This window comes from Salvelinus namaycush, chromosome 25 (genome assembly GCF_016432855.1).
Source record: "Salvelinus namaycush isolate Seneca chromosome 25, SaNama_1.0, whole genome shotgun sequence".
Classification (NCBI taxonomy): Eukaryota; Metazoa; Chordata; class Actinopteri; order Salmoniformes; family Salmonidae; genus Salvelinus; species Salvelinus namaycush.
This window is the reverse complement of record NC_052331.1, coordinates 39,312,738-39,367,888: the sequence shown is the minus strand read 5'-3', so window position 1 is coordinate 39,367,888 and position 55,151 is coordinate 39,312,738. Positions and strand designations below refer to the sequence as shown.

The following is a 55,151-nucleotide window of genomic DNA, read 5'->3' as shown; positions in this document are numbered from 1 at the left end:
ACGAAAAGGCCGAGTTACTCTACAATAAACACACCAGTATTAATGATAGAGCTTAACCATCACACACCTGAGTTACTCTATAATAACACACCACGTATTAATGATAGAGTAACCATCACACACCTGAGTTACTCTACAATAACACACCACGTATTAATGATAGAGCTAACCATCACACACCTGAGTTACTCTACAATAACAACACCACGTATTAATGATAGAGCTATAACCCATCACACCTGAGTTACTCTACAATAACACACCACGTATTAATGATAGAGCTAACCCACACACCTGAGTTTACTCTACAATAACACACCACGTATTAATGATAGAGCTAACCATCACACCTGAGTTACTCTACAATAACACACCACGTAATTATGATAGAGCTTAACCATCACACACCTGAGTTACTCTACAATAAACACACCACGTATTAATGATAGAGCTATAACCATCACACACCTGAGTTACTCTACAATAACACACCACGTATTAATGATAGAGCTATAACCATCACACCTGAGTTACTCTACAATAACACACCCGTATTAATGATAGAGCTATAACCATCACACCTGAGTTACTCTACAATAACACACCACGTATTAATGATAGAGCTAACCATCACACCTGAGTTACTCTACAATAACACACCACGTATTAATGATAGAGCTATAACCATCACACCTGAGTTACTCTACAATAACACACCACGTATTAATGATAGATAACCATCACACTGAGTTACTCTACAATAACACACCACGTATTATGATAGAGCTATAACCATCACACTGAGTACTCTACAATAACACACCACGTATTATGATAGAGCTATAACCATCACACCTGAGTTACTCTACAATAACACACCACGTATTAATGATAGAGCTAAAACCATCACACACCTGAGTTCTACAATAAACACACCACGTATTAATGATAGAGCTATAACCATCACACCTGAGTTTACTCTACAATAACACACCACATATTAATATAGAGCTAACCATCACACACTGAGTTACTCTACAATAACACACCAGATTAATGATAGAGCTAACCATCACAACCTGATTACTCTACAATAAAAACACACCACGTATTAATGATAGAGCTAACCATCACACCTGAGTTACTCTACAATAACACACCACGTATTAATGATAGAGCTATAACCATCACACTGAGTTACTCTACAATAAAAACCACGTATTAATGATAGAGCTTAACCATCACACCTGAGTTACTTACAATAACACACCACGTATTAATGATTAGAGTAACCATCACACCTGAGTTACTCTACAATAACACACCACGTATTAATGATAGAGCTATAAACATCACACCTGAGTTACTCTACAATAACACACCACGTATAATGATAGAGCTAACCATCACACCTGAGTTACTCTACAATAACACACCACGTATTAATGATAGAGCTATAACCATCACACCTGAGTTACTCTACAAAACAACACACCATATTAATGATAGAGTAACCATCACACCTGAGTTACTCTACAATAACACACCACGTATTAATGATAGAGCTATAACCATCACACCTGAGTTACTCTACAATAAACACACACGTATTAATGATAGAGCTAACACATCACACCTGAGTACTCTACAATAACACACACGTATTAATGATGAGGTATAACCATCACACCGAGTTACTCTACAATAACACACCACTATTAATGATAGAGTAACCATCACACCTGAGTTACTCTACAATAACACACCACGTATTAATGATAGAGCTAACCATCACACCTGAGTGTACTCTACAATAACACACCACGTATTAATGATAGAGCTATAACCATCCACACCTGAGTTACTCTACAATAACACACCACATATAATGATAGAGCTAACCATCACACACTGAGTTACTCTACAATAACACACCACGTATAATGATAGAGCTATAACCATCACACACTGAGTTACTCTACAATAACACACCCGTATTAATGATAGAGCTATAACCATCACACTGAGTTACTCTACAATAACACACCACGTATTAATGATAGAGCTATAACCATCACACCTGAGTTACTCTACAAAACAACACCATATAATGATAGAGCTTAACCATCACACCTGAGTTACTCTACAATAACACACCACGTATTAATGATAGAGCTATAACCATCACACCTGAGTTACTCTACAATAACACACCACGTATTAATGATAGAGATATAACCATCACACCTGAGTACTCTACAATTAAACACGTTAGGTTATGTGAGAGCTAACCATCACACCTGAGTTACTCTACAATAACACACCACGTTATTAATGATAGAGCTATAACCATCACACCTGAGTTACTCTACAATAACACACACACGTATTAATGATAGAGCTATAACCATCACACCTGAGTTACTCTACAATAAACCACCACGTATTAATGATAGAGCTAAACCATCACACCTGAGTTACTCTACAATAACACACCACGTATTAATGATAGAGCTATAACCATCACACACCTGAGTTACTCTACAATAACACACCACTATTAATGATAGAGATATAACCATCACCCTGGTTACTCTACATAAAACCGTGTTATGTAGAGCTAACCATCACACCTGAGTTACTCTACAATAACACACCACGTATTAATGATAGAGCTAACCATCACACCTGAGTTACTCTACAATAAACACACCACGTATTAATGATAGAGCTATAAACCACACACCCTGAGTACTCTACAAACACACCAGTATTAATGATAGAGCTAACCATCACACACCTGAGTTACTCTACAATAACACACCACGTATTAATGATAGAGCTATAAACCACACAACTGAGTACTCTAAATAACACACCACGTATTAAGATAGAGCTACCATCACACACCTGAGTTACTCTTACAATAACACACCACGTATTAATGATAGAGCTAACCATCACACCTGAGTTACTCTACAATAACACACCACGTATTAATGATAGAGCTATAAACAATCACACCTGAGTTACTCTACAATAACACACCACGTATTAATGATGAGCTATAACCATCACACCTGAGTTACTCTACAATAACACACCACGTATTAATGATAGAGCTAACCATCACACACCTGAGTTACTCTACAATAAACACACCACGTATTAATGCTAGAGATAAACATCACACACTCAGTTACTCTACAATAAACACCCACGTATTAATGATAGAGCTAACCATCACACCTGAGTTACTCTACAATAACACACCCACGTATTAATGATAGAGCAACCTAACACCGAAGTTACTCTACAATAACACAACACCTATTAATGATAGACTAACCATCACACACTGAGTACTCACAATAACACACCACATATTAATGATAGAGCTAACCATCACACACCTGAGTTACTCTACAATAACACACCACGTATTAATGATAGAGCTATAACCATCACACACCTGAGTTACTCTACAATAACACACCACATATTAATGATAGAGCTATAACCATCACACCTGAGTTACTCTACAATAACACACCACGTATTATGATAGAGCTATAACCATCACACCTGAGTTTACTCTACAATAACACAACCACGTATTAATGATAGAGCTTAACCATCACACCGGAGTTTACTCTACAATAACACACACGTATTAATGATAGAGCTAACCATCACACCTGAGTTACTCTACAATAACACACCACGTATTAATGATAGAGCTAACCATCACCACCTGAGTTACTCTACAATAACACACCACGTATTATGATAGAGCTATAACCATCACACCTGAGTTACTCTACAATACAACCACGTATTAATGATAGAGCTAACCACACACACCTGAGTTACTCTACATAACACACCACGTATTAATGATAGAGCTAACCATCACACCCTGATTTACTCTACAATAACACACCACGTATTAATGATAGAGCTATAACCATCACACACTGAGTTACTCTACAATAACACACCACGTATTAATGATAGACTAACCATCACACCTGGTTAGCTCTACAATGAACCACCACAGTATTAATGATAGAGCTATACCCATCACACACCTGAGTTACTCTACAATAACACACCACTGTACTAATGATAGAGCTAAACCATCACACACCTGATTTACTCTAACAATAAACACACAACAATATTAATGATAGAGCTAACCATCACACACCTGAGTTACTCTACAATAACACACCACGTATTAATGATAGAGCTATAACCATCACACCTGAGTTACTCTACAATAACACACAACATATTAATAATAGAGCTAACCATCACAACTGAGTTACTCTACAATAACACACCACGTATTAATGATAGAGCTATAACCATCACACACCTGAGTTACTCTACAATAACACACCACGTATTAATGTAGAGCTAACCATCACACCTGAGTTACTCTACAATAACACACCACGTATTAATGATAGAGCTATAACCATCACACCTGAGTTACTCTACAATAACACACCACGTATTAATGATAGAGCTAACCATCACACCTGAGTTACTCTACAATAACACACCACGTATTAATGATAGAGCTAACCATCACACACCTGAGTTACTCTACAATAACACACCACGTATTAATGATAGAGCTATACCATCACACACCTGAGTTACTCTACAATAACACACCACGTATTAATGATAGAGCTATAACCATCACACACCTGAGTTACTCTACAATAACACACCACGTATTAATGATAGAGCTATAACCATCACACCTGAGTTACTCTACAATAACACACCACGTATTAATGATAGAGCTATAACCATCACACCTGAGTTACTCTACAATAACACACACCACGTATTAATGATAGAGCTATAACCATCACACCTGAGTTACTCTACAATAACACACACGTATTTAATTGATAGAGCTAAACCATCACACCTGAGTTACTCTACAATAACACACCACGTATTAATGATAGAGCTATAACCATCACACCTGAGTTACTCTACAATAACACAACACGTATTAATGATAGAGCTATAACCATCACACCTGAGTTACTCTACAATAACACACCACGTATTAATGATAGAGCTAACCATCACACACCTGAGTTACTCTACAATAACACACCACGTATTAATGATAGAGCTAACCATCACACACCTGAGTTACTCTACAATAACACACCACGTATTAATGATAGAGCTATAACCATCACACCTGAGTTACTCTACAATAACACACCACGTATTAATGATAGAGCATAACCATCACACCTGAGTTACTCTACAATAACACACCACGTATTAATGATAGAGCTATACCATCACACCCTGAGTTACTCTACAATAACACACCACGTATTAATGATAGAGCTATAACCATCACACACTGAGTTACTCTCACAATAACACACCACGTATTAATGATAGAGCTATAACCATCACACCTGAGTTACTCTACAATAACACACCACGTATTAATGATAGAGCTATAACCATCACACCTGAGTTACTCTACAATAACACACCACATATTAATGATAGAGCTAACCATCACACACCTGAGTTACTCTACAATAACACACCACGTATTAATGATAGAGCTATAACCATCACACCTGAGTTACTCTACAATAACACACCACGTATTAATGATAGAGCTATAACCATCACACCTGAGTTACTCTACAATAACACACCACGTATTAATGATAGAGCTATAACCATCACACACCTGAGTTACTCTACAATAACACACCACGTATTAATGATAGAGCTAACCATCACACCTGAGTTACTCTACAATAACACACCACATATTAATGATAGAGCTATAACCATCACACCTGAGTTACTCTACAATAACACACCACGTATTAATGATAGAGCTATAACCATCACACACCTGAGTTACTCTACAATAACACACCACATATTAATGATAGAGCTAACCATCACACACCTGAGTTACTCTACAATAACACACCACGTATTAATGATAGAGCTATAACCATCACACACCTGAGTTACTCTACAATAACACACCACGTATTAATGATAGAGCTATAACCATCACACACCTGAGTTACTCTACAATAACACACCACGTATTAATGATAGAGCTAACCATCACACACCTGAGTTACTCTACAATAACACACCACGTATTAATGATAGAGCTATAACCATCACACACCTGAGTTACTCTACAATAACACACCACATATTAATGATAGAGCTAACCATCACACACCTGAGTTACTCTACAATAACACACCACGTATTAATGATAGAGCTATAACCATCACACACCTGAGTTACTCTACAATAACACACCACGTATTAATGATAGAGCTATAACCATCACACCTCAGTTACTCTACAATAACACACCACGTATTAATGATAGAGCTAACCATCACACCTGAGTTACTCTACAATAACACACCACGTATTAATGATAGAGCTATAACCATCACACCTGAGTTACTCTATAATAACACACCACGTATTAATGATAGAGCTAACCATCACACCTGAGTTACTCTACAATAACACACCACGTATTAATGATAGAGCTATAACCATCACACCTGAGTTACTCTACAATAACACACCACGTATTAATGATAGAGCTAACCATCACACCTGAGTTACTCTACAATAACACACCACGTATTAATGATAGAGCTATAACCATCACACCTGAGTTACTCTACAATAACACACCACGTATTAATGATAGAGCTATAACCATCACACCGGAGTTACTCTACAATAACACACCACGTATTAATGATAGAGCTAACCATCACACCTGAGTTACTCTACAATAACACACCACATATTAATGATAGAGCTAACCATCACACCTGAGTTACTCTACAATAACACACCACGTATTAATGATAGAGCTATAACCATCACACACCTGAGTTACTCTACAATAACACACCACGTATTAATGATAGAGCTAACCATCACACACCTGAGTTACTCTACAATAACACACCACGTATTAATGATAGAGCTATAACCATCACACCTGAGTTACTCTACAATAACACACCACGTATTAATGATAGAGGTATAACCATCACACCTCAGTTACTCTACAATAACACACCACGTATTAATGATAGAGGTATAACCATCACACACCTGAGTTACTCTACAATAACACACCACGTATTAATGATAGAGGTATAACCATCACACACCTGAGTTACTCTACAATAACACACCACGTATTAATGATAGAGATATAACCATCACACCTGAGTTACTCTACAATAACACACCACGTATTAATGATAGAGCTATAACCATCACACACCTGAGTTACTCTACAATAACACACCACGTATTAATGATAGAGCTAACCATCACACCTGAGTTACTCTACAATAACACACCACATATTAATGATAGAGCTATAACCATCACACCTGAGTTACTCTACAATAACACACCACATATTAATGATAGAGCTATAACCATCACACCTGAGTTACTCTACAATAACACACCACGTATTAATGATAGAGCTAACCATCACACCTGAGTTACTCTACAATAACACACCACGTATTAATGATAGAGCTAACCATCACACCTGAGTTACTCTACAATAATACACCACGTATTAATGATAGAGCTATAACCATCACACCTGAGTTACTCTACAATAACACACCACGTATTAATGATAGAGCTATAACCATCACACCTGAGTTACTCTACAATAACACACCACGTATTAATGATAGAGCTAACCATCACACCTGAGTTACTCTACAATAACACACCACGTATTAATGATAGAGCTATAACCATCACACCTGAGTTACTCTACAATAACACACCACGTATTAATGATAGAGCTAACCATCACACCTGAGTTACTCTACAATAACACACCACGTATTAATGATAGAGCTATAACCATCACACCTGAGTTACTCTACAATAACACACCACGTATTAATGATAGAGCTAACCATCACACCTGAGTTACTCTACAATAACACACCACGTATTAATGATAGAGCTAACCATCACACCTGAGTTACTCTACAATAATACACCACGTATTAATGATAGAGCTATAACCATCACACCTGAGTTACTCTACAATAACACACCACGTATTAATGATAGAGCTATAACCATCACACCTGAGTTACTCTACAATAACACACCACGTATTAATGATAGAGCTAACCATCACACCTGAGTTACTCTACAATAACACACCACGTATTAATGATAGAGCTATAACCATCACACCTGAGTTACTCTACAATAACACACCACGTATTAATGATAGAGCTAACCATCACACCTGAGTTACTCTACAATAACACACCACGTATTAATGATAGAGCTAACCATCACACACCTGAGTTACTCTACAATAACACACCACATATTAATGATAGAGCTATAACCATCACACCTGAGTTACTCTACAATAACACACCATGTATTAATGATAGAGCTAACCATCACACCTGAGTTACTCTACAATAACACACCACGTATTAATGATAGAGCTATAACCATCACACACCTGAGTTACTCTACAATAACACACCACGTATTAATGATAGAGCTATAACCATCACACCTGAGTTACTCTACAATAACACACCACGTATTAATGATAGAGCTAACCATCACACCTGAGTTACTCTACAATAACACACCACGTATTAATGATAGAGCTAACCATCACACACCTGAGTTACTCTACAATAACACACCACGTATTAATAATAGAGCTATAACCATCACACCTGAGTTACACTACAATAACACACCACGTATTAATGATAGAGCTATAACCATCACACCTGAGTTACTCTACAATAACACACCACGTATTAATGATAGAGCTATAACCATCACACCTGAGTTACTCTACAATAACACACCACGTATTAATGATAGAGCTAACCATCACACACCTGAGTTACTCTACAATAACACACCACGTATTAATGATAGAGCTATAACCATCACACCTGAGTTACACTACAATAACACACCACGTATTAATGATAGAGCTATAACCATCACACCTGAGTTACTCTACAATAACACACCACGTATTAATGATAGAGCTAACCATCACACCTGAGTTACTCTACAATAACACACCACGTATTAATGATAGAGCTATAACCATCACACCTGAGTTACTCTACAATAACACACCACGTATTAATGATAGAGCTATAACCATCACACCTGAGTTACTCTACAATAACACACCACGTATTAATGATAGAGCTATAACCATCACACCTGAGTTACTCTACAATAACACACCACGTATTAATGATAGAGCTAACCATCACACACCTGAGTTACTCTACAATAACACACCACGTATTAATGATAGAGCTATAACCATCACACCTGAGTTACTCTACAATAACACACCACGTATTAATGATAGAGCTATAACCATCACACCTGAGTTACTCTACAATCACACACCACGTATTAATGATAGAGCTAACCATCACACCTGAGTTACTCTACAATAACACACCACGTATTAATGATAGAGCTATAACCATCACACCTGAGTTACTCTACAATAACACACCACATATTAATGATAGAGCTATAACCATCACACCTGAGTTACTCTACAATAACACACCATGTATTAATGATAGAGCTAACCATCACACCTGAGTTACTCTACAATAACACACCATGTATTAATGATAGAGCTATAACCATCACACCTGAGTTACTCTACAATAACACACCACGTATTAATGATAGAGCTAACCATCACACCTGAGTTACTCTACAATAACACACCACGTATTAATGATAGAGCTAACCATCACACCTGAGTTACTCTACAATAACACACCACGTATTAATGATAGAGCTATAACCATCACACCTGAGTTACTCTACAATAACACACCATGTATTAATGATAGAGCTAACCATCACACCTGAGTTACTCTACAATAACACACCACGTATTAATGATAGAGCTATAACCATCACACCTGAGTTACTCTACAATAACACACCATGTATTAATGATAGAGCTATAACCATCACACCTGAGTTACTCTACAATAACACACCACGTATTAATGATAGAGCTAACCATCACACCTGAGTTACTCTACAATAACACACCACGTATTAATGATAGAGCTATAACCATCACACCTGAGTTACTCTACAATAACACACCACGTATTAATGATAGAGCTAACCATCACACCTGAGTTACTCTACAATAACACACCACGTATTAATGATAGAGCTATAACCATCACACCTGAGTTACTCTACAATAACACACCACGTATTAATGATAGAGCTAACCATCACACCTGAGTTACTCTACAATAACACACCACGTATTAATGATAGAGCTATAACCATCACACCTGAGTTACTCTACAATAACACACCACGTATTAATGATAGAGCTAACCATCACACACCTGAGTTACTCTACAATAACACACCACATATTAATGATAGAGCTATAACCATCACACACCTGAGTTACTCTACAATAACACACCACGTATTAATGATAGAGCTATAACCATCACACCTGAGTTACTCTACAATAACACACCACGTATTAATGATAGAGCTATAACCATCACACCTGAGTTACTCTACAATAACACACAACGTATTAATGATAGAGCTATAACCATCACACACCTGACTTACTCTACAATAACACACCACGTATTAATGATAGAGCTATAACCATCACACCTGAGTTACTCTACAATAACACACCACGTATTAATGATAGAGCTAACCATCACACCTGAGTTACTCTACAATAACACACAACGTATTAATGATAGAGCTATAAACATCACACACCTGACTTACTCTACAATAACACACCACGTATTAATGATAGAGCTATAACCATCACACCTGAGTTACTCTACAATAACACACCACGTATTAATGATAGAGCTATAACCATCACACCTCAGTTTGTATTAGCCGAACCTCCGGTACACACACAATCACACAGGACAGTATGCAAATGATTCTCGATGTTGATCCTTCATCTCTTTGAGTCATAGAGCAGAACAGTGTTACGACAACAGAAGTTACACAGAGGGTTCACACTATGCTCCATGTCCCAGGTGTTTTTATGAGGACACGTAGAGTGACACGTAGAGTGCGTGCTTGGGCAAGAGGCAGGTGATCATCTTTCTCTGAGCGGGCGTCCAGAAAACGGAATATACACACACCAAGAGACATAAATTAACTGAGGGACGCGCACACACACACACACACACACACACACACACCTATGCAAGGACACACACTATACACATAGGCGACTATAGTATACCGAATTGAATTATAGTTACGCAATTCACTCAGTGGGCTGTGGCGAGCGACGGTATGTGGTCGAAAATGGACATACCCCTCAATCTGTAGAGTGTTCAGAAAACAAAATCTACCTAGGGAGGACAGTCGTCGATACAGATCAGTCGTGCCTAGGCCTAATTTAGATGGTAAATGTTGACTGCTTGCACAATGTTGTACAGTTTAAAGACGTGTCATTACCATTACCGGATCTGAATTGTCATTAAAAAAAAAAAAACAGGCGATTTCCTTGTTACCACATTGAGCCAGAATTGCACCGTAGCCGTGATATGAATGTAATCCCTTAACAAAACAGACTCCAGAGAAAAATGGAAGTGGACCAGTCAACCCAGTCGAGTCACTGCTGATTCACAGGCCACCAGTTAGGCCTTTCATTGATGTGGCCATAATGAAATCATCACACCACTGTTAGAAAAACAAGGGCGATTGAATGGCCAATCTTTATTAATCATGAGCACTTGAACACAGACAACTGGCATTATTTCTTTGCATGATTGTGACGTTTAAGGGCAGTACGAATGGAAGTGACTGAGGGCTGAGTGATGTACAGTAACATGGAAGTGACTGAGGGCTGAGTGATGTACAGTAACATGGTAGTGACTGAGGGCTGAGTGATGTACAGTAACATGGTAGTGACTGAGGGCTGAGTGATGTACAGTAACATGGTAGTGACTGAGGGCTGAGTGATGTACAGTAACATGGTAGTGACTGAGGGCTGAGTGATGTACAGTAACATGGTAGTGACTGAGGGCTGAGTGATGTACAGTAACATGGTAGTGACTGAGGGCTGAGTGATGTACAGTAACATGGTAGTGACTGAGGGCTGAGTGATGTACAGTAACATGGTAGTGACTGAGGGCTGAGTGATGTACAGTAACATGGTAGTGACTGAGGGCTGAGTGATGTACAGTAACATGGTAGTGACTGAGGGCTGAGTGATGTACAGTAACATGGTAGTGACTGAGGGCTGAGTGATGTACAGTAACATGGTAGTGACTGAGGGCTGAGTGATGTACAGTAACATGGTAGTGACTGAGGGCTGAGTGATGTACAGTAACATGGTAGTGACTGAGGGCTGAGTGATGTACAGTAACATGGTAGTGACTGAGGGCTGAGTGATGTACAGTAACATGGTAGTGACTGAGGGCTGAGTGATGTACAGTAACATGGTAGTGACTGAGGGCTGAGTGATGTACAGTAACATGGTAGTGACTGAGGGCTGAGTGATGTACAGTAACATGGTAGTGACTGAGGGCTGAGTGATGTACAGTAACATGGTAGTGACTGAGGGCTGAGTGATGTACAGTAACATGGTAGTGACTGAGGGCTGAGTGATGTAACAAGTAAAGGTCGACCGATTAATCGGAATGGCCAATTAATTAGGGCCGATTTCAAGTTTTCATAACAATCGGTGATCGGCATTTTTGGACACTGATCATTGCCGATTACATTGCACTCCACGAGGAGACTGCGTGGCAGACTGACTACCTGTTATGCGAGTGCAGCAAGGAGCCAAGGTAAGGTGCTAGCTAGCATTAAACGTATCTTATAAAAAACAATCAACCTTAACATAATCACTAGTTAACTACACATGGTTGATGATATTACTAGTTTATCTAGCTTGTCCTGCGTTGCATATAATCGATGCGGTGCCTGTTAATTTATCATTGAAGCACAGCCTACTTCGCCAAACGGGTGATTTAACAAGCGCATTCGCGAAAAAAGTACTGTCGTTGCACCAATGTGTACCCAACCATAAACATCAACGCCTTTCTTAAAATCAATACACAAGTATATATTTTTAAACCTGCATATTTAGTTAATATTGCCTGCTAACATTAATTTCTTTTAACTAGGGAAATTGTGTCACTTCTCTTCCGTTCTGTGCAACAGAGTCAGGGTATATGCAGCAGTTTGGGCCGCCTGGCTCGTTGCGAACTGTGTGAAGACTATTTCTTCCTAACAAAGACAGCCAACTTCGCCAAACGGGGGATGATTTAACAAAAGCGCATTTGCGAAAAAAGCACAATCATTGCACGAATGTACCTAACTATAAACATCAATTCCTTTCTTAAAATCAATGCACAGAAGTATATTTTTTTAAACCTGCATATTTAGCTAAAAGAAATCCAGGTTTGCAGGCAGGCAATATTAAATTAGGGAAATTGTGTCACTTCTCTTGCATTGCACGCAGAGTCAGGGTATGTATATGCAACAGTTTGGGCCGCCTGGCTCGTTGTGAACTAATTTGCCAGAATCTTACGTAATTATGACATAACATTGAAGGTTGTGCAATGTAACAGCAATATTTAGACTTATGGATGCCACTGTTAGATAAAATTCGGAACGGTTCCGTATTTCACTGAAAGAATAAACGTTTTGTTTTCGAAATGTTAGTTTCCGGATTTGACCATATTAAATGACCTAAGGCTCGTATTTCTGTGTGTTATTATATTAATTAAGACTATGAATTGATAGAGCAGTCTGACTGAGCGGTGGTAGGCAGCAGCAGGCTCATAAGCATTCATTCAAACAGCACTTCACTGCGTTTGCCAGCAGCTCTTAGCAATGCTTGAAGCACAGCACTGTTTATGACTTCAAGCCTATCAACTCCCGAGATTAGGCTGGCAATACTAAAGTGCCCATAAGAACATCCAATAGTCAAAGGTATATGAAATACAAATGGTATAGACAGAAATAGTCCTATAATAACTACAACCTAAAACTTCTTACCTGGGAATATTGAAGACTCATGTTAAAAAGGAACAACCAGCTCTCATATGTTCTCATGTTCTGAGCAAGGAACTTAAACGTTAGCTTTCTTACATGCCACATATTGCACTTTTAGTTTCTTCTCCAACACTTTGTTTTTGCATTATTTAAACCAAATTGAACATGTTTCATTATTTATTTGAGACTAAATTGATTTTATTGATGTATTATATTAAGTTAAAATAAAAGTGTTCATTGTTCATTCAGTATTGTTGTAATTGTCATTATTACAAATATATATTTATATAAAAAATATATATATATAAATAAAAATATATTTTAAAAAATTATAATAATAATAATAAATAAATAAATAAAAATAACAAATAAAAAATAAAAAAAATCGGCCAATTCATCGGTATTGGCTTTTTTTGGTCCTCCAATAATCGGTATTGAAAAATCATAATCGGTCGACCTCTAGTAACAAGCCATGCTGTAGGTCTTGGTCATCCATATTGTGAATATTGTTAGTAGCCAACTCTAACCTCCACAAGGATATTTAAAAAGCTCTGTGTGTAGTATGAAGCACAGGCCTAGTTAGATCCCACGGATTGAAAATTCACAGTTTTCTTTAACTTTCTTTAAAATGAAGGTTTGCATGCAGTTGAGAACGCACTTTCATCCACACCATACTGCATTTCAATAGAAGACACTGTAAAGAATATTCCTTTACAGTATAGGACCATCAGTCAAAGTAAGGCATAAGGTGTCCAAAGTCAAAGCAGGACATTTGATACAGTGCTACAGGGACCATTGTTTTCTCGATACACTGGAGGAGCTGGATGGTATTATGGTGAAAACTGAGTGGGTTTGAAATTCAATTCTCTCTAAGGAACAATGAGACAGTGCAGTGAATCCTGTTCTCACACTTATTCACACAGCTGAACCCCCCACCCCCCGTTCGGAACCTATCCTCAGAAACTGAAAAACGCTTGGTTGCCTCAGGTAGAAACCTGATGTGCTGTAGTGTCTCCTATGACTGAATTAGTTGACTCAGTCACCCTGTTCTTACGAGAAGCAGAATTCTCTCAATTTGCCATTCCTGATAAAGCAGCCTATTTTGTGATTGTTGGGCCTTTGTACAGTTAATTGCTGGGCCTATTCCCAGTTGAGATAAGCGTGAGGAACTCAGACTTTCATGTGAATCAAAATATCGGGCCTCCCGAGTGGTGCAGTGGTCTAAGGCACTGCATTGCAGTGCTAGCTGTGCCACTAGAGATTCTAGGTTCGAGGCCAGGCTCTGTCGCAGCCGGCCGCGACCGGGAGACCCATGGGGCGGCGCACATTTGGCCCAGCGTCGTCTGGGTTAGGGGAGGGTTTGGCCGGCGGGGATGTCCTTGTGCCATCACGCACTAGCGACTCCTATGGCGGGCCGGGCACAACGCACGCTGACACGGTCACCAGGTGTACAGTGTTTCCTCCGACACATTGGTGCGGCTTGCTTCCGGGTTAAATGGGCATTATGTCAAGAAGCAGTGCGGCTTGGTTGGGTTGTGTTACAGAGGACGCACGGCTCTCGACCTTCACCTCTCCCGAGTCCGTATGCGAGTTGCAGCGATGAGACAAAACTGTAACTACCAATTGGATACCACGAAATTGGGGAGAAAACTGGGTAAAAAAAAAAAGAAAAAAAAGAAAAGAAATGGAAGACATTGAAACAAGACCAATTGACCTGAGAGTTCTAGTGACACTCTCTCTCCAGAATGGTGGTGTCCAGTAATGGCCCTGGCCTTTGTCCAATCAAACCCTTTGTGAGAGAACAAGATGTGTCTGGGCCCACCAGTTGATTGATCTGTATTGTATTACTGCGATCGAGGCTCTGTGTTGACATAGTCCTCCATTAGTCATAATGGGAAGTTGTCTGTGACTGTGGTGGCTGGAGTGCAGTTGCTTTGTGCTGCAGCCATTTCCCATAGCCTTCTGTAGCGGTAAGATCATTGTTAGAACCAGATACGATGTATCTTTAGTAGCCAAGCTGTTTCCCTCGAAACCATCATTACTACAGCTGCACTTAAAAACGCTCGTTATTTACCGACTGCCTCAGACCACGCGTAAAAGTTACTTTTCCAAACTGTGTGGCTCCCGAGTGGCGCAGCGGTCTAAGGCACTCCATCACAGTGCTTGAGGCATCACTACAGACACCCTGGTTCGATTCCAGGCTGTATCACAACCGGCCGTGATTGGGAGTCCCATAGGGCGGCGCACAATTGGCCCAGCGTCGTCCGAGTTTGGCCCGGGGTAGGCCGTCATTGTAAATAAGAATTTGTTCTTAACTGGACTTGCCTTGTTAAATAAAAGGTTCAATAAAAAAATATATATTTTTTTTCTTTACAAAAAGAACAGCTAAGTGCGTCGTTATATGCTTTTTTGGCTCAATGTGTTTCATGATGTGTGACAACATGTTCTCAATCTGTGATTTACTACATTATTATAGGGTAGGCATCATAAGCCGCCTCAATATTTGCAGCCATAAGGTGATAATATCTCTCTAGGAGCTGATCCGTTGTCAGTATTGTGGAATAATTCTAATGTGAAGGTAAGATTTGAATGGAAAAAGCTGATCTGAGAGCAGCCCTGCTTTTCTCTCGATCCCATCAGTATCGACACATGGTCTACCGACGCACTCACCGAACGTTCCCTCTACCATTCCACTGTATTACCGTATACCCAAGTTTACATTTAATTCTGTTCGTGTTCATTTGGCTTTTTTGCGGCACACAGAAACAAATTTGCAGACGACCACCACAACATGCAAAATCCTCCAAATTCGCTGTAAGACTGCGCTCTGTCAACAGAGCTGGTGTTTATTATCGGATATGTATTAGGTTACGAAATCCAACTTTTTGGCTATAATGTAAATGATAGGTTAGAGAAAGACCCCACTTAAAGATTCAGAACATGAAAAAAGATTTGTCTAGGGTAAAATGTATTTTATAACATAAAGTGAAATTTCATCACCAAAACACATTTTCAACCACTCTGGGCAGAGTGGGTAAACACACTACCTACTTTTTTGATTCTTATACTTACCAAGTGGGAAATTCATCTTTCTACAATGAGTTTCCAAGTCTGACATTTCAGAGTTTCCGAGTTGCCTTGAAAGCGGCAATAATATGGGCTCTGTCAGTGAACTCAAGAGTTACTTCCACTGGCTGACTGCCTGGCGTTCAAGCCCTAGCATTCATCTACTAAAGTACTTCAGATGGTGGCACTCGGCCAGACAAGACTAAATGCAGGACTAGGCCAGACTAAATGCAGGACTAGGCCAGACTAAATGCAGGACCAGGCAAGTGCCTGGGGTAAGTCTGCACTGACAATTTCCAAGCCTCAATGTTTAGATCCTTGTCAGTAAGCATTTCTTCTTTTGCCAAGATAATCTATCCACCTGACAGGTGTGGCATATCAAGAAGCTGATTAAAACAGCATGATCATTACACAGGTGCACCTTGTGCTAGGGACAATAAAAGGCCACTTTAAAATTTGCAGTTGTGTCACACCACACAATGTCACAGATGTCTCAAGTTTTGAAGGAGCGTGCAATTAGCATGCTGACTGCAGGAATGTCCACCAAAGCTGTTGCCAGAGAATTTAATTTCTCTACCATAAGGCGCCTCCAACATCGTTTAAGAGAATTTGGTTAGAGTCAAGAGCATCCTGACAGGTTGCATCACAGCCTGTACGAGAATTGCTCAGTCCACGACCGCAAGGCCCTCCAGCGGGTGGCAAAGGATGGCCAACTGGTCCCGGTACATCACTGGGACCATCCTCCGACCCATGTACTCGAAACGATGCCTGAAGGAGTCCCGCAGCATCATCAAGGACCCCACACACCCCCAGCTATGAGCTGTTCATTCCCTTACCGTCGGGCAGACTTTATCAGACGGAGCATGAGGTCTGATACCAACAGGCTCAAAGACAGTTTCTATTTACAAGCCATCCGAATGCTGAACACATGAACTGGACTGACCACCTGCACCTTAGCACACATGCACTCACTCATGTACATGCACACACACACACACACACACACACACACATCTGTTTATTTATTTATTGCTCGATACTGCACAATTTAAACACTTGCACCCCAATCCCCCCTTCCACAAAAGGTGTAAATATTGGACTATAAATTGTGCCTTCCTGTTTTATACTTATGCTAAAAAATATATTATATTCTACTGAGACATTTACTTTATGTTCGTATTCTTATCTTTCATTATTTCTTATTGTTGTTACATTGTCGAGAAGGTATTTCGTTGGACGGTGTATAAGTTATAACGTTACCATGTGTATCCTGTACATACAACTTCATGACATACAACTAATAAAACTTGAAACTACCTGTAGATCTCTGCTCCTCTCTCTCTCACGGCATTGCTCCCCGGCGAGGCGTGTTTGGCTGCCTGTTTCTTTGAAACTCTCCAGTTCAAAACTTATGAAAACTTAACATGGATCGCTAATTTTGTTCTTATTCTTCTATTCTCAATTGGCCATATTCCAGCCTTGCTTGCGTCGGCTCGAGCAGACGTCATCCACTCAACCCTGCTTTTCTACGCGTTTATGCCGTCAACCCACTCTTAAAGGCACATGTCCCTAACTCACGTTTTGAACCTGAACTTGGTAAAGTACCGAGCTAAACGTACACTTGCACCATTGAAAATAAATTTGACTGCAACTGCACTTCCAAATACAAAACAAGGCTGAATGTAATTATTTAATTTTTATTTGGTGTCCCACTTTGCTGTCATGCACAGCCAGTGTTTTTCTTAATTAATATATGAAAGACAGTGTCGACTTCATCGCAAGCTGTAATAGGGGTTTCACAGATGTATAACACTGTAAATAAAACGTGTAAAAAAGAGCATGTGTTGGTTGTACTGCCCCTTTCCTTTCCTACGGCTCCCATATTTTGAAGAGATGGCTGTCACTGGATTGCTGCATGTACAGTTTCCCTTGTACGTTGTATTGTTCTCTGTCGCCATCAGGTGGTGCTATAATGACAGTAAATGAAACTGCAGGGCCAGGGCAATATGAGGATGAAACTTCTAAAGGACTGAAGTGGGCATCTCGTTTTGGATGACCATAGTGTGCGCAGGCTGCTCCTGCCCAGTTAACACCTCTGTCTGTGTGTGTATGTGTGTGTCCGTTCGATGTTAGAGTGGTCTGTGTTTGTGTCCCACATGGGCTAACAGGGCTGGATTAGTGACGGGTTCATTGTAATGGCTGGACTGACATTCATGGAACGGATCCAAACATGTGGTTTCCATATGTTTGATATCATTCCAATTACTCCATTCCAGCCATTACAATGAGCCCATCCTCATATAGCTCCTCCCAGCAGCCTCTGCTGTAGAGGCCCCCCATTGCACTACTTCCTCCCTACATTGAGTAGATGGGAATATAGCATTGATATGATTATACTGAACAAAAATATTAAAGCAACATGCAACAATTTCATAGATTTTTCTGAGTTACAGTTCATATGAGCAAATCAGTAAATTGAAATAAATGCATTAGGCTCTAATTTATGGATTTCACATGACTGGGATTACAGATATGCATCTTTTGGTCACAGATACCTTAAAAAAAAAATGGGCCTCAGGATCTCGTCACAGTATTTTGGTGCATTCAAATTGCCATCGATAAAATGCATTTGTGTTCTTTGTCCGTGGCTTATACCATAACCACACCACCACCATGGGGCACTCTGTTCACAGCTTTGACATCAGCAAACCGCTCGCCCACAAGACACCATCTGCAGTTGTGAGGCCGGTTTGACGTACTGCCAAATTCTCAAAAATAGAGGTGGCTTATGGTAGAATTCTCTGACCACAGCTCTAGTGGACATTCCTGCAGTCAGCATGCCCATTGCTCCCTCCCTCAAACTTGAGAGAGAACTCCCTCCCTCCCTCAAAACTTAAGACATCTGTAGAATTGTATCGTGTGACAAAACTGCACATTTTAAAGACCTTCTATCACCCCCAGAACGAGGTGCACCTATTTATTGCCCCCAGCACAAGGCGCACCTGTGTAACCTTGATATACCACACCTGTCAGGCAGATGGCTAATCTTGACAAAGGTGAAATGCTCACTAACAGGGCTGTAAACAAATTTGTGCACAACATTTTTGAGAAATAAGCTTTTTGTGCATTTGGAACCTTTCTGGGATCTTTTATTTAATCTCATGAAACATGGGACCAACACTTTACATGTTGCGTTTATTTTTGTTCAGTGTAGTTGCCATTATATTTGGTCAAACATCTTCCATGATGACATCCCATGGTGAAAAGCAAAACTACAATTTTGTTTTTTTATAAAGCATACCCCTCTTCCAATTATTTTTTTTACTACACTTACATTGGTCTCCTGTCGACAACTATATTTTACCCATTCCCTTTCAGACAGTAATGTGATACCAGTACATTCTTGATTTTTTTTTTACAAAAGACAAAAAAACTGTGTAATGATTTATTGCAGCAAACACAGGAGACAAGCAATTTTGCGTAGTCCTAAACAAAGAAAAAAAATCCAACATCCAATAAATGGTCTTTTCAAAATATGCTGCCTATTGTTTCAGGCTTAAGTGCCCACCAAAGGGAAGCTATATAATCCAATCCTCAAAAACATACATTGTAGGAAATTTCTATCATAAACTCAACAAGCAATACACCAATTACACCTTTGTGGGGCATCAGTTTTGCCAATACTTTAGATTTAAATTAACATATTGAATAATCTGATTGTAGCATACTTTCAGTTTAGAGTGGTTAAATGTAAAAATGCCAAGTCTAACTAATGCAGGAAAATAGCAATTTCAGTGTGGTAATCCCTGACAATTTGGTTAATGGAATTTTGACTCTGCCAATGTGACATGACAACTCGAGCAGACGTGAGTGTCTGATAATAAAAATATTTGACTATCAGTAAATTGTGTGTCCCGTAAACAAATAAACAAAAAGTTTAAGAAATTCTTCACTGTCTGCTGTGCAAGTTGTTCTAGACATTCTTTTTTCATGTTATTTTCCATCAGTCATAATCAAGCCTGTTTATAACCTATGAGTGTAATAGTATAGGGTAGACTTCTCTCAAAAACAATGACTTTGGGCTTAACGCTGGAATCTGCAGTTGCTACATCCATTTTGGACTTATAAATTAAAAATGGTATATACCCATTGGATATTGAAGAATATCAATTATGAATGCCTTATTAAATGAGCTTAGTTCAACTGGCATACCCCATCTGATCCCAAAATATAAGCTTGTTTTACTCCAATGTAAACAAAGCAAATGTAAAATACTGTATAGCCTCAAAACATGGTTAAAACGCTAATTTTGATATCATGAATCAGGGGTGTCAAACTCATTCCACAGAGGGCAGAGTGTCTGCGGGCTTTTCGTTTCAATTTAGTACTAGACAACCAGGTGATGGGAGTTTAACTAATTAGCGACCTTAATTCATCAATCAAGTACAAGTGTGGAGCGAAAACCTGCAGACACGCGGCCTTTCGTGGAATGAGTTTGATAGATGTCATGGAGTCTATGAATTTGAGAGCGGTTGCATTTCTCCAGGCCCATCACTTTTACTAACACAGAGTAAAAGGACAACAAAGTTGGCTTAAGGACAACAAAGTCACCCTTTGTTGTTTCAACAGCGGATTCTAGCTTTAAGCTAACAAATGACAGACTCAAACGCATCCAAATTATACTCAAACATCCCAAAAAAATATATATAATAATAATAATAAAAAAATCAACAACAAAAAAAAACTACAATGTCTGCAAAGAAGTATGGATAAAGCAAAAACAATTCACCACAGAGAAGACTTCATTTCGCCAGGATTTCTCTACATTATTACCATTCACAAAAATAACAAGGCACACATAGCCTAAACCCCTAAAGAGAACAGAATGTACAGCAACCCAAAAAGGGAGAAATAGAAAAATATGTAACTTGGTAACACTTTATTCAAAGCCTGCAGGTATAATGCATTGTGGTTATAATGCATTATGATGTGGTTATAATGCATTGTAAGACTTGTCTTCTGATTGGTCTCATAATGATCCGGACTAAATAAGTCAATTTTTGTCCTTTTAAAAATGTCCTACATAAAGAGAAAGCATATTATAAGCCTTAGAATAAGACATTATAATGGCTCACACATGCTTATAAGTAATAAAGCATTATACTGCAGTGCAGGCTTTATGTTAAGTGTAACCGATATTTTCATAGGAACAGAATCATACAGGAAATACGATAGCCCACATCAGGTCTCAATCTCTTGTGAAAACATTAAACCCTTTTGACTACATCGTTCAGTCTCAGCTTTAACATTTACCCAATCAATGGATGTTTCAGGTTCACACTATCAATTCCTTATGAATTGAGTCAACAAGAGAAGAACAGCACCAGGTAGAAATCAAATACTAGCTGACTACAGAGTGTCGCGGTTATAGGGGTTGCGACAACATGACAGGGAACGGCAAGCACCGCAAAAGATGCAGACAATTATATACACAACATTATGGGAAACACTGTTCCCGATAATAAATCACATCCACCCTACAGTGAAATATGGAGGTCACTGCCTCCGATACGGACACACTGGTAGACAAAAACTACCTTCTTCTTCCCACTATGGAAGACACTGCTCCCGATAATGTTTCAGGATGAAAAAGTGTACATTCACCAAGAGACCTGTACTAGAAACCGCCTTGAGTTTTGTGTTAATCTAAAAAGGCAATTTGGGCTCCTGAGTGGCGCAGCGGTCTAAGGCACTGCTTCTTAGCGCTAGAGGCATCACTACAGACCCTGGTTCGATTCCAGGCTGTATCACAACCGGCCGTGATTGGAGTCCCATAGGGCGGCGCACAATTGGCCCAGCGTCGTTAATGTTTGGCCGGGGTATTCCGTCATTATGAATAAGAATTTGTTCTTAACTGATTGCCTAGTGAAATAACGGTTAAATTACTATTATTTTTTTACGCAACAAACTTCCGTTGTGCTGTTTTTAATGCATTTTAAACATCGGTTTGAGATGTCATTCGGGAATATATTAACGGCTAACTCGCAGAACCTGCAGTCGGTGGTTAAGTAGGTGACTGAATGGACTGAAGTATGGGCTGGTCTCTAGTATGGGTTAGTCGGTCTGACAGGTACACTTCCATAGCAGATGCTGCTTTGTCATTTCGACAGTATTACTGTCAATTATGGAAGACACTGCTCCCGATAATTATTCATGTTTAAAAAGTAGTTAAAAAAACACACCATTTATGAACCCTGTCACTGATAAATAAACAAGGAAATAGACCTTTTCAGTGCCATGTGGTGAAGACCCTTTCTCCCCCAGGTTTAAAAGTCCTCGCTATTGTATTCATGTCAGCAGGAGGCCATTTTGAAAGAGCTCACAAGCGTGGTGTAAGGAAGATGTTGCTTGAGGCGTAAGGGCTTTATTTAGCCTTTAGGTCTAAGGACAACTGAACATCAGTAACTAGGTTAGATGGTCTCACTTTACGTGGTTCAAATGACCCTTCGCTAAGCCACGCCAACCCATCTATGGCAAAAAAATATATATTGTTTTTCAAACTTTATTAAAATGGATAAATATTTGAAATATGCACCAGGAATACTTGCTACTGTGATTCTTGAAATATAGACCTTGGAGTATTTTTTTGAATCCGAAATTATATAATTTTGTTTGCTAGTTCAGCTGGTTAGCTAGCTCTGTCGCTGACCACCAAAGCTTGCTAGCGCTAGCTAAATTGTTTTAGCTAGCTAACTTAGCTTGGTTTTTAGTGTATACTGCTGTCGACATCAGGATACGGGTTGAGGGTACTAGTTAGCGCCAAAAGTGGTTATAGCTTTAACTGCATGCCTACAATGAATTCAGAGCCATTCAGTGGCTAGCTAAAGTACAAACAATTTTACCAGGTTCCCGTGAAGCAATTGTAATGACAGGCAACCACAACATACCCAAGAGCTTCCTGATTAGCAAGGGGTAGTCAGTCTGTCTAATTTCATTGTGTATTCGAAAACAGAGTTTGAGATCATTGTGAGGAGATTTCGCCAGTGGTTGAATGGAGAATTGGGCTTCCCGGTGGCAACAGTAACCAAGGCAGGCAGGGCGTAGTGAAGGGTCAACAGGTCGTTATCAATAGTGTGTCAAATATGGCGGAGCGTTCGATTTGCCTGCAGCGTCAACTAAAACCATTGACAACTATATGTGCCGTTTAAGGGAATTGTTAAATCAATATTATAACTATTTAGGTTTTTAAATATCATCACCTCTTGAAGAGTATAGTCAGAACACCACATTTCCGATTATTGCACATTTAGCAGTCACTGTATGCTTTTCATTGTCAGTAAACATCAATGTATCATGTCATTTAAGATACGTGAGGGTAGGTAGCCTAGCCATTTGGCATGTTAACTGGCTAAAACTCATTTAGCTTGCTTCATCAGAGATTAGGAAAGAGCTTGACATTGGTAAATCCTCGTCCTGGTAAAGTTGTAAATCGGACTACTGTCATCACAATAGATGGCAGGCGCACAATATATCCCCTGAAAATTAGCTTGTTAACCAGCCGTGGTCCATCAATCAATGTCGCCTATTATGTGTCAGCAGCAATCGTGATTAAACACTATGTTGAGAAGGGGATGTTAGGTAGGCCTACATTGTTTGAAGAAAAAAGTACAATAGGTCTACTTTCCACTATACATGTGTAACAGTATAAGTTTAGTACGTCCCCTCGCCCCGACCTCAGGCGCGAACCAGGGACCCTCTGCACACATCAACAACGGTCGCCCACGAAGCATCGTTACCCATCGCGCCACAGAGGCCGCGGCCCTTGCAGAGCAAGGTGCAACACTACTTCTAGGTTTCAGAGCAAGTGACGTAACTGATTGAAACGCTAGTAGCGCGTACCCGCTAACTAGCTAGCCATTTCACATCCGTTACACATGTTTAGCCAACTGTACAAACTTTCTACCGGTAGCTTGCAATGTAAACATTACATCTGCAAATGCGCCCTTATGCTGCTTGACAGGCAGAGCCCACAAAAGATGGGGAAATTAACCTAAACCACTCATTCGTCAGGTTTCGTTTTTTTAGCACTTAAATATCCAATTAATGGTGGCCAATATTGAGGGATTTCGTGAGGCTGAATAGCATGCAGTTAGATGCTATATAAAAACTGAAGATAGAGCTAAAATGTGCTCAATTGTTTGCAAGGAATAATCGTACATTTGTAGTTCTGACTATGCTCTTCAAGGAGGGGGATTATTACAACCAAATAGTTAACATTTATTTAACAATCCCTTGAAAAAAAGGGCACACAGTTGCCCATGGTTTTAGCTGAGCTGCGGTCTCCTTCCCACCAACCAGGCAAATCGAATATTGAGACGTTTTATTGATAACGATCTATTCTGTGTTACTTTCTGAACTGAATGTACATTTACACCCATTTGGCAACAGCTCTCAGACCAGGTCTCGTTCTAAAGTTTTCAGCACCATAATCTCTATAAAAACAGCCCAGGTTTGAATCCAATGTAAAGTAACAGCAGTTTCGGATTGTAAAAAAATTGTAATTTTGTTCATGGTAGGTAATAGAACCATAATAACCTTTGTTGTAATCGCAAAGTACCTCTTGAGTTTACACACACAATTTAGGTGTTTGTGACCTTGGATATTGGGCCAAAACTGCGTTATTGCCATACTAGTAAGTACTGTGACATTTGTAGGCCATTAGTCATTCGTATTTAGCACCAATATATTTCAAATGCGGCGTTAGGAAATGCATTTCAATTTTTTTTTTCTCGCAAGAGTGATAATGGCTTTTCACTTATTTCTCAAACAAGTGAAATTTAAGGCAGTTGAATTTAAGTGTTATTTTTTGGGGCCTTGTGCGGAAGGTAAAGTACAGCATATCATACTGATGAGAGTTGCAATGCATATGAAAAAAAGGAGGTTGAGTTATTGATATCGATACAGAACACTTCTATTTCATTTTCCTGAATGGGTGACCCTTACTGATGGTGCTTTGACCGATGGCTATATTGGGTGTTTTGTTTAATAGGACATGTTGAGGCCGGCTTAGATCATGTTATCTATGGACCAGACTTCCCCCGCCAGTGAGTTGGCGCAGCCCTGGATGGTCCAGGTTGCCAAAGCAAACTGAATCCGGAACAGATCAGCGTTGGCGTCTGAGTGGTCGATCTGCAGGGCGTCCAGGTGGTCCGATAGAGCCTTCAGGGTGTGGGAGCCGGAGCCCACCAGGATGTGGCGGAACGGGGTCTCTCTGGGAGACGTGTATGGGGACAGGAAGTCCCTCTCCACCTACAGGAGGAAGAGGAAAGTAAGGTAACTAAAACATAAGTGTTTAAAATGTGTCAGTATCGTCCTACACCCAAGGTTACACGATGAGCCGTGTGTACCCAAGGTTACACGATGAGCCGTGTGTACCCAAGGTTACACATTTCTTTTTATTTAATTTATTATTTCAACTTTATTTAACCAGGTAGGCCAGTTGAGAACAAGTTCTCATTTACAACTGCGACCTGGCCAAGATAAAGCAAAGCAGTGCAACAAAAACAGTTACATGGGATAAACAAACGTACTGTCAATAACACAATAGAAAAATCTGTATACAGTGTGTGCAAATGAAGTAAGGAGGTAAGGCAATAGGCCAATAGTGGCAAAGTAATTACAATTTAGCAATTTACACATGTGCAAAAGAGCAGAAAAACTAAAACAAATATGGGGATGAGGTAGGTAGTTGGATGGGCTGTGTACAGCTGCAGCGATCAGTAAGCTGCTCTGACAGCTGACGCTTAAAGTTAGTGAGGGATATATAAGTCTCCAACTTCAGTGATTTTTGCAATAAGTTCCAGTCATTGGCAGCAGAGAACTGTAAGGAAAGACGGCCAAAGTAGGTTTTGGCTTTGGGGATGACCAGTGAAATATACCTGCTGGAGCACGTGCTGCGGGTGGATGTTGCTATAGAGACCAGTGAGCTGAGATAAGGCGGAGCTTTACCTAGCAAAGACTTATAGATGACCTGGTGCCAGTGGGTTTGGCAACAAATATGTAGTGAGGACCAGCCAACGAGAGCATACAGGTCGCAGTGGTGGGTAGTATATGGGGCTTTGGTGACAAAACAGATGGCACTGTGATAGACTACATCCAGTTTGCTGAGTAGAGCGTTGGAGGCTATTTTGTAAATGACATTGCCAAAGTCAAGGATCGGTAGGATAGTCAGTTTTACGAGGGTATGTTTGGCAGCATGAGTGAAGGAGACTGTTGCGAAATAGGAAGCCGATTCTAGATTTAACTTGGATTGGAGATGCTTAATGCGAGTCTGGAAGGAGAATTTACAGTCTAACCAGACACCTAGGTATTTAGAGTTGTCAGAATGTTCTAAGTCAGAACCGTCCAGAGTAGTGATGCTAGTCAGGTGTGCGGGTGTGGGCAGCGAGCGGTTGAAGAACATGCATTTCATTTTACTAGCATTTAAGAGCAGTTGGAGGCCACGGAAGGAGTGTTGTATGGCATTGAAGCTCATTTAGGTGTGTGTTAACACAGTGTCCAAAGAAGGGCCAGATGTATACAGAATGGTGTCGTCTGCGTAGAGGTGGATCAGAGAATCACCCGCAGCAAGAGCACCATGATTGATGTATACAGAGAAGAGTCGGCCCGAGAATTGAACCCTCTGGCACCCCCATAGAGACTGCCAGAGGTCCGGACAACAGGCCCTCCGATTTGGCACACTGAACTCTGAGAAGTAGTTGGTGAACCAGGTGAGGCAGTCATTAGAGAAACCAAGGCTATTGAGTTTGCCGATAAGAATATGGTGATTGACAGAGTCGAAAGCCTTGGCCAGGTCGATGAAGACGGCTGCACAGTACTGTCCCTTATCAATGGCGGTTATATCGTTTAGGACCTTGAGCGTGGCTGAGATGCACCCGTGACCAGCTCTGAAACCAGATTGCATAGTGGAGAAGGTACGGTGGGATTCGAAATGGTCAGTGATCTGTTTGTTCACTTGGCTTTTGAAGACTTTAGAAAAGGCAGGGCAGGATGGATATAGGTCTATAACAGTTTGGGTCTAGAGTGTCTCCCCCTTTGAAGAGGGGGATGACCGCGTCCGCTTTCCAATCTTTAGGAATCTCAGACAAAACGAAAGAGGTTGAACAGACTAGTAATAGGAGTTGCAACAATGGCGGAGGATAATTTTAGGAAGAGAGGGTCCAGATTGTCTAGCCCAGCTGATTTGTAGGGAATCCAGGTTTTGCAGCCTCTTTCAGAACATCAGCTGTCTGGATTTGGGTGAAGGAGAAACGGGGGGGGCTTGGGCCAGTTGCTGCGGGGGTGCAGAGCTGTTGGCCGGGGTTGTTGTAAGCAGGTGGAAAGCATGGCCAGTCGTAGAGAAATACTTATTGAAATTCGATTATCGTGGATTTTTCAGTGGTAAGTGTTTCCTAGTCTCAGTGCAGTGGGCAGCTGGGAGGAGGTACTCTTATTCTCCATGGACTTTAGTGTCCCAAAACATTTTGGATGAACCATGTGTGGAGGCACTTAAAATATATATATATTTTTTAATCAGTCTCCCTATTGGTGTCATTTTTCAAAATACTTGAAATTCATACGTTTGGCCTGCAGCCACTGCAGCCCAGCAACACAGAGTTTGCTTTCAAAAGGATCATGTGTACATCAGGGTTGGTCAATTCCATTTCAGTTCCAGTCAATTCAGGAAGTACACATATTTCAATTGACATTTTCTTCAGTGCTTTTAAAAAATGTGGAATCGGGTTTACCTTCTGAATTGCCTGGAATTGAAATGGACCTCCAATCCTGATGTACATGACATCTACAGTGCCTTCAGGAAGTATTCACACCCCTTGATTTCCCCCCCCACATTTTTGTTGTGTTACAGGGGTCTACAACCTTTTCTAGCATGAGCGCAACTTTTTTTTTTAAATAATGAAAAACAAACTTTTCTTTTATGCTTTTCTCCCCTGCAACTCTTCCCCAGGTCCTTAGTGTACAAGATACATTAGTGCACTGGTTTCTTTCAATAAACCTGGTGAAATAATTGTTAAGAACTAAGGGGTGTCCTCCCAAAATTCAGTTTTATATTTTCCCAAATTATGTTTTTATTTTTTCACACTTAAAATTACAATTGTTCAAAAGAGAAACAAAATTTGATGTTCTGAGTCCATTTCAATGCTTAAATCACATCAGAACACTTTTTTTTTTTTTTTTTAAGTAGAAGAAAACAAACTAATTTAGTTGCGCATCTAGCGAGTGAGGAATGTGCAGTCTAATGTGCCAGTCTAGCAATGGTTCTGTACTGCTGCTGCTCATTTCATGGCAAAGTTTGAAAATAACTAATTAGGTACAAAAATATATATATATATATATATATAAATAGTGATTTATTTTTCATTAATATTTGACAAATTAGAATGTTTTGTCCACTTTGACAGAGTATTTTTTTGTGTAGGTTGTCAAAAAATGACAAATCCATTTTAAATCCCACTTTGTAACAAAATGTGGGAAAAAGTCAGAAAGTGTTCACACCCCATGAAGGCACTGTAACCCTAACCCTGCCGTACGCAGTCCAATTCCAACAACAAAATAATCTCAAAGGACCAGATAACACTTGAAGGGACAGGCACGCACACTCATGATACGGTCGTTGATGTTACGGCACACATCTGCTTCCTCCAGGTTACTATTATCGATTTCAGTTGACAGGCTACTGGCGGCTCGGCTGTAGGAGCCCGTCGCAGACATCAGCCACTGGACAGTCAGCGACTTAGGCAACAGCTGGGGCTGCATCTGGAGATAACAAAAATTAAGATCAAAGGAGAAATGAGAACAGACAAAACAAGCACCGGGATCAAATGAAGGTCAATTTGAGACAGATTAAACAATGAACAAAACAAAATCCTAGAGGGGTAGACATGGACAGGAAAACAAGACGACAGGAAGACTAAACTTATAAATTCTTCCACCAAGTTCACATTACCAGACAGTGAACATGTCCTTTCCCACTAGCTGAGCAATTCTGCACTGCGCTGAAATTAAGCAGACAGGACTCGACTTACACTCTGCACTGTTTTGATCTTGGAGTTAATTGCGAACACCTGGGTGCGGATCAGGCGGATGTATTTCTCCACATCCAGGCGCAGCAGGTGGTCGTGGACCAGCCGCAGGGCTATTTTCCCGGCGAACTGCCCTGCGGACACCGCCAGCTTGGCCACCTGGTTGGAGGTGGCGCCATACAGCTTGTCGCGTGTATCATCCAGTGTCCCGAGGTATGGGTATTCCTCACCCTGAGACACATGGTGGTTAAAGGGTAAAGAATGTCAACGATTACAGGTAGAAACCGAATGCTAAACAATTACTGGCATTACTCAAAATGTGGGGGAAAACGGGGTTCATAAAATAACGACAGGTAGCAATAACATTTGTTATATTGTGTTGGTGTTGTCAGAAAGAGAGAGTTATCGGTCATATTACACCAGACATTTTTAGATCATTTTTAATGCAAAGCCTGATCGAACGAACAGTGGAATCTGACAGGAATGGGATCAAAGATCTAATTGTTGTGGTTCCCGGGGACCATCTTGGAGCAGAGGATATGGAAAGCTTCCCTGACAGGACCTGATTCTCCAGGTCTGAGGAGGACCTTCTATAACAGGGCTACTCAAGTACTATTTACACAAAGTTCCTAGATGGCAAAAAGTCCAGCTGGATATTGCCATTCATCATAGTAGTAACAAATCCCCCCCCCCCCCCCCCCCCCCACCTCGCAACCCATGTAAACTGTTCACACCCCTGTTGTTGACAGACTGAAAATGTTGCCGTTTTAAAGTTAATGACCTGCATTTCAACACATTTGTCCGTTTATACGATACCAGGGTCCCGGCCCGTATTGACCCTGTTGTGGGTCCGGTTCCGTACCGCGGTCTGCCAGTTGAGTATAAGGGTTCTAAAAATGACTATTTCTATGTGTATCGTGGTGTTACTGCCGAGACCATTATGTAGGCATCGTAAAGGCACTTTTCACAAACTGACCTCTGTGGTGAAACGGAACGAGACGGCTGGGATGCCGGAGAAGGTGACGAAGGGATAAGAGGGATCATTTAGCCTCAGAGGCTCCATGCTGTTAAAAAAAAGAAAAAAAAAAGACTACACAATCATACAAATATGGCGGTGAAAATGTCCCCTAATTCTATAAGCGATTCAATTAGCATCATGTGGGATCTGCTTTAGAATAAATAGTTGACACGTTGAGCCACACTGTTATGATCTTCCCAAATGCCACCAAGTCCCACTTACACTGCTGCCTCCCAGTTGGGCCCGGGGACTGCAGAGTAGAGTGTACCGGAGTCACTGAGAGTGTTCACCTGAGGAGAAGAACAGCACAGGTTTCAAAACATCACGGCTTCATAATGAAACGAGAAATCGTGTCACATGATCTGCTGCTACGTAAATCTAACCTCCTGTAGCGTTCTCTGGATGAGTGTGTACATCAAAGGGCTGGCCGAGGCTTTGAATGTTGGGAAACCTGGGAGAGAGACATTGTACAATTCAAGGAGGAAACTATTTCACCTTATTACTTAAGTTTTTCATGTATAACCTTTTTAGACTGTAAAACTGTCATTGGCACAAACCAAACAATGCATTCTGTGTACAGACATCAAATACACTATACGTGCCTGTTACAACTCCATCCAGGTTGATGTAAGAGAAGGCTTTCATGTTCAGAGAAGCCAAATAACCCTGAAAACAGAAACGAGTTGAGACTAATTATGTATATAAACCCTGGATTACTGATGCCATGTATTGGCCAATGAGAGGCTTTGAAGCGACCGGTCAGCCAGATTGGCATTCCCCAGAAGGAGCCGTTTCTATGGGAATAAAATGGAATTCTACAGCATTTCAATTAAATGTTTCTTAGGGGGAAAAAATTACATGAATTTAAGTATTTTTGTTGTTTTAGTAAGGACATTAAACATTACGGGCTCTATTTTAACTAACGCAATGGCAAATCTAAGCACTGACGGTAGCGCTATAGGTCAATCCAAAATATTTTAGTTATTATGAGCGCAATAGCTAGTGGTGGCGCGAAAGGGCTGGGTTTTGATGAATAAATAAGTTGTAGGTGCGACGAGGGTTTGGTCACTCACTAGCCAATCAAGGCGTTCCATGGCTTTAATACTACATTTGTTGGTCTCCAGTTCAGTAGGTTATTGCCAGTCTGCTTTATCAAGTGCAATTCAGCACAGAATATTCTTGTCCTAGTCCGTTGTGGATTGATACTACAGTTTAAATAGCATAGGCTACAGTAATGAGTGATAGCAACAGTAAAAAAATAAATAAAAATTAAAGTTGTGTAGTCAACATTGTTGTAATTGGCGTCAACGAGTATATGCCTTTACCCACTTCTCAGATTAGTATTTAAAAAAAAAAAAATCTGAGAAGTGGGTAAAGGCATATACTCGTTGACGCCAATTACAACAATGTTGACTACACAACTTTAATTTTGTATTTTTTTATTTTTTTATAAATACTAGGCTTCCGTAAATTGTATTGTAGGTGTGAGGCACGTTATCAATAAGCAGGTGTTTTAGCCTAGGCCTACCGTTGATATGACATTATAGGACTTAAAAATGTAAATAGCCTGTTTGGAGGAGCTTGTCTTTTGTAGCCGGACAAGAGGCGCTCTTTGGAAATGGGGGATGGATACAAGCCGAATGGATTATGCACTGCAGGTAGACCATCTAGAAACCTTTTATGGATAGGCTACTTGGCTGCAGGATAACAAAAACACCAGACACATTGATCCAGCTTTCGTTATAGTACGGTTTTTGTATGCACATCCAAAATAATAACAGAAGCTGGCTAAAATAATGTACTAGCCTACACGGATAAAAGGGATATAAATGTGTAGAACAATCCTTCTACACCAGAATGACAACATTACCTACATCCTTCATTCCTATACATTTCAAAGCAATAAAATGCCAACAAATCTTTATGCAACACTTTTGAAACATGCTGACAACGTCTGATCTTATGATCTCTGCTATCCTGGTGTTATGGTAACCACCTTAGATACCAACAGATCTTTACTACCTTGCTGTTCCAAACGTGATCTTCTAATAAAGCTTTGGAGATTACGATTTATTTCAAAGCGTTATTACGATTCAAACCCTTTAAGAAATATTTTTTAAAGAAATCTATAATATTTTAGCGAATGCATTGGTCATTGCACCACAGCTTGATAGGCTGCACTTCAAAATCCATAAACGGTGTTACCGCTAAAACCAGCTTTCGGTTGGTCATAAATATCCCCACCATTGCATACTGAAATTGGAACACGTTAAGAACACACCTCACATATTGCCACTCCTCCCACCTCAGCGCCAGTGAGCTCATATAAAGACGGGTAAATTACCAATCCTGGCACTAGGGTTTGAAAATAGAACGCCGGCTTTAAAACAGGTAAAAGTTGAAAACTAGCGTGCGTTTGACAATTGCACCGGCTTAACGCTGAAAAACAGCCCTAAAACTTTCTAAAAGTTATTCAAAAAAATATGTTTGACTCACATATAATTTCAAATGCATTATGGTGTCTACTACAATAAACATGTTCATATTAATATATATTTAGAAAGTTATAGAAATTGTTTTACAATGGCGGGGGAGTGCCAAGATGGAGGAGCGGTGGCTTCAGCTAGTGTATACAGTACCTTCAGAAAGTACTCATACCCCTTGACTTATTCCACTTTGTGTTACAGCCTGAATTCAAAATGTATTAAATATTTCTCACCCAGCTACACACAAAACCCCATAATGACAAATTGAAAAAAAAGAAAAAAAAAGAAAGAAACTCAGCAAAAAAGAGAAACGTCCCTGTTTCAGGACCCTGTCTTTCAAAGATAATTTGTAACAATCCAAACAACTTCACAGATCTTCATTGTAAAGGGTTTAAACAATGTTTCCCATGCTTGTTCAATGAACCATAAACAATTAATGAACATGCACCTGTGGAACGGTCATTAAGACAATAACAGCTTAGACGGTAGGCAATTAAGGTCACAGTTATGACAACTTAGGACACTAAAGAGGCCTTTCTACTGACTCAAAAACACCAAAAGAAAGATGCCCAGGGTCCCTGCTCATCTGCGTGAACGTGCCTTAGGCATGCTGCAAGGAGGCATGAGGACTGCAGATGTGGCCAGGGAAATAAATTGTAATGTCCGTACTGTGAGACGCCTAAGACAGCGCTACAGGGAGACAGGATGGACAGCTGATCGTCCTCGCAGTGGCAGACCACGTGTAACAACACCTGCACAGGATCGGTACATCACACCTGCGGGACAGGTACAGGATGGCAGCAACAACTGCCCGAGTTACACCAGGAACGCACAATCCCTCCATCAGTGCTCAGACTGTCCGCAATAGGCTGGGAGAGGCTGGACTGAGGGCTTGTAGGCCTGTTGTAATGCAGGTCCTCACCGGCAACAACCGGATGGACACAAACCCACCGTCGCTGGGCCAGACAGGCCTGGCAAAAAGTGCTCTTCACTGACGAGTCGCTGTTTTGTCTCACCAGGGGTGATGGTCGGATTCGCGTTTATCGTTGAAGAAATGAGCGTTACACCGAGGCCTGTACTCTGGAGCGGGATCAATTTGGAGGTGGAGGGTCCGTCATGGTCTGGAGCGGTGCGTCATCGAACTGAGCCTGTTGTCATTGCAGGCCATCTCAACGCTGTGCGTTACAAGGAGGACATCCTCCTCCCTCATGTGGTACCCTTCCTGCAGGCTCATCCTGACATGACCCTCCAGCATGACAATGCCACCAGCCATACTGCTCGTTCTGTGCGTGACTTCCTGCAAGACGGGAATGTCAGTGTTCTGCCATGACCAGCAAAGAGCCCGGATCTCAATCCCATTGAGCACGTCTGGGACCTGTTGGATCGGAGGGTGAGGGCTAGGGCCATTCTCCCCAGAAATGTCCAGGAACTTGCAGGTGCCTTGGTGGAAGAGTGGGGTAACATCTCACAGCAAGAACTGGCAAATCTGGTGTGGTCCATGAGAAGGAGATGCACTGCAGTACTTAATGCAGTTGGTGGCAACACCAGATACTGACTGCTACTTTTGATTTTGACCCCCCCTTTGTTCAGGGACACATTATTCAATTTCTGTGGAACTTGTTCAGTTTATGTCTCAGGTGTTGAATCTTGTTATGTTCATACAAATATTTACACGTTACGCTTGCTGAAAATAAACGCAGTTGCCAGTGAGAGGACGTTTCTTTCTTTGCTGAGATATATCTTATTTATATATATATATATATAAATAAGATATATCTTATTTACATAAGTAGTCACACCCCTGAGGCAATACATGTTAGAATCCCCTTTGGCAGTGATTACAGCTGTGAGTCTTTCTGGTTAAGTCCAAGAGCTTTGTACACCTGGATTGTACAATATTTGCCCACTATTCTTTTCAAAGTTCTTCAAGCTCTGTCAAATTAGTTGATCATTGCTAGACAGCCATTTTCAAGTCTTGCCATAGATTTTCAAGTTGATTTAAGTCAAAACTGTAACTAGGCTACTCAGGAACATTCACTGTCTTCATGGTAAGCAACTCCAGTGTAGATTTGGCCTTGTGTTTTAGTAAATTGTCCTGCTGAAGTGTGAATTCATCTCCCAAGGTCTGGTGGAAGGCAGACAACCAGATTTTCCTCTAGGATTTTGCCTGTGTTAAGTGCCATTCTTTTTTTTTTTATCCTGAAAAACTGATTACAAGCATACCCATAGCATGTTGCAGCCACCACCATGCATGAAAATATTTAGAGTGGTACTCAGTAATGTGTTGTATTTGCCCCAAACATAACACTTTGTATTCAGAACAATTTTGTTTTGCAGTATTACTTTACTGCCTTGTTGCAAAAAGGATGAATATGTTTATTATGTACAGGCTTCCTTTCCTGTGTTTGAAATTCACTGCTCGACTGAGGGACCTTACAGATCGTATGTGTGGGTTACAGAGATGAGGTAGTCATTAAAAAAAAATAATGTTAAACTCTATTATTGCAACTTATGTGCCTTGTAAAAAAAAAAATGTTTTACTCCTGAACTTATTTAGGCTTGCCATAAAAGGGATTGAATACTTGACCTTTAAGCTTTTCATTTTTTATTAATTTGTAAAAAATAAAAAAATAAAAATATAATAAAATAATCAAAAAACCTAATTCCACTTTGACATTATGGAGTATTGTGTGTAGGCCTGTGACAACAAATCTCAATTTAATTCAGGCTGTAACACAACAATATGGGAAAAGTAAAGGGGTGTGAATAATTTCTGAAGGGACTGTATATAAATCATTGGTTGAGACACATACTCAAGTAAAAAACAGCTGTTCTTACCTCCAACCACTCGGTGGCGCCAACACTCCCAAACTCTCCAGCACTCCAGCTGGCAAAAACGATGCTCCTCCTGGGCTTGAAGCCATCTGTCAGAGGGGGGAAAAAGACAGGTATCATGAGGACGAACATCATTATCGTCATCATTCACAGTTGGTTGCCTCCTTACAGGCTATGGGGATATTTATATTTTTTATTATGTAATTGTTCCATTTCCCCCCCACTATATCTGTACTGTAAGTCATGCATGTAGAATAGAATAGTGCATTCGGAAAGTATTCAGACCCCATGACTTTTTCCACATTTTGTTACATTACAGCCTTATTCTAAAATTGATGAGGGGGAAAAACTATTTAATCAATCTACACACAATACCCCATAATGACAAAGCAAAAACATGTTAACTTTTTTTTGCTTACTTATTTAAAACATTTTTTTTTATAATAATCACATTTACATAAGTATTCAGACCCTTTATTTAGTTGAAGCACCTTTTGCAGAAATTACAGCCTCGAGTCTTCTTGGGTATGATGCTACGAGCTTGGCACACCTGTATTTGAGGAGTTTCCCCATTTTTCTCTGCAGATCCTCTCAAGCTCTGTCAGGTTGGATGGGGAGCGTTGCTGCACAGCTATTTTCAGGTCTCTCCAGAGATGTTAGATCGGGTTCAAGTCCGGGCTCTGGCTGGGCTACTCAAGGACCTTCAGAGACATGTCCTAAAGTCACTCCTGTGTTGTCTTGGCTGTGTGCTTAGGGGTCATTGTCCTGTTGAAAGATGAACTGTCGCCTCAGTCTGAGGTCCTGAGCAGGTTTTCATCAAGGATCTCTGTACTTTGCTCCGTTCATCTTTGCCTCGATCCTGACTAGTCTCCCTGCCACTGAAAAACACCTCCACAGCATGATGCTACCACCATGCTTCACCGTAGGGATGGTGCCAGGTTTCCGCCAGACGTGATGCTTGGCATTCAGGCCAAAGAGTTGAAACTTGGTTTCATCAGACTAGAGAATGTTTCTCATGGTCTGAGAGTCTTTAGGTGCCTTTTGGCAAACTCCAAGCGGGCTGTCATGTGCCTTTTACTGAGGAGTAGCTTCCTTCTGGCCACTCTACCATTAAGGCCTGATTGGTGGAGTGCTGCAGAGATGGTTGTCCTTCTGGAAGGTTCTCCCATCTCCGCAGAGCTCTGTCAGAGTGACCCTCAGGTTCTTGGTCACATCCCTGTCAAGGCCCTTCTCCCCGATTGCTCAGTTTGGCCGGGCGGCCAGCTCTAGGAAGAGTCTTGGTGTTTCCAAACTTCTTCCATTTAAGAACGATGAGGCCAATGTGTTCTTGGGGACCTTCAAATGCTGCAGACATTTGTTGGTACCATTCCCCATATCTGTGCCTCGACACAATCCTTTCTTGGAGCTCTACGGACAATTCCTTTGACTGTGGGAACTTACATAGACAGGTGTGTGTGACTTTCCAAATCATGTCCAATCAACTGAATTTACCACAGGTGGACTCCAATCAAGTTGTAGAAAACATCACAAGGATGATCAATGGAAACAGGATGCACCTGAGCTCAATTTCAAGTCTCTCTATTTATGTTTTTAATTTATTGCAAACATTTCTAACAACCTGTTTTCTCTGTGTCATTATATGGTATTGTGGGTCGACTGCTGAGGATTTTTATTTGTATTTAATCCATTTTAGAATAAGGTTGTAACAAAATGTGGGGGAAAAGTCAAGGGGTCTGAATACTTTCTGAAGGCACTATGTGTGTACATTCTTCTGTCTGTGTATTTATTGTAAGACGATGTCAGCACCACTTCACCAGGTCAGATTCCTGGTACATGTAAATGTACTTGGTAAATAAATGGTGATTCTGATTCTAACTAGGTTAATCTATATGCCCCTTTTTAAATCTATAAGTCTTCTCCAGTCATGTGCTCAGTTTATGTGAACAGAACCCCATGGTCACTTAAAATATGACTTAATTGACAACAATGCTCCTTGAGATTGGTGGAATAGATTAGAATTAACCCCAGACACTACATGAACACATGAGAGAATTGATTGAAAACTCAAGGCACTACAGTGGAGACCTACACTGTATATCCATTCTGTCTATAACCGTACATTTACATTTTAGTCATTTAGCAGATGCTTTTATCCAGAGCGACTTACAAAGGAGCAATTAGGGTTTAGTGCCTGGCTCAAGCGCACAAACAAGATTTTTCACCTAGTCGCTGTGGGGATTCGAACCAGTGACCTTTTGGTTACTGGTCCAACGCTCTTAAGTGCTTGGCTACCTGCCGATTGAAAACCCAAAGCAGTACAGTAGAATAGAGACCTGTATCCATTCTGTCTATTCTATGGCATTTATATGGTCTGGCCTGGCATCTATCATCACCCACCATTTTTCACCATGTCTGAGATGGCGCGTGCCAACTCCACCAACACACTGGTGCCCACTGTGGAGCTAGCGAAGCCTGGACCCCAGGCATCCCTCTGAGCACCCATAACCACAAAACGATCTACAGCAAGGAAGGCAGAGACATAGCATATTTAAAGGGTGTAAAGGATTGTGACAGTTGATCTATTAGATAACAGTTAGCCTCTCACAGATAGCAGTTAGCCTCTCAAATTAGGGTCAATACCATTTAATTTCCCTTAATGTAGGGACATTAATGGAAATTATGCTCATGAAATGAAAATGGTTCATTCTTTTAGATCTGGACTATGCATCAATTCACACATTGAATTTCAATTAAATCTACTGACTTGACTACATTTGAAATGAAACTGACCCCAAAGCTGCCGTCAAATTACCTAAGAACTATACAATACTAGGGACTCATGTTTCTTTCCACAGGGTCATAGGTCAACCATACCTGGGTCCACAAAGCCTTTGATGACTCCAAACACGTTGACGATCATCTTCTCAGCCAGGACGTTGTTGACCTCCACCGTGACCATATCGTCATCATCTCCCAGTTGTCCTACCCAACCTGTAGGGGCGCTTTTCCCTCCCATCCCCCTGGGTTTCCAGACAAAGATTTGGTGGGAAAATGTTAGGCACTGATCTAAGGTCAGTTTCACATTTTAACCCTTAAAAATGGTCATGGTTAGGATAGGAATGGTATGCTGTTCCTAGATCTGTGTTTAAGACCCAACTTCTTCTACACTACGATCAGTTGATGGAAACCTACCTCATGATAGTGGTGGCCATGTTGACTGTGATGGTCTGGGCCAGGATGCTGGGGAGGCCTGAGGACTGGACAGGGGGAAACTGGGTATGGTTGAAGGAGGGGAACCCGGGGGTGTAAGGGTCGCCAGAGCCAAGATGGACCTGGATATGGAGAAACGGAGACACACGACAGGGTGAGCCCTGTCCTTTGTGTTTTGCTTTGGCCCTGCACTAACATAGCCAATTCAACTTAACCCTTGATAAGTTCAATCTGGGGTGTAATCATTAGTCCAAACAGTTGCGTTTGGAAACAAAAACTAGTTTCTGTTGAAAAAAATTCAAGTAGGTTCCTTCCCGTTTTGGTTCCTAGTGAATACACCCCAGGTGTGTTGGTGCAGGGCTAGAACAAGAAGGTGCACTGCCTAGAATATAGTGAGGGTGTCATCAGGGTACAAAGTGGAGCTGAATAAGATGAAGCAACAAGAGGTACAACACACTACTGTATCTTTAAATGTAACCTTAAATGTAATTTGTTTTAATTTAACTAGGCAAGTTAGTTAAGAACAAATTCTTATTTACAATGACGGCCTACGCCGGCCAAACCCGGATGACGCTGGGCCAATTGTGGGCCGCCCTATGGGACTCCCAATCACGGCCGGTTGTGATACAGCCTGTATTTGAACCAGGGTGTCTTGTAGTGACACCTCAAGCACTGAGATGCAGTGCGCCTTAGACCGCTGCTCCACTCGGGAGCCCATAAGTAGATACTGCAGATATACACAACAATATATATGTGTGTGTGTCCAGTTAACTTCAGTTATGGCTGGGAATGCAAATCATACAAGTCTGTCTACATGTACATTTCATAGAGAAAATGTCCGCCTCACTCACATGGCCAAAGAGCTGAGTGGATCCTCCGAGCCCTCTGTCAGCAGGGTAGATGAGAACAGCAGAGGCATTCAGCTTGGCTGCGTTGGCCACCTACGCAATGAAGAAAGGAGGGAGCGTGGAGTGGAACAGCACGAGAACAGAACCCTTTTACGCCTAGCGATGACACATCACCTTGTGTTATTCAATCAAGTCCATATAGGCTCCAATAGATTTACCAATACAAAACTAGACTCATCATACTGACACTAAACCTCCAAAATGAAGAGCGAACAATGACCTTGTTAAATTTCAGCAGTATGCTTATGAAATTAGATTATGAAATATCTCAAGGAAGTATGTTTTCTGTTTCTTCTTGTGCAAATTCCCTCACCTTCTCAGCAAAGCTTATTTTTCCAGATCTGACCAGAAGGACCCTCCCGTCCAAGGCAATGTTCTTATCCTGCAGTTTCCTCAGGTCATCCATCTGGCCGTAGTTGCCGTGAAGTACTGCGCCCTGTGAAAAACAAAAATTGAAACCGGTCTTGAGCTCAAATTACTCTGCAACAATTTATTCATAAATATGGAAGTACTATTATGGAAGAATACTAGGGGTATATGCAAAGTGTAGTTAGCAATTGTGCTAAACGCTTGAAAATAAACCGAATGACTAATGTGATACCTGTCGTAGTATTTTATAGTATACATTGTTATGTAAATTATTTTATTACAAATCAGAGTATCAGCTCTATTGTCAAGCTTGAAATCAACTGAAATGCTCCAAATTTGTTCATTTCAATGTAAAAAAAAATAGAAACACTGGATTTTTTTCAATGATTACCTTCGCTGTTCCAGTTTTGCTGTAGGCCAGATAGCCCCTCAGTGCTCCAAGGTCAGACCCTTTGAAGGTCACCCTGTTGGAGCCAGATGCAGGGGGATCCACAAGCTTGACATAGTGCTCGTCAGTCCACGTGTACATGCCATACTCTTTGAACCTTGCCAGCACCTTCTTGGCCAGCACATTGTCTCCAGCAGAGCCTGCCTGATGGCTTTCACTAGCAAACTCACTGAGAGAGTGACAGAGACAGAGAGAAAGGGGGGGGGGGGTGATGGAGAGAGACAGGAAGGGGGTGATGAGAAATATAAATATTTTTTTTTTTATCCCAATGATGTGCCAAACATTATGCGGACAATTATTAAGACTTCAAATGTTATTGGTCACATGCTTTGTAAACAACAGATGTAAACTAACAGTGAAACGCTTATTTACGGGCCCTTCCCAACAATGTAGAAAGAAAAAAAATAAAGAATACACAATGAGTAACGATAACTTGGCTATATACACAGGGTACAAGTACAGAGTGGATGTGCAGGGGTACAAGGTAATTGAGGTAGATACTGTATGTACATATAGGATGGAATAAAGTGACCAGGCAACAGGATAGATAAACAGTAATGGCAGCTTATATGAGTCAAAATAGTTAAGTGCAAAAAGGGTCAACGCAGATAGTTAAATAGTCGGGATAGCTATTGGTTAACAGTCTTATGGCTTGGGGGTAGAATCTGTTCAGGCTTCGTATGCAGCTGCCATACTGTCACAACATAATACAATTGGCAGTAGTATAACATTGTAGTGCCATTTCCAATATAAAGTTGAAAAATGAGAGCAGACAAGCTTAAAAAGGGATACTTTGATTTTTGCAATTAAATCTCTGTATCTACTTCCCCAGAGTCTGATGAGCTCATGGATAATTTAAAAAAAAATGGTATCCACAAATTCATCCGACTCTGGGGCGGTAGATAAAGGCTTCATTGCCAAAATCCTGAAGTAACCCTTTAATGTTTACCCCCACTGGGCTACTAGTGCAGTCACCTGAAGGCACTCTCGAAGCTGGAGGCACTCATCTTCTGATCCAGCAGTCGCTTCACGTCCCTCCAGTCCATGACAGGGTCCGCCTCCATCTTAACGGAATCCTGGGTAATGGATTCTTCAAAGGTGGACCTGGAGCAGCTGGGAGGAGCCAACTCTTTCTTCCGGTGGGACAGGTAGCCAATCAGATAGCCTGAGAGAGAAACAGAAAAAAGGGGAATAGAGTAACTGATAAAATAACCGCTGAAACCACTGTCAGCAGCAGCTATACAAAACCATCCGGGCAGAAACCAGACCAAGAGACGGTTTTCCCCAGACGGGTCGGTTTTCCCCAGACGGGTCGGTTTACCCCAGACGGGTCGGTTTACCCCAGACGGGTCGGTTTACCCCAGACGGGTCGGTTTACCCCAGACGGGTCGGTTTACCCCAGACGGGTCGGTTTACCCCAGACAAAAAAAAAAAAAAAGCTTTCGATGGAGAATTTTAATTTTTTTGTCCAAGACTAGGCTTAATCTTTGTCTGGAAAACCGGCTCTTAATCTGGTCATCAGTTTAACTAAACAGTGTTTCATCCATAAATCATACAACAGTGGAAGTGATAGGGGCGACTTGCACTGAGTTTTAGATATCTGTGGCTAAAGTTAACAGAATTTCATAGTGGCTTTTAAAGAAACCCGAAACATGAATTAGAGTTTCTCCTGGCCCATAGACTACCTTCAGAGTGAAGAAACCAACCATCCTTCAACGTGTCCTTTAATACTGAGCATGTGACTTTTACTGATACAGTATATGACCAATACGTGACTAATAGTGACTGAGGCACCAGCATGCAATTGTCCATTTTTAAAATGTCTGTTCTTACTGATGATGAAGATGAGGAGTATGGTGGCCACCATGAAGCAGACGCTCTTGGGCGTGCGCCCGGCAGGCTTGTGTACCACATAGGGTTCCTTGGCATGGTTGAGGTCCTCCCCTACGCCATTGCCGCCCACCTCCTCGTCCATGTCTGACGACAGCTTCATCTCCACCTGGCTGTTCTCACCCTCCATGTTCTGTGTCAGGTTGAAGCGTGTGTATGAGCGAGGCTCTCCATTGAACTGTGTAGAGACAGATTGATGAAGGAGAGCTGTTAAAATCCTCACATGCTATGTGATTGTGTGTTTTATTCAGCCAAAATGAAGACATTTTTAACATTGAAAACATTCTTATACAGAATACCTTGTGTTTCACTCCCTACATGCCTATAATAACATGCCTATATCAGATATATATTTTTTTAATGGAATTATCTTTATTTGGCACCAAATTTGAGCAAATAAAGTGATTAAATCGAGATTAACTACAGAATGTAATGCGATTGATTATTTTAATTAGTTTGTGTTATGATTTTATGAATAATGACTAAATGTATACATTTAACGTAGAGCTATAACTAAAACTACCCTGTCATTGTATGATTGTATGACATTTATTAGAATCATACCTATATAAATCTGATGTCTAGTTTTAGTCAGAACTAGGACAAGGACTTTTTGTTCCTTTTTAGTATGTAAGCAGGGTGCAAGTGGGAAACAAATGATAAGAGGAGCTATCGACAGACAAGGTGTACTACTGTGTTCCTTACAGGACATTCTGTCCCCACCCAGGGAGGGGAGAGACCTTGGGCTTGTAGTAGATTGTATAACAGGAAGACTTGTGAACTATATTGTCATTGTTTCTGAGAGGAGGAGGGACAGTAATGACAAAATATGAGGTATATAGACCAATGTACAGGAAATGATAGGCAGAAAGTTCCCGTAAATAAACATTTGACTATTGTAGACTGGGCCTCTGTCTGTTGTTATTTCTATCAGTATCTTACAAATCCTGATATAGCAGACTGAGTCATTTAATTGAATTGGTTAAAGAACATGAGAACTTAATTCTCCTAACAGTTTGACAGCCCTAAAAATCGGGATATTATTATTTGCCGATATATCGCAATATTATTTGACTTCGTCATCTGTACCTGCAACAAACTCCAGTATTTTTCCTTCCCCATCTTCTTTTTAAATAATGAGCCAATTTGTTTTCAGCACTTTTATTTCCATGACTGATCCCTCTGCAGCGATTTCGTGAGCAATATGTTTGGAAAAATCTAATCGCAATAATATCACAGTATCGAATCGCAATACATATCGAATCGGCACGTAAGTATCGTGATAATATCGTATCGTCCCTGGCAATTCCCAGCCCTAGTGTATAGTCCTACTAGGCTGGCACTATGTCAAGTTATACTATAGTTCAGTAATATAGTACGTATGTGTCCATACATCAACTTGTCAGAGGTTGTTGAAACTAATTTGCATAATGTGTGCCACTTAACACATTGGCTGTGTTTACTGTTTACTCAGGCAGCCTAATTCTGATATCCTGTCACCTTTATTTAACCAGGTAGGCCAGTTGAGAACAAGTTCTCATTTACAACTGCGACCTGGCCAAGATAAAACAAAGCAGTGCGACACAAACAGGAGTTACACATTGACTGTACGTTTGTTTGTCCCATAACACAATAGAAAAATCTGTATACAGTGTGTGCAAACGAAGTAAGGAGGTAAGGCAATAGGCCAATAGTGGCGAAGTAATTACAATTTAGCAAATTACACTGGAGTGATAGATGTGCAGATGAGGATGTGCAAGTAGAAATACTGGTGTTCAAAAGAGCAGAAAAACTAAAACAAATATGGGGATGAGGTAGGTAGTTGGATGGGCTATTTACAGATGGGCTGTGTACAGCTGCAGCGATCAGTAAGCTGCTCTGACAGCTGACACTTAAAGTTAGTGAGGGATATATAAGTCTCCAACTTCAGTGATTTTTGCAATAAGTTCCAGTCATTGGCAGCAGAGAACTGTAAGGAAAGATGGCTGGCCAAAGTAGGTGTTGGCTTTGGGGATGACCAGTGAAATATACCTGCTGGAGCACGTGCTACGGGTGGATGTTGCTATAGAGACCAGTGAGCTGAGATAAGGCGGAGCTTTACCTAGCAAAGACTTATAGATGACCTGGCGCCAGTGGGTTTGGCAACGAATATGTAGTGAGGGCCAGCCAACGAGAGCATACAGGTCGCAGTGGTGGGTAATATATGGGGCTTTGGTAACAAAACGGATGGCACTGAGACTACATCCAGTGAGTTACACATGGGATAAACAAAAGTACAGTCAATAAACACAATAGAAAAACCTGTATACAGTGTGTGCAAATTAAGTAAGGAGGTGACCAATCAGAGCAGAGCTTGTGCCAATAAAAATCAGGCAAAAGATCTGAATTGGGCTGCCTGTGTAAACACAGCTATTGTGTTACAATTTTATTGGAGTCAAATCAGTATAAAACATAACACTACTTCCTCTAGACCAGCTTACTGAAACGGCTGGCATAATAACTGAAGAAAAACATTTGTTTCATTGCCTTAATAAAAACCAATGCTTTTTTGGCTTGTAGCCTTCATCAGGGTATAATATCAATAGATTCTGAAGTTAGCACCATTCTTCACATTTCCAGTTTGCTCCTTTATTCATGCACCTTGGTTGGAATGCGAGGTAGCAGCACTATACCTTTGCTTCGGGAATCACTGAACCACTTTAGAGTGAAAAGACCAATTTGCAAGTGTGTGACGTGTACTCATTTTACTAACATTTGAGAAAATTGTGGTGCAGGTATCAGTCAACTGAAACTAAAAGCAACCATTTAAAAAGACATTCAAAAAGAGGAATGCTTTTGATTTGCAACCATTTTTAGACAGGATAATGAGACAATCATTTAATAAATGCTAGGGTAATGTCTTTAAAGTGTTGGCCTAGTACTTACAATTTTGGATATTGTCGACCTTGCGTGGTCCATGGTAGCTTCTCAGAAGTCTAGAGGGAACAGAAAAACAATGAGTGTGGAATAGGATCCATGCTAGAATAGAAATACGGAGTTTTGGGGAAAGAAAATACTACACGTCCCAAAGCCCCAGGTTTTCACTTCTTATTTGTGTATTCATGAACAGTTTCTTTCTGGCTAGTGGGAAGAAACCAAAGAAAAAAGTCCCACATCTTCTCTAAACATCCACCAGGCTTCCTACGGTGTGGCCCTGAAGGATTGCACTGTTCCCAGGCACAAAAGAGCACTGTTGAGGGCGTGAACCAGCCACATAATCACACTTGCTCCACGTGAAGTCGAGGGGGAAGGAAAATAACATGATTACAAAAACACAAACTTCCCACGTGGCTTGATTTTATGGATGCGCCAAAGAAAGCAATGTCTCTGTGTGAATGGAGTCCTGAGACCAGAAACACGAGACTACCATATAATTTCCTGGCTGTCAAGTAGCACCCATGATGAGCAATTGTTCTGAATAAGGGATAGGCCGTTTTAAACATTTTCGATAATGTGCTGTGTTATTAAGTCATTATTGCAGACCCCATTGCTTATTTGACTGTACAGTCTTAAGTGATTTTGTACTATACACTACTGGTAACGTTAATGTTATGCTGGCCTAATTGTAAGTTGTTGTAATTAGCCTAAATTAATTCAGAAAATAATCCATTATTTTGGATGTAGTATTCAGTTTAGAGCAGTAGGTGGCGACAAAGTCCCACAAGATTTGCTTTGCTTAGGGTGATATACAACTAGGCCTAATGGCTCAAAAATGTATTACAACTAGGCCTAATGGCTCAAAAATGTATTACAACTAGGCCTAATGGCTCAAAAATGTATTACAACTAGGCATAATGGCTCAAATTGTATTACAACTAGGCCTAATGGCTCAAATTGTATTACAACTAATCAAATCAAGTTTATTTTATATAGCCCTTCGTACATCAGCTAATATCTCGAAGTGCTGTACAGAAACCCAGCCTAAAACCCCAAACAGCAAGCAATGCAGGTGTAGAAGCACAACTAGGCCTAATGGCTCAAATTGTATTACAACTAGGATTAATGGCTCAAATTGTATTACAACTAGGCCTAATGGCTCAAATTGTATTACAACTAGGCCTAATGGCTCAAATGTATTACAACTAGGCCTAATGGCTCAAATGTATTACAACTAGGCCTAATGGCTCAAAATAATATAGGAACTGAATCCAAATTAAAAACATTCATTGTAAAAAAAAAAATAGTCATTGAAAAAAATGGGCAAAGAAATCGAAACCTCTTCTAATCATTGCCACAGCTGTGATGGCCTACATCACGTTGAGAGGTTATCAACTTGAAGCCACTAGATAGGACATTCATTATTCAGTTAAAAATGATACATCACAATCACCATCTCATCTATTCTTTTTAAATACCTATGAATACAACCACCTCATCTATATTTGACAACAGGGCAGTCTTACTAAGTTAACGCTCTGAATAAAGAACAAAGTGCAGAGATAACATGTCAAAACACAACTTAAATAGACGATTAAATAAGTAAACCACCTCACTATTTCAGGAAAGGAAACAGAGCATCCAGCCAACATCCTAAGTCAAGTTTATCGAACCCCCCTAACAGCTGTTTTGACCACAGGGTTACCGCAGTCATGATAGCAATTCCTCATAACACTTCTCCTTTACTGAGAAAGACAAGCAGTAATTGACAACCAATGTTTCACTTATTACCATTCAAAACAATGCATCTCTGACAAGGGAGGACCTTGGCCTAAATACTAAAACAAAAATGTGTTCTTACCTTTCAAACCATGGCCAATCTTTCTGAACAAGCCACATGTCTACGGTCTTACCAAATGCCTCACTAACTGTGTTCCCAATCAGCATGAACCTACCTAATGAACCTCATTCACCTCTTTTCCCATCACACCAAGCATCAATATTATCTCAATGCTCCTGAACCAAATCACACAAAAAGAAAATGAGGCAAGTGAGCAGAGCCCTCATTTACATTTTACTCATTTGGCAGATGCTCTTATCCACAGAGACTTACAGTTAGTTAGTGAGTGCATACATTTACATTATTTTTCACACTGTTCCCCAATGGGAATCGAACCCACACACCTGGCATTGCAATCACCATGCTCTACCAACTGAGCCACGCGGGACATGACTCCCAATTGAACACGGCTTCTCTAAATAACTGCTCGTCAACCGTTCCTCCCAGTCCTGAAGAATTTCAACCACCTAAACAGCTCTCTTATGACCCATCTAGTGTAAAAAGAAGACTAATCAATTCTAGGAATGTGTTAGGGACTGAATGAATCAGCAAAAGACAGGCCTTGTTTTTGTAAAGTCACCTCAGTAGAGAGTTGCCACAATGATTACTGTAGTAAGACTAACGGGGCAGAACAGTGGCGCCTGTCCGGACAATGAGCCCCGAATGACCTCTTGCGACATGTTCAGCCCCAATGGGGTGAGATTCCATAGAGGACATGGCGTGACAGCGGAACCGTGGGCAAATGCCAGGAGACAGGCCTGCCCTACTTAGCAACCTCCAAGCCTAGCCTAACTAAACCATAAATAAATATAGGCCTATGATCTTAACACTACATTAGGTTAGCAGATATAGGCTAATTTCAGTTAGGCTAAGTTGGCCTGGCCGTGTCTTCCTCAGCATATTTTGGCTACGGCTAGTAAAGGCTGACTTAGCAAGACTTCAGTAAAGGTCACAGAAACAGAAGATACTGCAGCACTATTCCTCCTTGTGTTCCTTGTAGCGTCAGCTGTGTACGTCGTGTCAGTTGCCCTGTCTAGCTGGGTCCTTTTTCTAAATTGTAATACACTAACTGTAGTACTGAGATAGTTTTTCAATGAAAAATGCATTATAAATTCAATGTATTATTATTATTATGATGATGACCGGTCCTTTCGTAAACGAGCAAACTTCATAACCACATAACAAAATGTAGGCTGTAACCTCTTGCTGGCATATCAAAATGTAGGCTGTAACCTCTTGCTGGCATATCAAAATGTAGGCTGTAACCTCTTAACCTCTTGCTGGCATATCAAAATGTAGGCTGTAACCTCTTGCTGGCATATCAAAATGTAGGCTGTAATCTCTTAACCTCTTGCTGGCATATCAAAATGTAGGCTGTAACCTCTTGCTGGCATATCAAAATGTAGGCTGTAACCTCAACCTCTTGCTGGCATATCAAAATGTAGGCTGTAACCTCTTGCTGGCATATCAAAATGTAGGCTGTAACTTCAACCTCTGCTTTACAGTGGAATATGTTGAGAAAAGACTGTTGGTTAAGTGGTTCTCTCATTAAAATCACACCATCTCAAAGCTTTTAGTCTACATGCCAAACATACCCAGCCTTGGTAGGGTTAAAAACTTAACCAATTCTGCAAGACCTACAGATAAGAGATGAAGTGTGACTACAAACACACAGTCACATACACTAACCAGGTTTCCATCCAACTTTTTTATGCGAGTAAAGTACATGTCGGATAAATAAAAAGGTCACAACAGGCCAGATGGAAACAAATTTGCCGGTAAACTTTTCAAATGTCGACAACAACAATACGCTAGCCAAGGTGGGATCTTTTTGTGTCAGTCAAATTAATAAAATGCGAGAAGTGGCGGTGGAAACCCCTTTACGCACAAATATTGATATAATAACCATTATATCGATGTAAACCTGGAGTCACGTGATTATGTTGTGTGGTCCTCCATCTACAACTCAGGAAATCATGCAGTTTATTAGGCTAGAGATTAAATAAATTATGAACTACACAGGGTGGTGAAACCCCTCGATGATAAGCTTGATGCTTCTTTCCAATAAATATCGAGGGTCTTATTCTGGTGACATGATGATCGATGCTTGGCTGCTGTTTGACAAATAATTCATAAGGATCACATCACGTAGGTAGCCTTAACCACACAGCATCTGTGTGGTTAAGGCTGTTGACCACTGCCTAAAGACTTTGACTCCAATAATCATCTAACCATGATCTTGAGTTTAGAATGTACATTTTATTTATGTTACTAGGCAAGTCAGTTAAAGAACATATTCTTATTTTTAATGACGGCCTACACCGGCCAAATCTGGACGACGCTGGGCCAAATGTGACTCCCAATCACCTGCCCGGTAGTGATACAGCCTGGATTCGAACCAGGGTGTCTGTAGTGACGCCTCAAGCACTGAGACGCAGTGCCTTAGACTGCTGTACAGCTCGGGAGCAATTAGTTTAAAAATCAGCTGTGTTTGCTAGGGATGAAGACAAAGTGTGAAACCTCTCAAGCCCCTGAGGCCTGGAGTCCCATCCCCCCCCGTTCTAGAGTGTAGGCCTCTACCTGCAAAGCCTTCAAAGTGTGTCAGACAGATAAAGCATGTGCTATCACCATGGGAACCGTGAATTCACCCTTGGTTCCCAGAAGTACTGCTACACTGGGCCCAAGGGGGGGGGCACCGTGGTTACATCAATTCAAGGCTAAAGCAATAAGCCTTGCGTATCAAGTTCTTCCTTGGAAAACAGACACATCTTCAACCGCTTTTTCTAACAGCCTAATAGCTCTTCTCTTTTCCATTGTCAAGCAGACACTCACGGTAGTGCTTTCCAACACCTCTCCCAGAAGAACCCGGGTAACCTTAACTTCATAAATAGTCCAGGAGTATAATGTGGGGCCATATCTAACATTACGACACCACCGTTGCCGTGAACTTAAGACAGGGGGGGGATGAGCGAGTTCAAACACAGCCATTTATCCCAGCTTTACGAGCGTGACTGAGTTAAGGCCTACCACTGTAGCCAACCAATGGGTTGACCACAATGCATTTCTATGGAACAGCATTTATCCATGAAGCTGACGATGTTACAGTGTTGTAAACATGCTATAACGTATGTCATAACCATTCATTTCTTCAATAATATCATGACAAATGCAGATATAGGGGACTGACTCCGTCAGCTGCGAGTTGACTGCAAACAGCCACGGGAAGTTATTTTAGTCTCAAGAACTGGCAACATGTTGTGAATGAACACAACAGGATTAGACGCTTACATGCCACAGTATGAGGCCTATGCTTTATGGTTGAATATGTAGCCTAACCAAAGTAACAGATCCTAGCCTATATCATTGCCCTTGGCTAAAGCTATTCGACCACTCACATAGGCAGACCTATAACAAAGGTTCTTCGACTCATCACAATGGTTATAGGAAACCTTTAGTCAGAATGGACAGTATGTGTTAAAGTGAAGAGAAGCAAGAAAAGAATCCTGAAACTATTTCACTTCTGAAAAGGAATCTTTTTTTTTCTTTTTTTTTTTTTATCAGGTTTTTCGAAATTAAAAGGTGTGACAACTGCAAACTTTGGTAGGTTCGGGGAAATTAAAATATTTTTCACTCTGATGAGATGTCATTCATTCAACCAGTTCCTACCAAGTATAGACTAGTGCTGTTAACTCAATCTTTTGCCCAACAAATAGACCTGCTATGAACACAAAAGGAGCAAGCTTGGAGCACCAGAGTCCAGAATTCTAGCGCAAACCCACACAACAATTACATAAAAGCTTCATTCATCGAACATGGCCAATCCTGGTTCCATAAGCTGCTGACATCTGGATTGTTGCCCACTAATCCTTGTTATAGGGAGTGAGAAGGGAGGTGGGGTGTGAGGGGAGTCATATCTTCTGCTTCATTGTGCAGTAGCCGATCATGTGAGAGTCACATTGGGAAAAGTTCCCAGTTGTTCATGAGAATGAGGGTCAGCCAGGAGAACAGGCTACAGAGCCATACAGAGGTATCTCCAAAATGGCTGGGTCTGACAGTCATACACATTACATATTCAGTCTGAGATTACTGGGTAGAATATGAAAAGGCTAACCAATATTGTCAACACAAAAAACAAGAATCTTCATTACATTTATGTCATTTAGCAGATGCTCTTATCCAGAGCAACTTACAGGAGCAATTAGGGTTAAGCACCTTGCTCAAGGGCACAGCGACATATTTCTTTCACCTAGGGATTCGAAACAGGAAACAATCAGTTATTGGCCCAACGTCCTTAACCACTAGGCTACCTGCCACCCAATCAACCACGGCTGTGAGGTGAACATCAGACACACTGGGGGTCTATTGTCAATTAGAATATTGTGGAGATTTTCTACACGGAGATCAACGACCTGGATGAATAAGGATATTACTTAAAAAGTAGAGACTTCTAGAATATAACTGACTGACACACACACACACACAGCATAGAGATGACAACATGTGTGCTGTGCATAGTTTAAGTTGCAAAGCCATGTGTGTCAAAGGTTGTGAATAACAATAGCGTTGTTTAGACATTCAAGAAATCACCAAGGTCATTATAGGATAGGGACGCCCGGGAGCGACGCGGTCTTGTCAAGGGCAGGAATGCGCAGTAGGCTACTTGAGCTTGTCAAGTTCCCCTGATGCCGTTTCGGCTTCAATGTAGCCTACGTTATGGTTTTAAATAGAAATATAGCACTCTGGGTCAAATGTTCTGCACACATTGGCCTTGTGTATTTATTTGCAAACCGAGGTTAGTTCATTCATAGCCTATTTCAATGCAAAATAATTGCTCGACATGATCTGCGTTGAGATAATTAAGAATTTTGTTGGACTTCTACACGCACACTAGCGTTGAAAAACTGGATTTGTTTAGATAGTCTACTGTACCTGGCTATAGCTTAACAGGGCCTTTTAGCTTTTATGACCAGGAAGAAATCGATTATATAACACAATGTATGTTTCACACGATCTTGCTGATAGAGAATAGGATATTAGACTTTGGGACGCGAAGGTTTACCCATGCAGATGAACTATCATTACGAGATTATAATTTGTTTAAATGCTAACGATACTAACTTCAATCCCATTTAAGAACCCTACTCGAGGTTAACTTTACTACGATATATCTAGGTAGCTATGAGTCCAGATCAACCGAGTGTGTGCATACCTCATGAAAATAGGCTACTTACCATGTGCTGAGTAGCCTTGGCTACAGAGCACTCGACTCAACCGAACATGACAAACCTCCCATACAGAAGTTGAGCCCAAGATGTACTCTTAAAGAGCCTACGATTACTCCTTATAGTCCAAAGGACCTTATGTTATTTTCTGAGGTAGACTTGCTCTGGCAGCCAAAACCACCAAATGCACCAATTAAAAACGTGAAGCTATACGGATATAGAAACAAAGCCCTTTACTTTCATATCACGTTAACATAATTTCACAAATGCAAAAAGATACACTTACTGTACACCGTTTTAAAAACGGGTGTATCACAGTTGCAGCCGATAGTATTTTTCTGTGACAACACGTTTCTGGCGGCCTTCTTCCGTTTCACACAGGTGTTCAAAGCACGTTAGATAGATAATTAGCACAAGTGGTCACTGTCTTCCGTAAATACACGCGGTGTGCTGTAAATGTGAAAGATGCCGGAACACCAACCCTATAAAAAGGTGTATATCAATTTAACCTTTTGTTTTTTGAAAATGATTTCTAGCTAATATGAAGGATAAGGTGCGTGCGTTTCCAAACACATACTGCAAGCGATGCTTAATATTCAGACCGAGCATTCTTAACAATACTCCCCCGTACAGAAGACGCCTTCATCCAATGATTTAACGTTGTGTAATGTAAAGGAATTAACCGATGAGAGTCATTGTAGCCTAGATTTCAATAAGACACAGAGCTACAATCATGATCCAATCAACCATTGACAACTGCCAACTCGCCTACATAAAGCGATAGGCAAAAATAGTAATTATGACATACTGGCAATATTTTGACAGTAAAACATATTTGGTTGCATATAGCCTAATATATCCATATGCGCTCTAAAATGAAGGACGCCAATAACATGACGCTTTACGTTAACATTACTGTCATCATGGCCATTCATGTTAGTCAATTCATTGTATTGTTAGACTATTTCGGCTTTTAAAAGCTACAGTTATTATGTTAAGAATCTAATCACACCCTTACCGCTCTTCGATTGTGGCAATCGTCTGGTATTGTATGCTCCCTCGACACGAGGTTTCTTTCAACGTTCACAAAAAAATGCATTCACTGGCGCAAGCAACCTTGAGCATGCTCTTTATGGATAGAGAAAAAAAATCGAGTTGTAATAGATGAAAACGTCACTTCCTGTCGCACGTCTCCTCTTAGCGGAGGTGCGCTGGCCTTGCCATGTGTTCTAGTCTAGAACTTCTAGAAGGTGTGCGTTCTTGAGAAAGCAACGTCGGCAGTGGTTTCTAGGCCTATGTGTTTTGACCGTTTAATTTGACACATTCACATGACCTAGGGTGTTTGCACAACATTAGTGAGGATTAAATATATTGACATGTACACAGAAATGTAGAATCGTGGTCGCGTTGGGCGCAGTTGATTTTGCTCACCCGGCGCGCTCGGTGGACTTCACTTCGCATTAGTGGATGGTTCCAAAAGGGAAAACTGCCTGTTTAGCGTGCTAAATCAAGTGTGTCTTCGCTTTTCAGATTGTGACGACTTTCACGCTTTGCGCAGGAGTTTGCCAATGAATGACTGGCTGGCGGCATCATAGTCTAGGCTGCACACCATGAACAACCAACAATTCATTGCAACATTTTCATATACCATTCCGTCAATAAACAGGTCATCTCTGAACATATAGGACTCATCCTAAA

The 55,151-nt window shown here is 40.7% G+C and overlaps 1 protein-coding gene across 1 annotated transcript; it reads right to left on the bottom strand.

Moving 5' to 3' along the window:
* Positions 1–25,071: 25,071 nt before the first annotated feature.
* Positions 25,072–54,575, bottom strand: tfr1a (transferrin receptor 1a). The gene is made up of 18 exons (XM_038964445.1): positions 54,472–54,575; positions 46,401–46,450; positions 43,419–43,653; positions 42,561–42,750; positions 41,529–41,754; positions 41,082–41,204; positions 40,712–40,801; positions 39,843–39,982; positions 39,525–39,670; positions 39,048–39,167; positions 36,654–36,739; positions 31,932–31,995; positions 31,713–31,780; positions 31,552–31,619; positions 31,288–31,375; positions 30,315–30,542; positions 29,887–30,045; positions 25,072–26,541 (listed from the first exon to the last, which is right to left on the bottom strand). Exons 2-18 carry the CDS (start codon positions 46,431–46,433, stop codon positions 26,299–26,301), a joined length of 2,307 nt encoding a protein of 768 aa, XP_038820373.1. The 5' UTR covers positions 46,434–46,450; positions 54,472–54,575; the 3' UTR covers positions 25,072–26,298.
* Between the last annotated feature and the right edge of the window lie 576 nt (positions 54,576–55,151).

Bases quoted from the DNA above. Each gene is read 5' to 3' on its own strand.
- tfr1a (XM_038964445.1), bottom strand. From the start codon at position 46,433: ATGGACCACGCAAGGTCGACAATATCCAAAATT. The intron at 39,983-40,711 runs GTGAGTGAGGCG...CTCCATATCCAG, and splicing joins CCACTCAGCTCTTTGGCCAT to GTCCATCTTGGCTCTGGCGA. The intron at 39,671-39,842 runs GTAGGTTTCCAT...CTGGAAACCCAG, and splicing joins ATGGCCACCACTATCATGAG to GGGGATGGGAGGGAAAAGCG.